General features: G+C 43.1%; 2 protein-coding genes and 1 non-coding gene across 6 annotated transcripts; all 3 read right to left on the reverse strand.

The window, feature by feature from the left end:
* Window positions 1-13,989: 13,989 nt before the first annotated feature.
* COPRS (coordinator of PRMT5 and differentiation stimulator) lies at window positions 13,990-23,687 on the reverse strand. 3 transcript variants are annotated; one of them, XM_089900782.1, is made up of 5 exons: window positions 23,520-23,685; window positions 21,322-21,388; window positions 20,704-20,925; window positions 19,939-20,126; window positions 13,990-16,140 (listed from the first exon to the last, which is right to left on the reverse strand). In XM_089900782.1, the coding sequence occupies exons 1-4, from the start codon at window positions 23,616-23,618 to the stop codon at window positions 19,957-19,959; spliced, it is 558 nt and encodes a 185-aa protein (XP_089756908.1). In that variant the 5' UTR covers window positions 23,619-23,685; the 3' UTR covers window positions 13,990-16,140; window positions 19,939-19,956. The 3 variants fall into 3 exon arrangements, with proteins under 3 accessions (XP_089756908.1, XP_089756909.1, XP_022451600.1); XM_089900783.1 differs by lacking the exon at window positions 13,990-16,140 and having other exon boundaries at window positions 19,698-20,126; window positions 20,704-20,921; window positions 21,318-21,388; window positions 23,520-23,687; XM_022595892.3 differs by lacking the exon at window positions 13,990-16,140 and having other exon boundaries at window positions 19,698-20,126; window positions 23,520-23,683.
* A 2,196-nt stretch (window positions 23,688-25,883) lies between these two features.
* Window positions 25,884-52,435, reverse strand: UTP6 (UTP6 small subunit processome component). Of its 2 annotated transcripts, none has more exons than XM_022595737.2 (19): window positions 52,230-52,435; window positions 50,570-50,654; window positions 46,218-46,259; window positions 45,888-45,980; window positions 45,145-45,192; window positions 44,642-44,705; window positions 42,835-42,953; window positions 39,991-40,068; window positions 38,999-39,080; window positions 38,478-38,559; window positions 37,059-37,243; window positions 36,433-36,512; window positions 35,986-36,063; window positions 33,797-33,976; window positions 32,894-32,974; window positions 32,578-32,687; window positions 31,733-31,799; window positions 29,058-29,130; window positions 25,884-27,988 (listed from the first exon to the last, which is right to left on the reverse strand). In XM_022595737.2, the coding sequence occupies exons 1-19, from the start codon at window positions 52,319-52,321 to the stop codon at window positions 27,831-27,833; spliced, it is 1,797 nt and encodes a 598-aa protein (XP_022451445.1). In that variant the 5' UTR covers window positions 52,322-52,435; the 3' UTR covers window positions 25,884-27,830. The 2 variants fall into 2 exon arrangements, with proteins under 2 accessions (XP_022451445.1, XP_022451446.1); XM_022595738.2 differs by lacking the exon at window positions 52,230-52,435 and adding an exon at window positions 47,863-47,965.
* Window positions 39,790-39,912, reverse strand: LOC115803624 (small nucleolar RNA SNORA54). Its single transcript, XR_004024380.1, has one exon. It is a non-coding gene; the product is annotated as a small nucleolar RNA SNORA54 (small nucleolar RNA).
* Window positions 52,436-60,948: the final 8,513 nt, after the last annotated feature.

Below are 60,948 nucleotides of genomic sequence, written 5' to 3' on the forward strand. Positions count from 1 at the left end.
ATTTCAGACAAGCACTCAAATAGCCGGCATGAAGACAGTCTCTTTCCACGTTTCCTGCCTCATCTCTGTGGGTCTTTCCTTAGCTCCACATTCCCAGACTTCTATTGCAGACGGAATTTTCCACATGGAGGGGAAGAGGACCACCACAGCCTTAAGCCTAAATCATCCCAGCTTACCAAACAAACTTCGTTCTCCCAGCACCCATAGGTCAAATTCCAGGAAGGACTGTGACTGGTCTTTCTTGGGTCAAGTGTTTGCCCATGAGTCGGTCACTCTGGCCAAGAGGAAAGGAGATTCCACTAGGCCAGGGCTAGGTCATGATACAGCAGTTTGCAATAGCAAGAGAAGCCCCTATTATCAGAAGAGGAAAGAGGTACTGAGCAGATAAAAACAAATGTCTACTCTTCCAGGTAACACCTGTGCTGATGGAAGCCAGCACACAGGGCACCTTCCCCAGTGTCACATTCACTGACTTTGCCACATCCCAGCAGGAATGAATCGGATGGCACCGCCCCCCAAGAAAGAGCCCGTCATCCTGTACTGCCCCACATCTCCGGGGCCATAGGTAACCTATTCTGATTGGTAATCCAGGAGAGGAGCATTTGAGCTCTTCTTGGAACAATGGGAATGTTTTTCTACTACAGTGATCTGTACAAACTTGGCAGTGGGGTTTTACAGAGAGAGGAAAATAAGACACTGACATCTCTGATGCGAAACTGTGAGTCCTCCCAGAACAAAGCTGAGCTTCAGTTGGACAGGAAGTACTGGGGTTTGTGATGCAAAGAAGGAAAGTCTGCTGGCTTTAAAGGTTAGGCTAACACTGGTTTAGAGTACAAAGTAAGTCTGCAGAAGCTGCGTCCTGGGGGATCTTTAAATACGACAAGCCAATGCTGGCAATGGAAAAGTGAATTGGGCACACGTGTACATTGTTGGTGGGACTGTAAACTAGTATAAGCCTTTCCAAGAGCAATTTGGCAATCCTGTCTCTAAAATGCCAATACTCTTTGACCCACAAATTTCATTTTCAAGAATCCACTCCAAGTAAACAATACAAAGTGCTAAAGACGCTTTATACAAAAAAGATGTTCACTATGCTTATTATTTATAACAGTTAAAGTTTAGAAACAATATAAAGGAACAGTTAGATACATTATGGTAAATCCTCCCCATGGGATATTTCTCAGTCATTAAAAACGAAGTCTAGTCAGTTCACAGAAAACAAAATATAAGTGGCTTTGAAAGATTATTCAGGGCTTCCCTGGTGGCACAGTGGTTAAGAATCCACCTGCCAATGCAGGGGACACGGGTTCAATCCCTAGTCCGGGAGGATCGCGCATGCCATGGAGCAACTGAGCCCGTGCGCCACAACTACTGAGCCTGCATTCTAGAGCCCGCGAGCCACAACTACTGAGCCCACACGCCACAACTACTGAAGCCCACGAGCCTAGAGCCCGTGCTCCGTAACAAGAGAAGCCACGGCAATGAGAAGCCCACGCACCGCAACAAAGAGTAGCCCCCGCTGGCCGCAACTAGAGAAAGCCCGCGCGCAGCAACAAAGACCCAACGCAGCCAAAAATAAAAATAAATAAAATAAATAAATTTATATAGAAAGATTATTCAGCCTTTCTCATGAAAAAAAATTATGTTAAAAGTGTAATTTTTACCTTTCAGTTTGTCAACACTCTGTGCTGGTGATGGTATGGAGAAACAGGAACTTTTTTTTTTTTAACTTATTTATTTAATTTATTTTTTTGGCTGCGTTGGGTCTTTGTTGCTGTGCATACAGGCTTTCTCTAGTTGTGGCGAGTGGGGGCTACTCTTCGTTGCGGTGCGAGGGCTTCTCATCGCGGTGGCCTCTCTTGTTGTGGAGCACAGGCTCTGGTGCACGGGCTTCAGTAGTTGTGGCACACGGGCTTAGTTGCTCCGTGGCATGTGGGATCTTCCCAGACCAGGGCTCGAACCTGTGTTCCCTGCATTGACAGGCAGATTCTTAACCACTGCGCCACCAGGGAAGCCCTTTTTTTTTTTTTTAATTTTTATTTTTGCTGCATTGGGTGTTCATTGTTGCGCACAGGCTTTCTCTAGTTGCGGCCAGCGAGGGCTACTCTTCATTGTGGTGGGTGGGCTTCTCATTACTGTGGCTTCTCTTGTTGCGGAGCATGGGCTCTAGGCACACGGGCTTTAGTAGTTATGGCACATGGGCTCAGTAGTTGTGGCTCACGGGCTCTAGAGCACAGGCTCAGTAGTTGCGGCGCACGGGCTTAGTTGCTCTGCAGCATGTGGGATCTTCCCGGGCAAGGGCTCAAACCCATGTCCCCTGCATTGGCAGGCGGATTCTTAATCACTGCGCCACCAGGGAAGCCCGGAAACAGGAACTTTTTTTTTTTTTTAATTTATTTTTGGCTGTGTTGGGTCTTCCTTGCTGCGTGCAGGCTTTCTCTAGTTGTGGAGAGTGGGGGCTACTCCTAGTTGCGGTGCGCGGGCCTCTCATTGCGGTGGCTTCTCTTGTTGCGGAGCACAGGCTCTAGGCATGCACACTTCACTAGTTGTGGCACGAAGGCTCAGTAGTTGTGGCTCACAGACTCTAGAGCGCAGGCTCAGTAGTTGTGCTGCACGAGCTTAGCTGCTTCGCGGCATGTGGGATCTTCCCAGACCAGGGCTCAAACCCGTGTCCCCTGCATTGTTGAATCTTTTTTTTTTTTTTTTTAAACATCTTTATTGGGGTATAATTGCTTTACAATGGTGTGTTAGTTTCTGCTTTATAACAAAGTGAATCAGTTATACATATACATATGTTCCCATATGTCTTCCCTCTTGCGTCTCCCTCCCTCCCACTCTCCCTATAGCAGGAGGATTCTTAATCACTGCGCCACCAGGGAAGCCCCGAAACGGGAACTTTTATATGTTATTGGGTAGAGTTTAATTGGGTACAAGTCCTATAGAAGGCAATCTGATGGTGTCTATCAAAATTTAACGGGTGTACATTTTAAAATGCATCAGCTGCCCTAGCAAAATTTCACTGCTACAAATTTATCCTACAGATGTTACTGACACGTGCATGAAGGGCAGCACTGTTGCCTGAAACATCGTCTATAGGAACTAAAGAAAGGAATAGGCTTCAGTAGGAGACTGGATAATATATTATGGTACTTCCATGAAATATATTTTATCAGCCATTAAAAAGATCATGTCAAGATCATATGTGCTTTTGTGGGATGACTCCCAAGATACATTAAGTGAAACAGAAAGGAAGCAAGGTGCAAACTAGTACGTCTGACACTCTATTATTTGTGTAGAAAGCCCATTTATGTTTGAATATGCATAGAATTTCTCTGGATACACAAGAAAATTATGACAGTGGTCCCTCTGGAGAGGATGACTGAGGTCAAGGGTGGGAAAGAGACTTTTTATTGTACACACTGCCCTATTCGAATTTTTTAAAATCATGAGTATGTATTTCCTTTTAAAAAAAAAAAAGACAATAAAAATAATACAATACATAGGCTAAAAAAGGATGTCTATATATGTTTACAGTTATATAAATAAATATCTATATTATAACAAGCAAAAAAGAAATTAAAACTATTCATAGAGTATATTCAGTTATGTGAAAAGAGAAAAATGTTTAGAAGAAAATAAGGAAATGTACTGAAATGTTACCCTTGAAACTAAGAGTGATTTATCTTTCAACTTTTTCTGTCGTGTCCAAAATGTGTTTAATAATCACCTTTTACTCTTATAACAGAAAATAAACTTTAAAAAATTGTGTTAAATTAAAATATAGTATCCATCCATCTTTATAGTCTAAATGCAGAAGTAAAATCAGGTGAGACAAGAGGTATTAACTTTTCAACTCCATGATTCTGCATTAATGAAGTTTGCTGTGGTTTATTAACTCCTTTTCACTTTTTTGGGCTTGGGAACTGCTGCCGATAAAGACAAGACCTAGTTCATAAATCAGTCTCAAGAAAACTGTATTTATAATACCCAGTACCAATGGATATGCAGTTGGATGAGCTTTTTCAGACATTACTGCATTCAAATTGATACCACCTTTTTGGAAAGCAACTTGGCTACATGAATCTGAAGCTATACAGAGTGTTTATGCCCCGTGACCCAGTAATTTGACTTCCGGAATCTTAAGGAAAAAACCTGAAATACCGGAGAAGTTTACACATAAAGGTCTTAATTAAGAATGGTATGCAATCATAAAAAATTACAATTACGAATAACATGTAGCAACATGGGGAAATGTTTATGATACAGCGTTAAGTGAAGGAAAAAGAATACAGAAAAGTGTATATCCTACTATTACAACTGCTTCATAAAATACGTGTGAAAAAAATCCCAGAAGAGTTTTACACCAACATGGTCATGGTGCTTATGTTCAGGTGGTGGGACCTTGGGGGAATTCTTGATATTTTTCTCCTTTTCTCTTTTCCAAAATGTTTATAATGTATTTTCAAATATGTAAAAGTTTGAAGTCTGGGCTGTTCCACAGGAAATAATGTCTCTCTATGTTATCGTGTCTCTAATTCCCTTAACTGAAAATAAAACTCCTTCCTCTCATGTAATAATAACGGTCACTGATATTTATTAAGCAACTACTTTCTGCCAAGCTCTTTACACATTTTAGTTCAATGACTTCAGTGAAGTAGAAATTTTTATTATATACCATTTTGCAGATGGGGAAAACTGAGGCTCAGACCGGCTAAATGACACAAGCAAGAGGTGACAGCATCAGGATTCAAACCCACGTCCTTCTAGCTTTAAACTCAGTTCTTTCCACCATTATACTGTCACAATAACTACCCAAAACAGTTCTCAGGGTCCAGGGTGTGCCAGGGAGAGTACTAATGCTTTACACACATTCTCTCATTTAATAACACTATAGATGTAGTTGGTGTCCTCATTTGTGGCTGAAGAAGGTTAAGTCACCAGTACAGCTGGTAAGAGGTAGAATCATTTTTTTTTAAATATATTTTTTGGCAGCGCTGCAGGGTATATGGGATCTTAGTACCCCAACCAAGGATCGAACCCACGCCCCCTGCAGTGGAAGCACAAAGTCTTAACCACTGGACCGCCAGGGAGGTCCCAGAACCGGGATTCTAACCCAAGTTGGCCTGTGTTGGGAACCATGACACTGTCATGCCTTCCCACAACAAGGAAAAACCCAAACCCTCCGAGCCCAGGATGCAGGGCACCATCCCTGGTGCAGCCACTGTCAAAAAGGAAGCACCTGGCAGGAAGGTGAATGCAACAGGAGGAGGTAGGCTCCCGGGGCTCCCCCGCTGGGCAGGGCCGCCTCTGACACACACTGCACACCTGAGGACCCCGGCTGCATGAGCTGGTGCTGTGCACAGACATCCGTGTGGCCTGGCCTGCGGCCAGCACACATGTCACGTCCTCCTGCCAGCGCTGACAAGGCTGGTGCTAATCTGCCCAAAGGCCTCAAGAAAAGCCCTTGAAGCTGTCTTTAAGGTTTCCTGGTTCTGGGAGGTGTGGGGAGACAACACCGCCTCCTCCATGGTAGAAAATTCCAGGGCCACCTGGCTTGGCAAGAGAAAGTGATGTCTAGCCTCCTTGACCCCCAGGAGCCAGAGGGCCCTATGCCTGGACCCAGAGGCTGAGCCAACAATATGAGCCAGGGCTCCAACTCTCTGGGAAACAGGAAGTTCAGGTCAGCCTGGGGGTGGGGGGAGGGGGGACCAAACCAGAGGGACTCAGGCCAGAGGCCAAGTGAGACCAAGGGGCCTCTGAGATGTGGACACAGCTGAGTGGACAGACCAGCACTGAGGAGAGCTCTGAGGATACGGAGCGTTAGGAACACTGCTGGGAGGAGTAGTGGACCCAAGTATTTGGAAGCTAGGTTGGCATTACCCAGTACACACACACTCTACGACCAGGTAGTTCTACTTGTCATAATGCACCTGGAGAATCTCTTCCACCACATGGGCCCCCAGGATGTTCATAGCAGCACTGCTCGTAAGAAACAAAAGCTGCAAACAGCCCAGACACCCGTGGACATGAGAATGGGTTAATATACATACATTCTCTATTCAAGAACAGACTTGTGGTTGCCAAGGGGGAGGTGGGTGGGGGAGGGATGAACTGGGAGTTTGCGGTTAGTAGATGCAAACTATTACATATAAGATGGATACACAACAAGGTCCTACTGTATAGCACAGGGAACTATATTCAATATCCTGGGATAAACCATAACGGAAAAGAACATAAAAAAGAATGTATATATGTGCATAACTGAGTCACTTTGCTGTACAGCAGAAAGTAACACTTTGTAAATCAACTATACTTTAATTAAAAAATAAAAATAGGGCTTCCCTGGTGGCGCGGTGGTTGAGAGTCCGCCTGCCGATGCAGGGGACGCGGGTTCGTGCCCCGGTCCGGGAAGATCCCACATGCCGCGGAGAGGCTGGGCCCGTGAGCCGTGGCCGCTGAGCCTGCGCGTCCGGAGCCTGTGCTCCGCAACGGGAGAGGCCACAACAGTGAGAAGCCCGCGTACCGCAAAAATAAATAAATAAACAAAATAAAAATTAAAAAATATATATTCTCTATTCATACAAGGGAATACTACATGGCCATAAAAATAAATATGCTATAACTTCATGAGTGAATCCCATAAACACAATGTTAAACAAATAAGGGAAATCACAATATAATATATACGGTGTGGTTTCATTTAATAGAAGTCCAAAAAACTCTCCAGACTAAACAATGTATTGATTGGGAAGGAGGAAAGGGGAAGGGGGGGTGTTTGCCAAGCCCTAAGCCTCTGTCTTCAGGACCTTCTTTTGGGGACCCAAGTTACCAGCACAAGGGCAGATCCTCACCCACAGACTCACCATGCCCATACTCTTGTCTCCACTACCCACCCAGCATCCGTGGCCCTTTTCCCGTGTGCGATGTCAGTCTCTTCCCTCCTCCATGCCCCTCCCCCAGTCTCTGGGGAATTGATAAATTGCCCTTCATTTCATATTTCTTACCACTGGCATTCCACATTTGTCATCTCCTCTCCCAAACCAGACCCAGGGCCTGGCAGATCATCGAGAGCACACAGAAAGGCCACCTGAACTGGGAGCTTTCTCCCCTCTCAGTCATGAGCTCCATCAAAACAGAGATGGTCTGTCAGTTAACGTGGAATCACAGAATCTTTGAGGCCACCCGCCCCTAAGCCCTTATTTTATCAGGTGAGAAGCTGAGGCCCGGGGGTCCGTGTGATGTGACTGGTCTAAAATCACAGCTAGTTTGAAGGCAGGGCTAGGACTGGGACCAAGGATTCCTGAACCCCAGTCTTTTCTCCTACAAGGTGCTGTCTCCCTAAAGCTGTTGTTGAACGGACTTCTGATTCTGGCCACAGAGCCGACTAGACACCCCAGACTACTTCCTGCTAAAACAGTCAAAAGGCTGGACAAGACATTTTCAGTCCTTTAAAGGCACCAACTGATCTGGCATAAAGGGTTAAGAACAGTCAGAGGCCAAAGAGGAAGGGAAAGCAGGAAACCGGAGAGAATGTAGAAGCTGGCTTTCTCCCTGAGGACCTGTGTCAAACCCACGTGATCTTGAGCACTGGTTTTCAAGGCCTCATAGAGTGTGTGGAACAAGGAGACAAACCCCGGCCCGGTCAAGGTGAAGAATTAAATGGAGAGCTTCCCATAAGGCTGGGCCCCATCTTCAGTACAAGAGTGGGCAAGAAATAAACTCCTTTTCCCCCCAGAGGAGCAAGGAAAATTGCCCATGTTAAACATTGGAAGCAGGTGGGAAGGAAAACAAACAAACAAAAAACCTTTACCGTGAGAATTCTTTAACCACAAGCCAGCTCTTATATATATATATATATATATATATATATATATATATATATATTTTTTTTTTTTTTAAATAACTTCTTTTTTTTTTTTTGGCTGCACCGCACAGCACGCGGGATCTTAGTTCCCCGACCAGGGATTGAACCCGTGCCCCCTGCACTGGAAGCGCAGAGTCTTAACCGCTGGACCGCCAGGGAAGTCCCAGCTCTTATATGTAAATTCAGAGATAGTGGGCAAAAATCCTCAAGCTGATTGAGCAAGATCCTGGGGGGTGGCAGGGGTGGGGCGGTGAGGGAGGCAAGAGAGTTAGCCATAGACTCTCTGGGACAGAGCATTCCGGGCAGGCAGAGGTGATCGCCAACTCAAAGGCCCTAAGGCAGAGTCATGCCAGGCTTGTTCCAGGAACATGAGAAGGCCCAAGGGGCTGGGGTAGAGAGAGCCAAGGAGAAGTAGAAGGAGATGAAATCACAGGAATAACAGGAGACCAGGTTGGCCAAGGCCTGGCTGGCATGCTGTTGTAAGACCTTGGACTCTTCCTCCAGAGTATGGGTCCATTGAAGGAGTTTCATCAGAGGATTAAAATGGGCTGCCTTATGCACTACAGGGATCACCCCGTGGCGATGGTAGCACAACAACGTGAACGTACTGAACGCCACCGAACCATACACGTTAAAATGGTAAATTTTATGGTATGTATATTTTACCACAATTTTTTTTAAAAAGATCACCCTGGCAGCTGCTGTGCTCATACGTGGAATGGAAGCTGGAACACCACATAGGAAGACATTCCAGGAATCTAGGTGAGAAACGATGGCTCCAGCAAGGATGGCAGCAGGATAAAGGATGAGGTCATATTTTGGATGTGCTGGATGTAAGGTATCAAAAAAGGGAAGACCGTGGTGACTCCAAGGTTTCTGGCCTGAGCAACTGGAAGGACAAAGTTGCCATCGACTAAAGAGGAAACATGTTTATAGGAGAACGTAAGAGTTAAGTTTGGGACTTACTGGGTTTGAGATATCTATTAAACATTCGGGTGGAAATGTCATGTGTTAGTGAAGCTGTGGAGCAAGTAAAACTTTCACACACTTGTGGGGGAGTGAAAATTGCAACAACCTTGGAAAACCCTTTGGCAGCATCTATGACCCAGTGATTCCATTCCTAGGTATATGTCTGATAGCAAATCTCTACATGTGTTCACCACAAGACATGAACGAGAACGTTCATAACAGCATTCTTTGCAACAACCCAGAACTGGACATGACCCATCAACAATAGATTAGATAAAAGTGATATATTCACATAATGACATTTTATCGAGCAATGCGAATGAGCAAGCTACTGCTATGCAGTAATTGAAGCCGGAAGTAAAGAACAGAAGGGAAGGGAAAGCAGGAAACCAGAGAGAATGTGGATGAATCTCTCATTAGAGAATATAATCTCCACAAAGTACAAAGTCAGACAGAAAAAGAAGATGAATCTGACCCAGCAAACCCACTCCTGGGCATATATCTGGAAAAAACGAAAACTCTAATTTGAAAAGATACATGCGTCCCCATATTCATAGCAGCACTATTTACAATAGCCAAGACGTGGAAGCAACCTAAATGCCCATCGACAGATGAATGGATAAAGAAAATGTGGTACACATGTACAACGGAATACTACTCAGCCATAAAAAGAGAATGAAATAATGCCATTTGCAGCTAAGTGAAGTAAGCCACATAGAGAAAGACAAATGTCATATGATATCACTTATATGTGGAATCTAAAAAAAATGATACAAATGAACTTATTTATAAAACAGAAATAGATTCACAGGCATAGAAAACAAACAAATGGTTACCAAAGAGGAAAAGTGGGGGAAGGGACAAAGTAAGAGTTTGGGATTAACAGATACACACTACAATATAAAATAGATGAACAACAAGGACCTACTGTATAGCACAGGGAACTATATTCAGTATCCTGTAATAACCTGTAATGGAAAAGAATCTGAAAAAGAATACATCCGTATAACTGGGTCACTTTGCTATACACCTGAAACATTGTAAGTCAACTATACTTCAATTTAAAATAATTAATTCATTAATTAAAAAAAAAGAATATGAATCATGTGGCCAATTTTAAAGTTTGAAAACAGAAAATTGGTGTTCAAACAAAAATCTGTACACGAATGTTCATAGCAGCACTATTCACGACCGCCAAAAGGTGGAAACAACCCAAATGTCCATCAACTGATGAATGGATACAGAAATGTGGTGTAGAAATACAATGGAATGTTATTCAGTAAAGAAGGAAGGAAGTACTGACACATGCTACAACATGGATGAACCTTGAAAACATTTTGCTAAGTGAGAGACACCAGACACAAAAGGCCATATATCGTGTGATTCCATTTATATGAAATGTCCAGAATTGGCAGGTCCATAGAGACATAAAGCAGATTCGTGGTTGCCAGGGGCTGAGGAGAAGGGGGGATGGGGAGTGACTGCTAATAGGTGTGGGGTTTCCTTTTGAAGTGATGAAAATGTTCTCAAACTAGGTCATGGTGATGGTTGCACAACACTGTGTGTGTACTAAATGCCACTGAATTGTATGCTTTGAAATGTTTAAGATGATAAATTTAAGTATTTTACTGCAATAAGATAAAAAAAGATAAAACTCGGGATTCCCTGGTGGCGCAGTGGTTGAGAGTCCGCCTGCCGATGTGAGGGACGCGGGTTCGTGCCCCGGTCCGGGAGGATCCCACATGCCGCGGAGCGGCTGGGCCCGTGAGCCATGGCCGCTGAGCCTGCGCGTCCGGAGCCTGTGCTCCGCAACGAGAGAGGCCGCAACAGTGAGAGGCCCGCGTACCGCAAAAAAAAAAGATAAAACTCATCTCTGGTGTTATAAGTCGGGATAGCTGTTATTCTGGGGTGCAGAGAGGAGTAAGTGATGGGGAGGAGGACAGGGCTTCTGAGGTACTGACAATATTCCTTTTTTTTTGAAAACCTAGATGGTAGTTACATGAGTGTGTTCATTTTGTAAAGATTCATTGAGCAAAAGAGACAAGTACAGACAACTCTTGCAAGGTGTTTTGCTGCAGAGTAGGGCTGAGAAAGTGGGCAGGAGCTAGAGAGAGAAGTGGGATTACGGGAGGGTTGTTTTCAGATGGGAGAAATGAGAGTGGTAAGGAGGGCGAAATAGATGATGTAGGAAAGTAGGAGAGAATTGCTTACGTGGTTCGGAGTAAGGGAGAGGAGAGAAGATCTCATGCATGCACAGGGGTTCTGCAGTGAGCCCATGATAGAAACTGGTAACAAGCAGGAAGCTGATCTCAGGGGTGTCAATCAACGCTGGGGGTTGGGGAGAGCAGTGGTGAGTCTGTAGAAGTTCACTCCTGGCTTATTGCCAGGTTTATTGCCCCTCAATTTACCAGCGAGCACTCTGAGACTCAGGGAGAAAGGAGGATTGCTCACCATCACACCACTGGGGCCAGGAGTGGAACCCAGGTCTCCCCGATGCCGCGCACAGGACACCGCGCCGCCCACATGCCTCCAGTCCACCTTCCCACCGTTGAAAAGAGCGCTTCCTATCATTTGCCCTGAAACAACTCCTCAGAGTTTCAGGAGTACCCCCCTAGACTTCTAAGGACTCTGGGATTTGAGGAACAAGTTTGTTCCGCCTTGTGGACATGCCTTATCATACAAAGGACTTTAGTTCTGTCCCCTCCTCAGCCTCCATCTTTCCCGGCTGGAGAATTCTCACTGTGGAGCTTGCCCTGATGGTAAAAAGCCCTTCATCACTCCATTGTTTGGCCCCTTTCCAGTTCTATTACGTCTTTCTTGGAATGCAGAGGCCATAACAACAGAAACCACAGTGGCTTCCATTTTGAAGAGCCTTTCGCAGGGACAAGGGCCCCATTTATGCATTCAAACCGATGGTCAGGGAGCCTGTGGTCTGCCCAAGGTCACACAGAGTGTCAACAATAGAGCCCAGCAGAGGAGAATTCCAATTGCTGTGATCCCTCCCCACACCCAACTGCCTGCATGCAGGACTCCAATGGGCACATATATCCGTCAGGAGGCATTCAGCAGCAGGAGACGGGGGAAAGTCACGTCAAAGCAATAAGGAGGATTTATTGAATTACATAACTGCAAGTCCTGGAGCAGGCAGGCTTCCGGGGTTGGTCCATAGGGGCTCAATGATGTCATCATGGTCCCAATTTCATTGTCTTGCCAACCACAGAGGCTGTAGTGGGTTGAATGGCAGCCCCCCAAAAGATATGTCTCCCTCCTGATCCCTGGACCTGTGAATGTGACCTTATTTGGAAAAATGGTGTTTGTAGATGCAATTAAGTTAAGGATCTTGTGATGAGATCATCCTGGATAACCCAGGTAGGCCCTAAATCCGATGACAAGTATCCTTACAAGAGACAGAAGAGAATAGGAGAGGCTTGTGAAGGCGAGGCAGTGCCTGGGCTGAGCAGCTACAAGCCAAGGATTCTGGCAGCCACCGGAAGCTGAAGGGGTAAAGGAACAGAATCTCCCCTAGAGCCTCTGGAGGGGGCACAGCCCTGCCGATAACTTGATTTTGAACTTCTGGACTGCAGAACTGCGAGAAGATAAGTTTCTGTTGTCTTAAGCCACCAAGTTGGTTATTTGTTAAGCAGGCCTAGGAGACTCATACAGAAGATGAGATATACAGGTCAACTTAGAGCTGACCCCCATGCCCCACCCCCACGTCCAGGGGTGGGGTTAGCTTTCCCCAAGGTCCATGAGAGACACGAGAAAGGGGTGATCATCAAGAGGAGGGCAACGGGTGTAAGGGAGGCAATCAGAGTGTCCACCCCACACACCATGTGCGAGAAGGTTCCATCCCCTGAGACTCTGCTCTCCGAGCATAGGAAAGACAGAGGGTGCCCTGGACGTGTGAGCTTCACAGGTGAAGTTCAAAGTGGAGGGCTACACAGCCCCGGGGAGTCCTCCAAACCCTGAGAGCAAAGCTGAACGTCTGGAACAGGGAGCACCTTCCTCTTAAAATACTGGCTGTGAAAGGTCTTATGAATCTAAAGATCATTCACTCGTAAGAGACTGTTTCATCCACCTGGTTGCCCAAGCCAGGACAGACCTCAAGCTCATCCCAGACTCTTTCCTGTCTCTTGTTCTACCCTTACAGCCAATCTGTCCCCACTTCTATAAATAGTCCCAATCTGTTCGTTCCCCTCCATCTCCGTAGCTGTCACTCTAGTTTAGGTCCCCATCCTCTCTTACTAGATTACAGCCCCCAGACTGACCTCCCTGGCTTGAGTCTCAGCCTCCTCCCACCAGTCTCCACCAGGAACTGGAAAGTTCTTCCAAAAGTGAAAATCTGCCCAGGACACGTTCCTGCTAAGAACCCTGAAAGCCCCTTGGCATAGCTTCCAAGGACTCTTGCTTACCTGACCATCCCTCACCATGTCCCCAAAAACACAAGACCTCTCACACCTGGGGGCCTTTGCACACACAGCTCCCTCTGCCTGGGCGATCCCCCATCCCACTGCCTGGCCAAGTCCTCCAGGACTCAGCTTCTAGGCTGTCTGCTTTGAGGGGTCCCTTCTTCTGGGTTCCCACCATACCCTGGGCTTTTGTAGTCTCCTTTGCTAACATAAGGGTCCATTTATGTGCCATCAACTTCCCCCTAGACTCTGAGCTCCCTGAAAGCAGGAACCAGGTCCATCCTGAGTACATAGTATATAGCAGGTGTTCAGAAATAAACTGATAACTAAAGATCAAATCTACACAGCAAGCATATATTAAGCACTTACTATATGCCAGACTCTGGGGTAGGTGCTGGGGGAGGGGAGAGGGGGATAATGATGACTCTTACCCTAAATTTCACGTAACTTTCTGAGAAAACCCATCTATAAAATCAGGAGTAAATCCTGCCATGAATTCACAGGTGAGTTTGCCAACCAGTAGGAAGCCCACTGACAGAAAGGTGGCCCTGAGCAAGCTCAGCATCTCCTCCAGGGCCCCTCACTCTTCCCTCCCCATGGGTCACGCTGGAGACAGAGCGGCGATGGGTCTTTACTGCCACCTGCTGGACGAATGGAATAACGCTACAGGCGGCAGCCAGGAGAAATTCAGGCGCCTGCCTTGAGTTGCCAAACACATGGCTCTGACTTATATCTGCCACATTTGTTCAACAGCTAATGAGAAGCTGTCAGAGGAAATGGCTTTTGAAATCAAAATCACCTCACCAGAAAACGGGGTGGGGGGGAAGAAAAAGGAAAAAAAGAAAGCCAAACTGTACCTTGCAATGGTCAGAAAGTGGGAGCGTGCCTCCTGGGGAAATTTCTCTCTCTGACTCAAAGGGGAGGACCAGAGAATCCTGTAAGATGGAGAGAAATATCTCCTTCTGAAACTGTGGCTGTTTGTTTTTGTTGTGTTTTGTTTTGTTTTTTTTGCGGTACGCGGGCCTCTCACTGCCGTGGCCTCTCCCGTTGCAGAGCACAGGCTCCGGACGCGCAGGCTCAGCGGCCATGGCTCAGGGGCCCAGCCGCTCCGCGGCATGTGGGATCTTCCCGGACCAGGGCACGAACCTGCGTCCCCTGCATCGGCAGGCGGACCCTCAACCACTGCGCCACCAGGGAAGCCCTGTGGCTGTGTTTTATTCCCCCAGGCCCGCAGCAAGCACAAATCCTGGTGGAACTCTCCAAACCTTGGTGCCCTGGAACCCAACTGAGCTCTCCTCCTGCCCATCAGCACCTGCAGGATCTAGCTCAGTCCTGGAACCAGCACAACAGAAACTGCCGGAAGCTGGGAGGCCGTTCTTTCCAAAGGCCTTGGCTTTGCAGCCAGACTCGCTAAGTCAACAAAGTGGGAGCCAGCCGTGCTGCTTGCCCTCCTGTTACACCCTCCAACTTCTCCTGGGCCTGCCACACTCACACACACGTGTGCACGCTCACACAGAATGCTCCAGATCCAGCGTTCTGCTATTTGGGCGGGGAATCTGCTCTGGGAGAACTGGGAGGCAGAATCCAGATGGGCTACAGCCAGAGTATTGAGTTGTTTTTTGTGTTTTTTCCTCTTTCTCCATATTCCAACCATCCTGTGAAAAGCTGGGCCCAAGAATGCAAACTCCGGAAAACCAAGGGCAGTGCAGCGCCAAGATATGTACTTAGCCAGTGAGTGTACTTCCGTCTCCCTGGAAGACAGTCTCAGATTTCCTCAGGGCACTGGAGCCTTGCAGAGTCCAGCCAGCTGCTTCTTTATATAAAGACAATGATCCCTGCAGCCTTCACAGTCAACCCACCCAGCCACCCAGGCATCTGAGAGAAAGCTAGGGGAAGCACCATCTACCATCCCCGCCCTGGGGTCTCAGGATGACCAAACTGTCCCCACTATAAACAGCACCAAACTAATGTAGGGGTGGGGTGAAAGGGTACATTCCCCCAGACCTTCCCAAAGGGAAGAAAGCTATAACAGACAGAAACACGCCAGAGCCATCAAAAATACACAAAACTGGGAATCCCTGGTGGCGCAGTTGTTAAGAATCTGCCTGCCAATGCTGGGGACACGGGTTCAAGCCCTGGTCCAGGAAGGTCCCCCATGCCGGGGAGCAAGTAAGCCCGTGCGCCACAGCTACTGAGCCCGCGTGCCACAACTACTGAAGTCTACGCACCTAGAGCCCGTGCTCCACAACAAGAGAAGCCACCGCAATGAGAAGCCTGCGCACCGCAACGAAGAGTAGCCCCCGCTCGCCGCAGCTAAAGCCCGTGCGCAGCAACAAAGACCCAACGCAGCCAAAAATAAAAATAAATAAAATTTTAAAAAAAGAGTACCCAGGAAACTTCCAATGCATTTGTAACTTAAAAAAATAATAATACACAAAACCACTTATACAAACTGTGAATGGCACAATTCTGTTTGTTCTGCCACAGCACAAAAATGGCAAGTTTTTCATCCAGATAGAAAATAAAAACGAAGAAAAAATTATCAGCACTCTGATATGAATCAACCCATGATGATACTTTCAATACGCCATTCTCTACCTACCTGAGGGCCTGGTCCCCTGCCCCCAGCAGTAAGTCGTTCTCATCTAGGCTTCTGTTAACTCTGCATCTCCTGCATCTTGGGGGTTCAAGAAGCAAAACTGTCGTCTCTCTGACCATCCCAATTTCCGACCCCGAGCTTCCATCTGGGCCTTCTGGGGTTCTCACTTCCTCAAGCAGTGCATGACGTCATCCAATATCCATCTTCACGGGTCCTCCTTGTCCCACGGCCCCTCTGGGTCCATCAGGTTCTCTGCATGATCAAGGCCTGGGCACCTTTTGCCAGATGGTCCTGAACGCCTAGAAGAACCAACATCTATCAGTCTCTGGGGACCTAACTCCCCAGTGACACACCAAGAAGCAGAGCTCATCATTCCATCTGCTCTTAGCGTCTCCAGATCTCTCTCTCTCTTCTCTCCATCTTCCTTCTCATAGCCCAGGGATTTTTTTTTTTTTTTTTGGCCTGGGGAAAATTCTTTCTTCCCAAATGTCTACAAGATTCATAGTCTGTTGGCCCCAAACTCCCTTGCCTCCTTACCAAAAAAAAAATTTTTTTTTAATTAAAAATCCCTTTTTGTAAAACCAAAACTAAAAAAATTTCTTGGCTGTTTTCGACTCTGTCACATGCCTCCACTAAGGCAATGAGCCTGCTTGCATGGAGAGAGGGCAGGAGAGAAATGAGGGTGTATCTGAAATGTCATCCAGCCACACGGTAAACACGCTTTTCCTCTCTTTTCCATCACCCAAGATTTTTAAAGTGGTCGGCTGTGGTTTCTTTCCTGGTAAATGATATTGTCTGAAAGAAACGCCAGAATAAGAGTTTCTCTTCTGCCCCTCCGAACAGTCCCTTTGTGCCTCTATTTCTCCAGCAGCCTCTGCCCACTTCTGTCCCTTTCCCTGGTCCCTCCTTTTCTGTCCCATGGCTGCCTCTTCCAGCCTGGCTTGTGCATTCTGAGAGAAGCTGGCCGGAAGTCACCATTGCCCCCCAGCCAAGAGAAACACTAGCACCAAAGGCTCAGGTGCATCCCCCAAAATGTGTTAGCCTGCAACGCCCTGTCCGCATCCCTGCACCTGCCCCAAGTCAATACATTCTCTGAGCACTTTCTGATTCCCACATCCCAAAATACCTTTTCAGCCTGCATCTTACTTTGCCTCTCTCTAGAAGAGATAGCCACTCCCTCTTCCTTAAAACTCTCTTCTCCTTAGATTTGGCTTGAGTGGTGCCTACACTTACCTGGTTTTCCTCCTTCTCTGCCACAGCCTGCCCTTGGGATCCGATTCTTCCGTTTACCCTGTAATCGCTAACTCTCCCCAGGGCGCTGTCCTTTGGCCCTCTTCTATTCCACAAGCCCTCGCTGAACAAGTTCAACCTCTCTCGACGCTGCGACGCCTGCCAAAACCTCAAAAATCCCCCAAACAGTCCCCTCTCCCTTCCCCTTCCCCCTCCTTCCCCCTCCCCCCGCCCCCTGATTCCAGACACATGTTTACAACGGCCTAGAAAAGGAAAAGCCAGAGAGAGGATAAGAGTGCTCATTTCCTACATTGGAAAGTGTCAGGACCACAGAGCAGACCACGACCACCAAATGGGTAGACCCCAACTCCATACAAGAGAGACTTTTCCAACAAGTAGCACTAGCCAGCAATGAACGGGCTCCTTCTGAGGTAATTCTTTTATTTTTTGGCCATGCCGTGCGGCACGCGGGATCTTAGTTCCCCAACCAGGGATCAAAACTGTGCCCCCTGCAATGGAAGCACGGAGTCATAACCACTGGACCTCCAGGGAAGTCCCTACCTTGTTCTTTCATCACCAGCTTGGGATGTTGTCAGTGAACCCTAAACACTGCACCATGGATGAAGAAGACTGAATGTTTTCAGTCCAGGGTCCAATGAAACCGGGGTGCTGAGGAGTAAGATGTGGTCCAGCCTTCAAGGAGCACTCACCCTGAGGAGGGAGGTGGACCCGTAAGCCGGTGATTGCAGCAGAGGGAGGCAGGTGTTGGGATATTTGTCAGAGAGAATGGGGAAGACTAGGCAGAGGAGGCAACTCTGTTTTAGGATAACAGCTTGTCTTTAAATACCTCATTGCAAAATCTATATTAAAATAACAAAAATATACAAGCAAACTGCCAACACCTCCACCATCTCATCAAATTCTTTCCATTTGTCCATATTAATCCTTATCACTTACATATGCCATTTTTTCATGTTTCCAATATTATCAGAGTGGTTTTATAGTCTATATTTTCACTTATTATATCATTAGTATTTTTCCACATCTCTACTTTCTTTTTCTTACTTGCACTTCACCGCCCCTTCACCCCACTTAACTCCCCAGGCTGTGAACCAGTGTTCACAGCCTGGGGAGTTACCCATCTCCATCCTCCTCTGTTTGATCCATCCTAGGAGGGGCACCAGAAAGATACCTAAATCAGAACAATTGACTAGCCCCTCCCCACTTCTCTTGTTCTCCTGACACACACAACTTTTGGCTGTGAAAGCCATTCTGATGTCTTTAACTCTAAGAGAATACCGCTGGAAAGAACCGGGAGGAACTGCAAAGAGTAACTTTTGAAAAGCAGGAGAGTCTAAATTCACAACCATTCCATGGATCCCAGCAGCGGCAGCTTGTAAATTTTCCTTGCTCAGATACTCGTGCACGTGTACTTTCCTTACTCTTTCTTCCGTCCCTCCCTCTGACATAGGTGTAATCTCCCCACCTCGTGACTTCTTTTACTCGGTTTCAGCTGCCTCATAATTGCACGTGGGCCCACGTAGCCTGTCCATAACACCACCTTTCTATTTGGCAGCCCTGCCACGCTCCTCAAGCCCTCAGTGTTTCTTAGCTCAGTTTCTCAAGTTCCCCTTTTCGCGTCCGACACACTCGCGGTCTAATAAGCCATGGCACCGGGAGGAGTAAAGCAAGAGTGGTGTGGGGATGTGGTCTACGACCGTCGCTCCAGGAAGGACAGCGGAAGGGACCATTTTTTCTCCCTAGGACAACCTTGGCCATGAGGGTTCCTCACAGCCAAAGCTACTGCCCTCCCTCATAAGGTGCTGCCTTATTCACACATTTTATGGGGTCTCTGAAAAATAGCTTAAATGGTTAGTTGTTCATCCAACTGCCGTGGATTTCAGGTCTGAAACTTTTTCTTGATTCAGCTTCAATACGGAGGCAGGGAGGTAAGAAGCAATCCCCAACCTGCCCAAGAGGCAACGGTGACATGGTCTGGTGTGTCACAGACCTGCCGAGGTGTGGCCCCCAGGTCCCACATCCAGGCTCACACACACACACACACACACACACACACACACACACACGGGCAACCATGGGAACAGACTTCAGAGTCATGTGAGGGTTCAGGTCACATTTCTGCTGTTTCCTGGCTGTGTGATCTGGGTGAGGTCAAAACATTTTTCAGCCTTATTTTCCTCATCTCCCAAATGAGGTTAAAAAAAAAATTTAAGTGACATGTAAGTAATTGTAAGGATTAAAAGGAAAGTAGAGTGTAAAATCCTTTCATGCCAATTGAGGGCTGTACAACTGCTGGTTTAATTAATTTGCCATTTCATTTTCCAGCCTACAGAAAGTCCTTGTTAACTAAGTAAATGGTCAATTTTCCATCACCAGGAATAGCAGTCAGCCGCAAAGTCACAGTGTCTCTTGGGTTCCAATCTCCGGTCAACAGGGCCAGATCTACAGAGGCAAAAACTGAAGTATTGCTTTCTCTCACAGAGTAGTTTCATCTCAGACAACATCAGTCCTGAAAATGTAAGTGAGGGGCTTTAAATGAAGGAGTGAGGCTTTGCTCAGAAGTCTCTAAAGAAAAAGGGGGGGGAAAAAGTAGGCAAAAGCAGGCTGGGTTTTTTTTCTACTTTTATTTATAAAGAACACCATTCCTTCCCGACACAGACATAAACACTCACACATTCCAAGGAGGAGCTCATTAAAAACAACAACAACAACAGAACTGGGGGACAGAGGACCTTATTTAACACCAGTCTGTGTGCCCGACTCGGGATTCACTGGGAATGTTTCCTCAGATACGACATCTCACCTCAAAGAAAGGAGACGTTGACCTGGAGGGCCCACCCACTCACCAGGCAAAAGCTATGCCCTCAGTCTTCGGCATCATCAAACTGTCCCGTTTCAAAGACCATCTTGGAATAATGGGGTATCAGTGGAGGTGGATGGTGCCAACTGGGGTCATAGATCATGTCTCCTTGCGGGGCACAGCACACCCAGGGTCTGACCTCTTGAGAAAGGCAGCCCTGGATGTCGTCGGCATCTGCAGGCAGTTTTAAAAGACAGATTAAAGGAAGGAGGGAGAGTGAAAAGAGAGCCAAAAATGTCTACGGGACAGACACTTGCACTGCCTTCGCTTAAACACATGCACGCATGCGCACACACAGACACACACAGACACACACAGACACACACACAGACACACACAGACACACACACACACACACACACACACACACTCCTCCTTTGGTGGAGAATCCCAAGCACCTTCATTCTGACGCCACCCACAGTCCTGCTTCTCAGACACCGGTTCCTAGCAGCGCAGAGGAAGCAACTGGTGAACAGAGCACTTCTGTCTACAGCCGCTCGATTCACACAAAGATATTTGGAGATGGTAACACTGTTTCAATGTTACAACTGACCAATACATTATATAATAAAATGCAAAACTGGCACTTCCCCCCCCCCATATGAAAGAGGAGCTGTCACAGAAACTTCAGACCTATGAGAGCTATCAGGCTAAGCTCATGGATGCGGGTCCCTCTTCCAAACCGTTCTGGGGTTCATGTGTAGGAGGGTCTCAGAAGCCTGGCCTAGGACCGCAAAAACCCCACACCTACCATATGGATTCCCTTGATCTTCTTTCAACTCCAAGTCCCAGTCCTCGTTAAAAAGATCAGCAGCCTGTTCCCTGGGTGGACAGCCGGACACCCCTTCTGACAGCTCCCAGGGGTTCGGTTCCCCATCGGAATCCCCGTCATCCACAGCAAAGCCTTCCTCTTCACAATGGGTGCCCTCACCGTGGGCAGGACTATCATGAGGGATGCTCTGTGCTCCACTGGCTAAGAAATTGACAAAAGGAAGGAGGTCTTAAAATAACTGGCAGACCAGAGAGGGCCTAGTCGTGCACCCGGGAGATTTTTGGCAGACTTACTAAGAGGGCAGCAGAAACAAGTGTGTAGAGTTCCTCAGCCACCGGAGTGCTTATTTAAAAACTGTTGTTCTGTTTCCAGTTTTAGAAGTAGGGTTGATCATTTACTTTCAATAAGATGTTTTGCCTTAAATAAGGCCGTTAATTACCAGCTCTTTTCATTCACATGAGAAGGCAGGCACAGTTTATGTTTTCAGGTAGTTTAAATGCCACTGAGGCAAAGGGCCTCTGGCAGATGACAAGCTTTCACAATACAGACCTCCTTGGTCTCTCCCAACACCCACCCCAGGCTCTGCTGCCTACTTGCCTAGTCGATCCGCGGCCTTCTCAGTCTCTCTCTCCTGACCGGAGTGGCCAGCTGGGGCAAAGGCAGCCTGTGGGAAGAAGAAACAATTACCCAGGACTTGGATATCTCGGGTACGGCCAGTATTTCAGCCCCACACCCACCCTTCCATACCCTCCTTTGTGAGGCTGGAGCAGGGACTCTGCCACCCACATTTCTGCTGTGCCCTGTTCGACTGGGCCTTGCTGCTTCCTCTTCCCGTCAGCATCACCCCTGCCAGCAGGATCGCCTGTCTTCCTTGAGTGACCACTGAATCCAGTGCACAGTTTGCCAGCACGTGCAGAGCCAGCCTCCTCTCGAGCCCTGTCTTGAGCGGTCTCAGTCTCGGGCCTCAGGACCCCTCCTCCAAGCTCGGAGACTCTAGCACTAGCCGGGACAGTGCCCCCTCCTCAGAGGCTGGAATTTCAGCTCCCTGCAAAGCCTCTCCTCTGAGCTTGTACATTTCAGTCATTCCAAACTCACCCCTTTGTTCCGCTGTTTCCCTGCAGTGGCTACCTCCCTGTTTTTAGCTTTTCAGTTACTTAACTTTCTGTCGAGTTAACAGCTCCTTTATCAAATTCTCTGTCTCCTGACTGACACATGGGGACAACAGAGCTTTAGTTGTTGAAGGGAAGTCGTCTTCTCCCATAGCCACCCATGTGCTTCTCTGCTCCCATCACCCAAAAGTTCCTGAAATCCGATCACCCGTTAAGACCTCTTTCTAAGTGGGATGAGAAATGTTCACAGCCTGCATGAGAAGACCTGATTTCAATCCCATTCATTCAGTGTGTGCCCTGGACACATCACTTCAGCCACCACACCTGGGTTTCCTTCTCTGGAGATTGGGGATGACTGTTCTGACCTTGCAGGAGGTTTATAATGAGATAATATTTATGAAAATACAGCAGGAGTATAACATCTGTTGAATTGAAATCCACCTTCTTTGCCCCTACGTCTAAACTGCGTTTGGCACCTGCCCCAATTAGTTCATGATCTAGTCCTACCTGGATTTAATGAGTCAATTCCATCTCCTGTAGTCAGCGACAACTCCTGGTCACTCCTGCTGACCAGTAGTGGGACCTCTCATCTCTTCCACCGCAAGAGCTCCCTAACTGACTTCCCACTCACCCATCTTGCGCAGCCTTACACGCTTAATGACTCCTCTGATGAAAAACTCAACAGGCCTCCACTGCTGGAGCGCAAAATTCGCCGTGGCATCTCCACACCTCCCCCTCACGCTCCATCAACCTGTGCAGCATAGTTCTCTCTCCCAGCTCCGGGACCCAAGCTCCCAGCCATTTGCCCCGCATTTCCTCATCTCCACACCTTTGCCAGGACCACCATTGTCTCATCTTGGAGAGAAAGTACACAAACCTTCCTGCTCTGCTCTGACAAAATTAGTTTTATCCTACCCGCACCCCAAAGTAATTTTCCTTATAAGCTTATCACTACATTTTTCATATTATGGTTAAGATATGATATCTTTGATGCTTAGACAAGCATTCCATTCCTCCATCCAATTAATATGTGCGTCTACGGTGCCAGGCACTATGCTAGGCGCCGGGTTTACAGCAGTAAACGGAGGGTTCCTATCCTCAAGGAGCTCACCCTCTAACACGGATTGCGGACTGTAAACAAGGGCAGATGACTGTAATAACGGTCTCTGAAAAGCCAGGAGCTGTCTGGCGCGCAAATGAAAACAAGTTTCTGGAAACCCTGCGTCAAACGCGGCCTTTTGGTTTCAGCGAAGAGAAAAGGCGAGAGCGCATGAGACATCATCTGGTGCGCAGGCTTGGCTGAGCATCCCCACCAAGGGACACGCACCCTTCAGGGAAAGTCGCTCTCCTCGCTGCCCTCACCTGGCCCCAGCCCAGGCCCCCCACTAGCGGCTCCAGCTCTGGGTCAGCAGCATCACCTCCCATTTAGCAAGGACGCACAGGCGCCCTGCGGCCGACAGCCAGCCCTCCCGGCCCGGCGCACCCACCCACGTCCTCGGGGTGCCGCGCCCCACAGCCCGACCGTTTCCAGCTCGGGCGCGCGCCCAAACGTCGGGGCTGCAGAAGGCGGGTCCGAGGCGCTTCCCCGGCTCCCCGCGGCCCCCGCCCAGCCCGCCCCGCGAACCCCGCAACTTCCCGCCCCGGGCCGCAGGTGGTAGCCGCGCCCAGGCCCCGCGCCGCGCTCACCCCCAGGCGGGGGGGCGCCTCCCGCGTGCTCAGCACCGGCAGACCCGGCGGCGGCTCCGCCGCCCCCAGCGCCGGGGCCCCGGCGATCTGAGAGTCCATGCCCAACGGCCCGCAGCTCGGCGCCCCGGACGCCGCTCGGCCACGTGACACGCCGGCCTGGCTGCCAGCCGGAGGATACGCCGCGGAGGGCCAATCAGCCGGGGGTGCTCCCGGCCGGGGGGCGGGGCGCGGGGGTCACGAGGAAGCCGGGGCCGGGGCAAGGGGCGGGACGGAGCACGGGGCGGAGCGCGCCCGACTGCGAAAGTCCCCCTCCCTACCTACCGGTCCCGGAATCTGATTTTTGTAGCTCCTGACGATGCAGATCCTAGGGCTAGACGACTAGCTGGGTCTGGAATGCCAAGTGTTATCCCTACGCCACCACACTGCGCATGCTTCCGCTTCATAAACTGTTAGAATAGTTGATTACCCGCGTCTACCTGATAGTGTATAAAACTCAGCTCTCAAAACTTTTCATGCAACTGTAGCTCTAACCCCATTTCACTCTTTAAACAGGTTTCTCTAGAACTCGGTCTGGAATTAAGACTATAACTCACCCGCAAATGGATGAGACAACTCAGGAGCCCAGGATTCCCCACCTTGAGTTAATGTCAGTTCTTAAAGTTAACCCATTAGTAACCAGGTTGGATGATCAAAACAAACTCTTCCAACGTTCCAGACACCCTATGGGCTATGACAATTGGTCATAGTAACCCTAAACATTCTGTGCTGGGCCGGTACAGTCTCACCTGGGCGCCGATACCAGCAGAGGTTAGGCAGTGCCTGGGCTGGGGATAAACCAAACTCTAAAGACAGCTTTCCCTGCCCTTCCCGGCACTGTCTGAACCCCAATAACAAATCTGCTCAAGGTGTGATAATGTTAACCTTTAAATAGCAGAAAAGCAGGAAGCTGGGAGTCCTTGCTCACCAGGCCACCTTATGACAATCTGAGACATTAGCCTATCCGTTCATCTCCCTCAAAGAGTGTGTTTATACATACACATTTGAAAAAATTTAGCCTAACAGTTCATACATTTTTTTCTCTATGTAGACTTCCCTACAAGGAAGAGAATGTGACCAATCAATGTATGTTCTGTTCTGACCCATGAGTTATAGTTTCCCCAAATCTAACTGGACCTAGGTCAAGTGTCCAATAGAAACTTATTTGTTGTGGAAATAAAAATTCTGTTATCTGTGATGTTCAGTATGGTAACCATGCAGCTGGTTGTAAACAAGAAACTGAATTATCTAATTTCAATACATTTAAGTTCCCACACGTGGCTGGAAGCCACTAACAGGGCAGCTCTGGGTCAACTGGCTACATGCATTTTCATTACCTGCAGTGGTTAGAACCGGGTACAGGGTGTGATGACCCAAGGGTGACCCACCTTCATAGCCTTGCTTTAAGGCAGAGGTCCCCAACCCCCGGGCCACAGACCAGTTATCAGTCCGTGGCCTGTTAGGAACCGGGCCACATAGCAGGAGGTGAGCAGCGGGCCAGTGAGCGAAGCTTCACCTGTGTTTACAGCCGCTCCCCATCGCTCGCATTACCACCTAAGCTCCACCTCCTGTCAGAGCAGCAGTGGCATTAGATCCTCATAGGAACCTACTGTGAACTGCGCATGCGAGGGATCTAGGTTGTGCGCTCCTTAGGAGAATCCAATGCCTGATGATCTGAGGTGGAGCGGAGGTGGTGATGCTAGCGCTGGGCAGCGGCTGCAAATACGATTATCATTAGCAGAGAGGTTTGACTGCACAGAGACCGTAATAAATCAGTTGCTTGCAGGCTCATATCAAAACCCCATCAGTGAGTGGCAAATGACAAGCTGCATCTTACGGAGTAGACTGCACATAAGCCACACACTTCGCGTGTCACTGTCTCCCATCACCCCCTGATGGGACCATCTAGTTGTAGGAAAACAAGCTCAGGGATCCCACTGATTCGGCATTATGGTGAGTTGCGTAATTATTTCATTATATATTACAATGTAATAATAATAAAGTGCACAATAAATGTAATGCACTTGAATCATCCCCAAACCACCCTCCCGCCCCCGTCCATGGAAGAACTGTCTTCCACAAAACCAGTCCCTGGTGCCAAAGAGGCTGGGGACTGCTGCTTTAAGGAATCACCCACCACCCTCTTTACTCTCATCTCTTATGTGCAACGTGTATCTCTTTCCTAAAATAAAAAAGCCCTTTAAGGATTTAAATGTTGAACTTCCTGGGACTTAACGGAGAGGAGAAAGGAGATTTTTCTTATTTTAAAACAAATGACACACACACACCATTTTGGGTACAAAAGCTCATAATAAAGATGCCCTAAAATAGACTCTAATATTCATAGGAATTTAATATATAATAAAGGTAGTATTACAAATCAGCAGAGACAAAAATGGCTACAAACAGTGTTGTGGAAAATTTAGTTAACTGCATGGGGGAAAAAATACTGAGTTGTCCTCAGCAAGAGGCAGGGTTTTCAACAATAGAAATCATACATACAAAACCTCTGGACCTCAAAAAACACCACAAAAAAAAAAAGCTGGGGGCAAATTATTTGCAAAAAAGAAGAGACGAACTAAAGATTACTATTCTTAGTACATAAAAAACTCTTATAAATTAGTAAAAAAAAAAAAAAAAGGTCAAAAAATAGTCAAACATGAAAAGACATGAGCCAGGAAAAATGCATTAACTGCACTGATATCAAAGAAATGCACATTAAAACAAGGATATATCACTTTTCACCTATTAAAATGGTAAAAAATAAGAAATATAATACCCACAGTGCTTGAAAGTATTTTCATACATTGCAAATTGGCAACACTTATCAATATTCTTTAAAACAGTTATATCCCTTAATACAGCAATTCTACTGTCAGATGTCAGTCTCCTAAAGAAATAACCAGGGATGTTAACAAAGATTTACAAGAATCTTCACCAACAGTACTTACAAGAAAAAATTAGAAATGACAAGGTCCAACCATAGGGGATTAGTAAAATAAGTCATGCCTCATCTATACAATGGAATGTTCTCAATTCATTAAATCTTTTTAAGGCTATTTAATGACATGGGGAAAAAAACCATAATATTAAGTGAAACATAATAGTAAGTAAAGCTGAACTGAATGCTTCTCCCAGTGACAGCATCATAATGTGAAGTTACAGGATGTACAATTCAAACAACTGCCTCCCCTGCTCCCAGAACGCCCTTCTCTACTCCAAGCCATCCTCCATCCTCGCCTCTGAAGCCCTTCTCTTTCTATGTTACTCCCTACCCCTGCCCTTCTTTTGTTGCTGGGCCTCCCCAATGTAAACATTTCTCTGCAGATCGGTCCCAGAGATAGAACACACTTTTATAATCGCTTAAATCTTCTTAAAGGACAACTTTTCCCCCAATACCCAGCATCCTTCTCTGCTGCTTCAACCAACTCAGGACATCCAGCTCTGTTCCTCCAACCCTTACCTCCATCCCAAAAAGCTTCTCCTCTTTCCTGCCTATGACGGGCACTCAATGAATGAATGAATGAGTAAATGATCTAACAGTATAAATTCAATTCTAATAAAGGAAATCAAATTAGTGATTTTAGTCCAGATGATAAAATTACAGAACGCTTTTATTTTCTTTTCCACATTATTCTATTCCGCCCATATTTTCGACAACAAATGCATACCACATATACTTTTTTTTTTTTTTTTTTTTGCGGTACGCGGGCCTCCCACTGTCGTGGCCTCTCCCGTTGCTGAGCACAGGCTCCGGACGCGCAGGCTCAGCGGCCATGGGTCACGGGCCCAGCCGCTCCGCGGCATGTGGGCTCTTCCCGGACCGGGGCACGAACCCGTGTCCCCTGCATCGGCAGGCGGACTCTCAACCACTGCACCACCAGGGAAGCCCCCACATATACTTTTATAATAAAGAGAAAATAAACAAACAGAACTGTACTTTCCTCTCTATCTTAACTGACCCCTGGGTCTAGATTAGAGATACTCAAGTTCGACCGGTGGTAATAAAAGAAGATCAGTGATACGATTTCCATGTATTTTGGAAAACATTTAGGACCTATGGTAGGTCTGGCCTCAACAATTGGCCTCTGGCCACTAAACAGCAGTTCTCTTTTCTGGAATTAAAGATTAGCGCATTAACAAAATTAAAGCATGTCTCAAAATCAGACACCATCTCGTCTGCCATCTCAGCAAACTGCAGGTGAATGCATAATACAAAACCACGCAGAGGGCTTACAACACTATTTCACAAAGTTGGCTGCGTTCTTCCTCTTTTCACAGCTGGCCGGCCTGGTGCACAGCATGTTTAGCTACAAACAGCTCTGCTGACTCTCCCTGCAACATTTTCATGGCTCGCCAGTAGATCTGTCCGCAGTGCTCAGGTCTACCAAGGGGGTGGTTCAATTCTTCTTTGATGTAATCCATCCAAAGATCTTTAAAGGGAACCCCAAAAATTACTGTAAACATACAATTAGGTAACTGACAAGGCTTTATTACATAAACTTAATTATTTAATATCAATTCAATGCAAGATTTCTAAGAAACTTAATAACTTCTTGCTGTTATTTTCCTAGAACCCTATGGAAAACCTATGGAATACCTCTCTCAGCTTCTTTACACTACGGTATTTCAAAGCCTTGTTTTTTTTTTTTTTTTTTAAAGTAGAAATCTTCACTTGGATCGTGACAGTCTAGTGCCCTCACCTTCTGACACAGCCCACATTCTACTACAGAATGTGTATCTCTCAAGAAAACTGCTTTCACTTTAAAAAGAAAGAATCATGACAGTCTATATATTTCATAAACTCAAAAATACTAAATATTGTAGAGGGAGGATTTTGCTGAGTCTCTTTCAAGGTGAAACAGACCTCAATGAGTTCATTAGGACCTTGTCAGTCTGCTTAATAAAACTTGCTTGGGTTAGTAAAAATGCCATATTCATTCATTTCACCGGAAGGTCTGCTGAAACCTTGAAAAAGCTAATGTATTGTTTTAAATCTGAGTTTAACAACTCTACATGTCAGTTTTTGAGTTCACAAGTTAACAGACTTTACATGACTTAACCTATACCAAGAAGTATGTTTTACAAGTCCTATAAATTAGATACAATGTGGCAACAGCCCATGACAATCTTTGTCAATTAGTATCCCACTACCCTTCTGCTGTAATTCCCACCCCATTTTGTTCTGACCTACATTATTAACCTTTTCCTTACAAATATCACATTTTTCAAGGAAACCAAACCAAACGAATCTCCTTCTAGTCCAGAGTTCTTAACAGAAGACCCATGGATAGCTGGGCTTGTGAACTTGAAATTATAAGCAAAATTATGTCTGCCAGCATTTATGCACTGAGTGAGGGAGGAGGCAGGGGAAGGATGCCAAGTTTTATCCTCAAAGAGGCCCATGACCCCAAAGCAGTTAAGAACCACTATTCTAACCATCATAGGTTACAGACCACACATGCAAACAGACCCACGTGTCTATAACTGAAGTTTACTTACCAGAATCTACAGACCCAAATTCTCTCAAAGCTCTCTCATAATATTCTCTTAAGTTCGCCATCTTGCAGGATTCCTAACAAAAATAATCAGACAATCTTGCCTCAAAAGCCTAATTTATAACGTCACAAATTCATTTCACACGTATTGTTACGCAGCTATCAACTATTAGGCATTTGAAGGGGAGGAGAGACAGGTTTAAATGAACACAGCCTGACTCTGAACCTATCCAGAGAAAAGTCAAAGACACTACATGGCAGAGTGAAGTAAACGCCAAACCGTGATAAAAGCACTTTGTTTTGGTGGCAAGGAAAAAGCCTAATTAATTCTCACCTGGGGGAACATGGGCACCTCCACGGGAAAATATATGTGAAAGCCCTGAGGGAGGAGCAGGATTTAAATAAATAAATGGGGAAGGTTCTACTCCCTATGGTAAGGGATTTCTTCCTTTGAATATCTGGGCTGTAGCACATGTTAGCCATACCCACCTTAAAACTTTTTATATCAAGGCAAAATATATATAAATACTACTTATATGAACTTCAGGAAGTTTTCTGAACCCATCAGACAGAACTTAAAGTTTCCTCACCCATAAAATGAGGACAATAATATCTCTTAGGACAACTACAAGGATTCAATTAAAATGCTGATGAATTATGCACCAAGCGGAGTAGACAGTGCTAACTTTACAATCAATACATGTTAATTCTTCACCTCTACTTCCATTTAAACTATTCTCTTTGTTTCATTTTCAAAGCAGATTAATTAACATCTTCAGTTTAAAAATCTTTCTGTGTAGTCAAGTAACTATTTCCTCATTCCAATTTCTCTTCGCTGAGACTGTACTACTTTATAAAACGCCAGTTTAACCTCACATCTTACACATGCATGAAAAACAGAACCACACTTTGTGAAGGGCTCATAGTGTGCATGGAACTGTGCAAAGTCCTTTCCATCCAGTCTCCCATTTGGCCTTGTAACCCTCACACCCCTGGAACAGGTATTCCGACCTCCTTTACAGATAAGGATGTCGAAGCTTAGAATTAAGTGACCTGCCCAAGGCACATAACCATTGTGTTATTAATCCAAAGCCTGGCTATGAATTATTACGCTAGACTAAGTCCTATACTGTAAGACAAGAACAGATCACTGACCCACACAATGGTCAAATCTATGAAAATAAGAGTTCAACCTCATTGTTACTTTTTCAAAATTCAAATAAAAATAATAAACACCAATCCCTGGACTTCCCTGGTGGTCCAGTGGTTAAAACTCCATGCTCCCACTGCAGGGGGCATGGGTTCAATCCCTGGTCGAGGAAGTTCTGCATGCCGTGCAGTGTGGCAAATAAAAAAAGTAAACAAATAAACACCAATCAAAATACCAAAATAAAAGAGAGAAGGCGAAACTGAACACTTGGAGAAGGTATGGAGGAAACAGGTATACTGATATATATACATGGTGATTATCACTATAAATAAGTATAACTTTTATAGAACTATCTGGCAATATGTAAAGAACCATTTAAAAAGCCAGTATAGGGACTTCCCTGGTGGTCTAGTGTTTAAGAATCTGCCTGCCAGTGCAGGGGACACAGGTTGGAGCCCTGGTCCCAGAAGATCGCACATGCCGCGGAGCAACTAAGCCCGTGTGCCACAACTACTGAGCCTGCGCTCTAGAGCCCATGAGCCACAACTACTGAGCTCGCGTGCCACAATTACGGAAGCCCATGCGCCTAGAGACCGTGCTCCGCAACGAGAGAAGCCACCGCGATGAAAAGCCCGTGCACCGCAACGAAGAGTAGCCCCCGCTCGCTGCAACTAGAGAAAGCCCACGCACAGCAATGGAGACCCAACGAAGCCAAAATAAATAATAAATAAATAAATAAACTTATTTAAAAAAAAACAAAAAAGCCAGTATCTCCAGTCCTCAAAAGAGAAGGAAAAAAAAAAACTATATAAGCAAAATGCTTGCAGCGCTGTTTTCAATATCAAAAATCTAGAAACAAACCTAAACGTAATGGAATGGTTAAGAAAACTACAGGTTTAAGAATAATACAACAACCATTAAAAATGATGCCAGGTAAAAACACAAGAATGTGTTTACAAAATGATGTTAAGGAAAAAACAGTGAGAACCTCCACATGTCACGTAAGTCAGAAATAAAACATCATAAAACTGTGCATATGTATGTAAATAAGGATTAAAGAAAACAACAAAAATAAAAATAAATATGATCGGTTGTGTTATTGCGAGGGGATTACAGATATATTTGGACTTTCATGTATAATTTTTTTTAACTGACACTTTCCTGTATTTTTTCTCACTCACAAGTTCAGTTAAAGAACACCAGAAACAGTTACGAGTGCCTACTCTCTACCTCACAACCCAAAACAAGAGACAGACGGGGCACTGGAGGCAGAAAAGCAGCACCTCACACAGCCTGGCAGGGAGGACTTCCTGTAAGAGGTGACATCTGAGTTGTCTAGTTTCCAGACATGTACCTTTTCTTCTTTGCTTACCATTCCTAAAGCCACATCTATGAAAAAGGGGTTGGAGGAAGGGACCAGAAATTATACTGTATTATAAGGACAGCTTTTTAAATAACAAAGTGCTACCATAGATTAGTTAGCACTAATCCACATTCCCAGACAAAAAATGCATAGACAGGACACTTACTTGCTCCTTTTCAAACTGGATCATCTTCCTGAAAAAATCAACTGAAAATGGACGGCTTTCCTGTAAACTAAAAAGGAACAGGGGGAACCGTTATCTTCCACGGTGAAGAAAGCCTCTTACATCGCATGAATATAAACACCTGCGCCAGTGCCTCCGCCACACGTAGCTGGATAAAGTCCTGGCTGCAGTTCAGCATGGCGACTGGACCTGGCTACCAGTCACTCACCATTTTCAATCTCCAGTGCCTTTACTCTTCACCACCACCAAACACCTACCCAGTTCTCTTCCTGTTCCCTTCTTTCTCACTCTCAGGGTTTTAAGTTCCCTCTCCTTCATCTCAAGGTCTTTTTGAAGGAGACCAAGAACTCCATTTCTAAGAATATATTCTAAGAAAATAATTTCCAATACGGACAAATAATATTTGTGCACAAAGGTTCATCAAAGCAGTTACTGTGGCCAAATAAATCATGGCACGTCCACAGGGTGGTATATCATATAGTTGTTTTTAATAAATGTTATTTATGAAGAATTGTAACTGGTAGGAAAAAGTCCAGTCTAATGTTCATCAATAAAAGTGGTACACCACGTGCGATTATAGCATAATCTCAGACATGTGAAAAACAAATTTTAAAATGATACATTAGGATGGTTTTTCTCTTGATGATAGGATTACAATGAATTATTAGTTACCTCTCTCTCTCTTTTTTTTAAATTTTCCACAATGGGTATGAACTTAACAGTCCTTGGATTTATTCCTCCATCTATTTGTGATTCATATAATCTGGGTACGAGGGGCTGAGAAGGGAGTTGAGAGACTCATAATAGCTATGTGTGTCTGTGAGTACCTTTTAAACACAGCTCTGGCCTTTTTGTAGCCACCACTTCGATAAGCCCAATCCAGGTACTTATCCTTCAGAGTGACTGAGTCGCCACCCGTGACAGCTAAGACAGCTTTCTAAAATTTAAAAGAAAAGAGAAACAAGCTACATGAGGAAATGTCTACATATCAAAACAAATTTTTCCAAAACCATCCCCGGCCATGCAATGAATAGCTGCTTTAAAACGAGCACCTGCTTTACAAATAACCCTTTGAAAGCTAGCCAACTAGCAGGGCTATCTGCTCATTCCCCACACACAAGACTTACAACAGGGGGCCTGTACCTTAAAGATTGCTTCAGTGTCTTCTTGGCTTTTGGCACCTTCACTCCACTCTGCCCAAGAAATCCACAATGGCAGACAAATCTGCTCACAATTTAAAAAAAAAAAAAAAAAAAAGGTTAGAAAATGACATCTTAGCACTATGCTCTGAAAACTCGTCACTATAAAGACAGGTTCCTCCTGAGATAATCAATATGTGCAATACAGAGTCATTCCCAGTCTGCCCCACTGTACAGAACTCTCAGTACCACTCTCAGGAATGGTACACCGGAACACAGACAGCCTTCAGACCCAGTCGCCCAAAGCAATACTCTCCTGTTAATTCTACTTCCCCCTGTTGGGGAATACTGCCTAAAGTTATTATCATCAATTACCAGTAAGTTAAGCACTTAACAACCCCAAACTAGTCAGACCCAAGCTACCCAGGTCACGTCTCTGCTGTGTAGGACCACAACACAAGTGCTAACTAATCTAGGCTGAACTATCTAGCCTTTGTTCATGTCCCAGCAGCACATACAAATGAGCGGTAAAATAATTATGATTTTTTCCCCCTATTTTAACTCCTGGAATATCTTTTTCCTACTAGTATAAAAGATTCACTGCAAAGCTTTAAGGTTTAGTCTTTTAAACTTTAAAGTTTAGAAATAATATTCTATTAGTATTTCTCACTTATAAGATATATAAACAGGAATAGAAAAGTTTACATAATTTAGTCGACTTTCAAATAATGAATTAGAAATAGGCTGGTAAATGGAAGTAATTCTTCCACCCATGATCCCTGAACCATCATCACATATGCCCTCTGGGGCCAGCTTTCCTTAGACAAGTCTACTCCAAATGAGCTTTGGCTGCAGTCTTAAAAGGTTTCCCAAACAGAATGAAATACAAAAGACACAACTCACAGACCTGGGGTTTCAGGTGCACAAAGGCTTCTTCAAAAAGCATGGCTACGTCAGGGCTCTTTGAGGCAATCAGGACCTGCAGCTTCACCTGCCACATCATCACGGAGCCTCTGAACAATTCCATCCCGGCTCCTGCCACCTCCAGAGCTTCTGTAAGGAAGTCATGTTGCAGCAACAACTCGCTCTGGATAAGACAAAGGGTCATTGGAAAAGTATCTACTGAGAGCTACATTATCTATGGAAATGGGGACAAATAAAGACCTCATGCGAGGCAATAGATTCAACAGCCTTTCTTCTAAACCTTTCACCATGGTGCCCAAACAGGCACAAAGTAAAAAATCTGGAATTTCTCCTCCATTCCCTGCTCCTATCCCCAAGGGCTATCAAAAAAACATAAGTGAAAAATAAAAAAAAAACATAAGTGAAAAGCAGATGGCCTAAATAATTTAGGTTGAAAGTTATATTTTTAATAAAATAGTTCACTATAATAAAACCCACATCCACCACCAGTATTTGTGGGATGGTAAAGAAACAAGTTTATTCATTCAAAAAGAGTTGGGCACACTATAAACTGGTACCCATTTTTCTGAAAAGAGTCATGAGACTGTTCATGCCACAAACTTGGGAATTTTACTTTAACAAATATGACCCAACAAATAAATGAACAGGAGGAAATATCTGTTTAAAAATGCTTCTGTCCACACTACTGTAACAGGGAAAGAAAAACCTAAAACCAATCCAATTCTACAAAGTTGTGAAAAAGCAAGTAAATGGCAGTATATAATGCATTCATTCAGCAAGCATGTTAATTGCATGCTATACAGTCTAGACTCAATAATGAGGAGGTCAGGTGCATTCCCTACTGCCCACAGCACCTCCAATTTAGCAGAGAGGCTGATACGTACCATCACAGAAAAAGAATCATATGCTACAGGAGTACAAAGCAGAAGCAGCCAACAGAATCTTTGGCAGTGATGAGAAAGGACTCCCAGAAAGGAAGCCCCATCTATGCTGAGACTTAAGGAAGAACAGGCATTAGGTGAAAGCAGAGATCCCCAGGAAAAAGAGAAGACTCTCCCACCAGCATGTGCAAGAAGCTGAAGATGACAGAAAGCTTGGATCCGAAAGGAAATCCAAGTTCAGAATGCCAAAAGAAACTAATAATGGAAAGAGAGCAGGACTGCCAAGGCACTCTAAGCCACGCCCAGCTGAATTTACAGGGTGGGACGGACTGTCCTGCCAGCAGCATTCAGTAGCTCCAACAGAGCAGCTGAACTCATCAGGCCTGGGATTTTTCACAGATAGGTTCCATAATGGAAGAAGGGTACCCAGTCGTGGTACAATACAATACGCTACTAATATATATCAATAGTTTATGTCGATCTACGTATAAAGTATAGAAAAAATGTAAATGTAAAAACAGTACAACACAGTACAAAACAGCAAGACATTAACTGCAATTACATAAAAATTGTGTAAATTATATAAATCAAAAGAGGTTAAGAGTTATACAAATAAAAGGCATTCAATAAGTATAAAGATTTTTGTCCTTTTTTTTCCACTAAGAAAGTATTTAAATACATTAACACATTCACCATCTCATGGAATGCTATCAACAACTTTGTGAGGTGGCAAAAACAAGGATCACTATCATTATTCTAAAATCAAGTAAACCAACTCAGAAGGGTTAAGTGGTTTGCCCATTACCTACCTATTAAGTCACAAAACCCAGTCTAGACCTGTGTATTCCCACACTACATTATTCTGGTCTCTATATAATAATCCTTACCCACTTCAGAGTATAAGGATGGGTTAATATGCCTCTTACTAGAATGTCAGCTTCTAAAACACTGAACACATCTAATTTGTCTTTATTGTACCAGCGGTTAATCTAAGCCAAGCGTAGGTTCAGGAAAACATGAATGGATGGACAAACAAAATACACCCAGTTGTGACTCTGTTCTGCGTGTTTTCCACTATATATTACAATATTCCTCCCTCTACTGGTACAGATTTCATTTCTGGCACACACTAAATACTGACAGCCAAATAATAAACACTCTCTACCTCTACCATGCCAATCTTCCAAATGTGCTTAGTCATAAAACTATATATATTAAAACACATGACACCAGCCTGAACCAACCAGAATTAAGTACATGTAATTGACACTGAATGTGTCCAGGTCCTTACCCACTGCTTGTACTGGAATTCTGATAGAAGTTTGAGATCATGTGCCTTCCTGAATGCAACCATGGTTCTTTCCAGCCTCTGAAATCAGAAAAACATCTCTCAGTTCATCACAAAGCTCCCAGCAGGGGTCTTTGGCCTCTGACAGGAACGAAAGCAGTTTTACACCTTTCTGAGAATTGAAAGAAGGGACAGAGGTGGTTTCACTTATGATTAAATGATCTGGGCAGTGGCACCAAGCACAGTCCAGGAAGAGAGGACCTCCTTACCTGGTGGCCAGAACTAGGGCAAAGCAGACTCAGACCTTCAGAATGACAGGTCATTCACAGGACAAAGAGTGGTTATGCACCAAGTTCTTGGAAGCTGTCTCAGACCCCAAAAACCTGTGCCTATGTCCTTTCAGAAGACACTTTCTAGTCAGCCACTGTAACCACATGACAAAGTCAATACCTTCTCTCTGAGGTGCCGACTGCTTGTCTTCTTAGCAAACCTTTCCATGCAAAAGTTGATGTAACACTTGCACATGGCCTCTGGAAAAATCAGAGGGATTATGTTGATCAGACCAGCAATCCTTTTAGTTTAACAGTCATCGTACATCTTTTCTTTGAAGGGAAAACTCCTCTGAGGAAGAGTTTAAACTGGTTTAGTCTGGTGAAAAATATAAGTTATTCTGATTACAGCCTATCAAACATCTCAAATACTGAGGGCAAACAACTGAGTAGTCACATAAATACAAAAATTAAAAGTCTTATCCATGTCATGCACCCTTTACCTTTATTTTCCAATATTACAGAATTATCAAGTAAATCTATAATAGAAGATAATTAAGTAATGATAATGAAACAACCTTCTGAATGATCACATCCTAAGTATCATTTATTTCCCCAAATAAATGAACAAATGCCACAGCTATCGAGGAAGGTCATAAAAGAGAAAGAACAAGTTGGAAAAGCCAGGCACACTGTAAACTACCACAGAGAGGTTCCAGAAATGGATTCTGGTCATGGGAATGGAGCTTCAGGTTCATATTCAGGAACACCGTTACTCCTCAGCACACAGGGCCTGGTGAAGCTCACCTGTACGCAGAGTCTTCACCGCCTCTTCATACACAGCACAGCACCTCTCCTCCCGGCGGCCCACCTCTGCCACTTTGGTTTGTTTCGTTGTGGGCGGCTCTTCTCCTGGCTGTGACTCGATCTCTAATTCTCGGCGGGCCACATAATCCCAAGTGAGGGGGTCGTCTGTATGCAGAGCCTGAAGGCTGAAAAATACTGCCATCAACCTAGGACATAAGATTAACTCAGAACGTCAAACAGAGAGACAGTCCCAATGCTCTGAAAATGTACCCAGGACACCCCTTTAACAATTCCAGCACCAAAAGGGTCATTTCCCAACAGGCTCCCCAGATGTCTTCACCCTCACTATGTAAATGTTGTCAATGGATCAGAGCTGTCACACACTTGTTAGTTTCAGATTGTTTCAGACATCATTCACAAATGTTAACTTGTAGGTTAGCTCTCAAAGTCAAACCAGCAGGTATGTGTGACAAGATACCTGGTTCTCGAGCCCAAGAAAACCTTATCATATCTAGACTCTTGATTTTCTCTAATAGAAGGAGCCTAATCATATACCGAAACCCTAAAGGTATCCACAGAGCAAACTGATCCAAGTTCTCTCTTATCTCCTACGAAAGTAAGAGTCCTATTAAGGGTGAAGTACCCACAAGGTAGGCTGCAAATAATTCTTCAACCATATAACCAGACATTAAAAGAATAATGTCTGGGGCTTCCCTGGTGGCGCAGTGGTTAAGAATCCGCCTGCCAATGTAGGGGACACGTGTTCAAGCCCTGGTCCGGGAAGATCCCACATGCTGCGGAGCAACTAAGCCCACGCACCACAACTACTGAGCCTGTGCTCTAGAGCCCACAAGCCACAACTACTGAGGCCACGTGCCACAATTACTGAAGCCCGCACGCCTAGAGCCCGTGCTCTGCAACAAGAGAAGCCACTGCAATGAGAAGCCCGTGCACCGCAACGAAGAGTAGCCCCTGCTCGCCACAACTAGAGAAAGCCCGCACGCAGCAACGAAGACTCAATGCAGTCAAAAATAAATAAATTAAAGAAATAAATTTAAAAAAAGAATAATGTCTGATTACCTGCAGCACTCAACTATAAACATTCCTGAGTACAACTCTCATCTTAAGGACAAAAGACATGCCAGGAAAGCAGGAATATAGATTTTTATATAAGCTATGGGACATATTTCTTATTGAACAAAGGCAAACTATTTCCCAAGGGAAGCCAGTAAGTGAGTCAAACAACTTCTCCAAAAATACACTTTTTATGTATACATAAAATACTATACAATAGTCCTAAAACAGCTTTCTTCCAAGGATTTTGTATGGTATCTTCTTTCCCCCTTTCTAAATACCCAACTTCAAACCCTTACCACAAGATCAAAACAGACATATTCACTTTTCCACTATTTTACTTACTCATCATAAATTTCTCTTTGCAGATCTTTGGCAAAGTCGAATAGCTGTGCAATTGAAAGCAGTGACACATGAAATTCTGCACCTAAAATTTAAAAAGCGGGGGAGGGGAGTAAGACTCTAAAGGAGCACTTTCTTAAAGTACTGGAGTTAGTTTTGGTTTTTTTATAAAATGGGGAGTAAGATAAAACAAAAAAATCACCCACTATACAAGCAAAGTCATTATTAACATTTGAGTATTCATTAAGGACTTTATTCTAAGCATCTTTAGGACACAAAAGAATGTACTAAATCATTTACTCTTTTCAACTCCCCACATGATTTAAGTACTCAAAAACTTATTGAAATGTTCAGTTATAATCTAAGGGGAAATAAGCCTTTTCTGAAAGAATCCGGGCACTATTCCCTATAATCAGAGTTTTATACACATTCTAACAGAAATTTTCAAAATAGGCTAAAGGTTCCTCATTATAAATTGAATGTTTCACTTTCCCACCATAAATAAATTTTCAAAGGATACCTACTTTTAATTATGTTTACAGAATTTTTGTAGATGATCCTTGCCAACTCGCCCATAAGGATTTCTTCAGCATACTCGAGATTCCCCTAAAGAGTATGATATTAAACAACTGAACGGGTAATGCCAGTAAGTAGAAATAGCGCTAGAATGAAAATTAACAATCCTAGACTACCTGTGCCACATGACCTCTGGCAAATCACGTCTCTCTCTGGGCCAGTTCCCTCACTTGTAAAATGTACAGCTTGAATAAGATCACTGATCTTCCACTGTATTCTCAGGCTCCCAGAGTTGTAGCAAGATTACACGGCTTAAGGCCTCACTCTCTACCTAGACCAGAATAGGTCAAGTTTTACATGCCACGTTCACCCTTCTGTGTAAGATTTTATTTGGATAAAAAAGTTCAAAGCTGGTAACCACAATAACAGGTGATAGTGAAGTTCTTTTTTCAGCTCTAATATTCTCAAACTTGTTTCTTTAAACTTACGCTGTCACGTAAAAAATTACATAAAAAGAAAAAGAAAGAAGGCTAGGAATCACACGTTTCACAACCTTTCTTGAGCTCCTTCGACCCATTAACATATCATTTAATGAGATCATAAAGAACAGTATGTAGCCATTCCATCAGTAATAATTTCAAGGACCACTCCAATTAGTCCAAATATCTATTTTTAAAGCACAAAATTCCATTTTTATTACTAAGCCCATTTTAATTAAATCAATGCAAGACATTTAAAAGTTTCAAAATATTAAGTTGGAAAGAAAAGTACATTCTAAAGATTTTCTTTTTTATTCCCACTTTGTCTCCAAGACCTGAAACCAAGAGCCACCAGGCAGTCAGTCGCGTGGTGCTGGAACTGCTGTGGCACTGGAATGGAACCCGCCAGCCACGGGCAGACTGGCAAGTCACGAACAGTGCTCCTAAAGATCTTCTGTTACTCCTACGCAGGTTCAAAACACTATATCTTGTTAACAAGTGACAATACATTAGGATCTTACCACATCCATCTTGGCTTTTTCAAACTCTTGCTTTTCCTTCCTCAGTTTCTCAGCATGCATCAGCTCCATCCTAAAATACTAACACAGAAGGGAAATAATGAACTGAAAACCTTTGGAGATAATTTTTTAATTAGAAATGTATAACATGCTTCTTTTTACTCGTAAATATCAGATCTGGGGAAGTGTGGAGGGAGTGTTATAATCTATCTTGTTATGAAACTAGCTGACGTTGATGAGGCTTTGTTTTTTTTTTTTTTTGGTCGTGCCACGTGTCTTGCAGGATCTTAGTTCCCCAACCAGGGATCGAACCCGGGTCCCCGCTGTGACCACCAGGGAATTCCCTCTCCTGAATGTTTCTATACAAACATACGGTTAACACATAATACAAAGTTGGATTTGTCCAGAATTTTTAATACTTTGAATTCTGTGTTACAAGACATATTAAAATGACAAGTTTAAAAACGATGTTTGGGCTTCCCTGGTGGCGCAGTGGTTGGGAGTCTGCCTGCCGATGCAGGGGACACGGGTTCGTGCCCCGGTCCAGGAAGATCCCACATGCCGCAGCGAGCCATGGCCGCTGAGCCTGTGCGTCCGGAGCCTGTGCTCCGCAACGGGAGAGGCCACAGCAGTGTGAGGCCCGCGTAGCACACACAAAAAAAAAACAATGTTTATATTCATTAACCCAAAAATTCTGCTTCCAGAAATCGATCATAAGGAAATAATCCTAAATACCTAGAAGTTTCATACACAAGGGTATAAGAGCAAATAACGCAGACAATCTAGGTGTCTAAAAGTAGGGAAAGTAAAATATATTATAAAAGAAGCAGGCTGGTGATGCGGCCATAAAACAGTTACAATAATTTAGTAATGGTGCATCACATTTCTAGTGATATTCTACTTTGTTTTTAAAGCTGGCTATAAAATTTTGCATGTAACACAATTACATTATGTAAAAAATGTGCACAGGAAAAAAGCCTATGAAGAAATGTTAATAGTATTTGTCCTCAATCAGTCACACTGTTTCCTTTTCTGTGCTTTTCTGGCTTTTTTCCCCAAGATTTTCTACAAAGTACATATTACTTTTAGAGTGTAAAATAAAAAAAAATATTTTTTTTTTAACAAATGCAACTATCAGGACAGATAATGTATATCTCAAAATGTGACTTGGAGATACCTGGAGGTTCTCAAAACCCTTTCAGAGGGTCTACAAGGTTAAAACTATTTTCATAATAGTATAACATGTTATTTGCCTTTTTCACTCTTATTCTGTCAAGAGTTTAAGGTTTTTCAGAGGCTATATGATGGGTGCTATCGCCCACAATGAATGCAAAAGCAGAGATGAGAATATAGCTTGTCTTCTATTCAGTCAGATATTCAGGAGATTAGCAAATATGTAAAATAAGGCCATTCTTCTCTTTAAACTTTGTTGCAGAAGAGTTTTTTTCATTTAAAAATAAGTAACCTATATTGACATGTAATGGGTTTATTATTTTTAAGTGAGTATTTTTGACTTCTTGGTTTTAATCTTCAATTAAATATTTAATTTTCAAATAAAAATTAACAGATAACCCACATAACGAAAGATCCTTGGGGATTTTGGTAATTTAAGATTGTAAGGGGGTCCTAAGACCAAAACGTTTGAATACCACTAATATAAATTAATATATACTAACATGGGACTATATTCGTGATGTATTTAGGTAAAAATATAGAACACAAAAATGTGTAGTAGAATCCCACTTTTCAGAACAAAGCCTGTTTTAACTATCTGTAATATGCATAAAAGTATGGGAGGTAAAATTATGAATACTTTTTCTGTTGCTTTTTTCAAAAAACTGCTGTCTCTGAACCATTTATAATAAATAAATTCTATTTACTTTTGATAAGAATAAGCAAAAAATCTATTTCAATTTTAGAAAATACAAGTCTAGGCAATTGTGAAAGCCTCCAAAAAACATAAACAATAACACCATACAATAGCACTCTAATAGCAGGGATGACTGATTCTTATAATAGTTTCTCAATAAAAATAATAAAGGCCACAAAGAACTGTCTAACAGAATATGAAGAGAAAGGACGCAAGACTATAAAATAAAACATTAAATTACTACAAAACCAAAATACAGTTGAGACAGCTACAAAACCTATTAGCTTTAAGACCCATCACACATAGGGGTCTTAATGAGGGTCTCCCTCATCACATAGGGCTTAATTTTCCTTTGACAGTTCAACAGTAGTTTCTCCCTTATTCTGACAAACACCTCAGAAAAGGGTGCAGTTTCAATAATAGGTCATTTCTAGCATTTGTCGGGGTTTTTTAAAATTAAGTCTGGCTATCATTCATTGTTCTAGTGCACCCCTCTAAGAGGGAATAAGTCCACCAGGAGGGGAAGGAAATATCTATCTCAAGAAAACTAGATGAAGAGAATAAAAACAAAGTGGGAAAAACAGCAACGGAAGCCAAAAGAAGCAGGAAGGAGATGGGAGGGGAGAGCAGGAGAAGGGGAGGGGAATAAATGAATGAATGAATGAATACATACATACAAAGATATAAAGATGGCTGAACCCTGACCCTCAAGTAAAGAAAGGTAGGGTCCAGTTCCCTATCCCTCCCCACAGTAATGGACAGGTAGGAGTTCCAATCTCTCACTGAAAACCTGGAAGATGAGCAAAGTCAACACCTACTATTGGCCAAGAAATACCCTTCTGACCCCCTTTCCCCAGCAGCTCCCCTACTTATTCCTAGTCTCCATAAATCGAAGCCTTTTTAACTTAATAAAGTATATACATCTCCAGAGGACCAAACTAAGACATGACGCTCACCTTATGTTCACACACACTCACCTCTTGATAAAGTTTCGGGCACTCTGGATGAAAGCGCAGAGCCCGAAGAAATAGTTGTCTTGCACTTTCTGAAGACAAGCGATCTTCCATTTCCCATTTGGCCGCCATAATCCACAAGGCTGTAAGTGAAAAACATCAGACTTCATTTCAATAAAGTAATCAAGTCAGGTATGAAAAGACCAATGCTCCAATTTTGATACCCAAAGATCTTTTCTTTAAAATCTTATCAAAAGAGGAAGAGGATGGAGATAGGGAATTTCTAATGGTTATCTGTAAAGTATTGTTGCTTTATCTAAAATTTAGAGTGTTCTAAACCAAATCTGTAAATGTTAATATCTGTGGGTACTTATGTGCCCGTTACTCTATTCCATCAGATCTAAGGTCAACATCATCATTAACTCACATACAAATTTTTAATGTCTCAAAATGCTGGAAAAAATTGTGCATCTTAGAGTCAGTGAAATAAATTATTTTGCTCTTTTCTCTGTATTTAAAGTAGTTGATAGTTTTTCTCAAATGACTCAATTTTTAAAGTAAATTTTTTATTGTACCTACTGGGAATAAAGTCTTCAAACAAACAAACAAAAAACCTTTGTCCTTCTACATAAGAAATTAACCTTGAGGTAACATTCTAGCTATCTCCCTAGAAACTTCATAAAGATCAGCAATTACCAGACACAGAGAATGGATCTGAGGACACAGGGAGGGAGAAGGGTAAGCTGGGACGAAGTGAGAGAGTGGCATGGACACATATACACTACTAAATGTAAAATAAATAGCTAGTGGGAAGCAGCCGCATAGCACAGGGAGATCAGCTCGGTGCTTTGTGTCCACCTAGAGGGGTGGGATAGGGAGGGCGGGAGGGAGACGCAAGAGGGAGGGGATATGGGGATGTAGGTATATGCATAGCTGATTCACTTTGTTATACAGCAGAAACTAACACACCATTATAAAGCAATTATACTCCAATAAAGATGTTAAAAAAAAAAAAAAAAAGATCAGCTATTACCAGGCAAGATTGCTTTTGGTAAAAATGACCCACGGTTTGTAACTGTGTCTGGACGAGGAGGGCTATGAATGGTAGACAGCCACTGCTCTGGGCTTTCTTGAGCATGTGACTCCTGAAACTGAGCACAGTTCACAGATATAATACCTGGAAGTTGCACCTATCCAGGGGTCCTCTACGCCAGTGTGGCTCCTCTGCCCACTCCCATGCTCTCATGCCCTCCCACCAAAGACAAGCCTCTGAACGGCTGACAGTACTAACGCTGTCTTGTTGTATCCTTCGGAATCAACCGGTGCCAAATGTAGCCGATTTTGAGTCTCGTGCGCTGTAAACCTAATACTCCAGAGCAGACACTGAAGCACCTTCACTATAAAATATAGTACTGTTTACACAGTGTTCACAAGAGAAGTCCTTCTCTTAACAAAACTTGAGTACCTACTCTGTGCTAATCGCTCTTGTAAAATCTATATTAATATTTTCCCCTTTATGTTTCTGAAATCCTCAGACTTGACTGCCTCCAAACAGAATTCCCCTCAAAGGACTGAAGAGTTTCTTTCACCATCAGCTAAAAAGAAACTCAGTCCTTCTTGCTCACAGATACAATACCTGGCACAGTAACTAGTTCACAGTAGCAGGGATGAACTAAGAGGCAGCTATTCAGGAATAAAAACTGCTGAGGCCAAGTTCATATGCTCAAGTTCTCAAAATAATTCTCTTAGGTTTAATCAAGCAAAATAAATTCCAAAATGGCTTGAGTCTACAAATAAGGTAGGAAAAGAACTGACAAGGATTTCACCATACCTGGCTTGTTCGAATGAATGGCCAACATGGCAGAGAATACCTTGCTAAGTTGAACTTTGGTAGCCTGTAAAAGAAGAAAAATTCTACTTCCTGCACAGCAAAGTCATTGCTATTAAACTCTAAGTGATCTGCACTGTATCCTCACCAACTATGAACTCCAATGAGGTGACATCTGCTATTGCTAAGGACATATAAACAAATACAGATTCACTCAGGGTTCTCTTCTACCTAAACCACTTAACATAAACATTTTAAATATCTAAAAAATGTTTTCAACTTTACTGAACATATATGCATAAAGACCCTTTTCTTTTCAGCTGATATGGAAGCCATTTATATAGTCATTCAAATATGCAACAGCCTTCTTGGGTTCTTTTCCCATTTGTTAACCTTACACACCTTTGGAGAAAACATGGAGTTCAGTAGAGTCAAGGATGAGGTTTAAAATGCAGACTAACCAAAAGCAGGAAAGAGGGACCAAGACAGAGCTGCCCAATACTCACCCACTTCTTACAAAAGACTACATAAGACAGCCAAAGTTGAACATCATCCTGCAAGAAAAGCAATGGAGTAAGTTGCCTGAGTTTGAATTTTATATACAATACAACTTTGCATTAATTTTGTTTGCAACAGAGGCAGATTTCAGAAAATCCAATGTGCCACATCCCTCAGCCTATTAGGCTGTTCCTTACCCGCCTTAGATCTCTTAACAACTTGTTCTGTCCCCCCACTCCCACCTACTATGATCTAAGACAAAATTTATCATCTATCCAATTTGTTCAATGCACTTCTGAAATGGTCTCAATCAGAGGCAGCAAACTAAAATTTGTCATTCCCAAGAATCCAAAGTACTTCCCATATAATATATCTCGGTCCCAGAACCAAACTTGAAGAAGACCAAGTTCTGAGGTGCTGCACCTACTCTAACCTTATCTTCCACCTCCAAGTACCCCAGCTCGGGGTACTTTATTTAGAGACATATCCAAATCCTAGACAATTTTCTGATCCTTAAATATGAATCAAATCCACTCTTTTCAGCATCATTCTCACAGGCTAACTCTAAGGTAATGCGATCAATTTTCTTAATGGTTTCGTAAGTGGTTTCAAGACATGATATTATCATTAGAATAAGTATTGAGATACCCAAGATAAGAATCCACAACCATACATTTGAATATCCATATTCATAATACGTATAATACACATCTTCACATCCCTTACAGCTACGGGCACTCTGAACACATACTTTCCACTTGGCTGACGCACGTCGGAAGACACCTTGTACCCGGTGTACGATAGAATTTTCAATCTCATCCTTCTTAAATGAATACCCAATACGCTAAAAAGGGACATTAAAAAAAAAAAAGCCTCAGTTTAATCCCATTTATCCAAAGCAGCATTCCCAGTTGATCTTTAAACAGTACTGGTAGAGAAAGCAAATAATTACAAGTATCATTATGAGCGCACCGCCACACAATTATCAATGCCAACTACTTCCCAAACCCAAGTTCTAGCTTTGCAGTCACACTATTTAATTCTATATATTTTTCCAACTTCCAGAAAATCATCTACTTACAACTCGTCTTCGCTGGATCAGTTCCAAAAGATTGATTTCATACTATGAAAGAAAAACATACAAAAAAAGAGAAAACAAGAAAAAGTATAACTTTTTATATAGAGGAGGTGCATTTAGTCAAAATCATAAAGTAAATAAAGATCAAGAACACAAAACAGAAAATAATTTGCTATCAAGAAGCCTAATTTACAGTAAATGTCTAGCATTCACTAAAAATTCACCTTACATCTGCAAAACTCAAAAATACATACATTAGCATGCATCTAAACATCTTAGATACAAAGAAAGCACGTTACTAAAACTCTAAGACTTCTAAGATTTACAATATCAATCTAACTTCCTCGTCTACAACGGTGTGTTCAGACTTTTAGGAAACTAACCATTCAAAAATTTTAGCTGACGCACAAGCAAATAAAGCAGATAAACAGGGTTGTACTAGCTGAAACAGGGCACCTAACTGGCTCTCCCTACCCTTGCCTCCAAAGGACCACTGAGAACTTCTAAGACTCTCCAAAAACCACTACTATATAATTCCTCTCTAAGCTTGAAGACTACTAGAGACAGAAGGCACAGAACCTTACAAGATCGCCTGCTTCATTTTAAAACTGTCTTATGAAATATTTGAAGCATACAGAACACCCATGCAGCTACCACACAGCTATGTCAAAGCCTACATTTTACTATATTTGATTCAAAACGTTTTTAGAAATAAAACATTTCAAATAAAGGCAAAGCGCCCCATGTCTGATTCCACCCTTCTCCCTCTCCAGAGGAAATGATGATCTTGACTCAGGTGTTTATCGTTCACAAGCATGACTTCAAACTTCATTATAATGTTGTCTTGAATGCTTTTAAACTTTATACAACTGGTATCATACTGAATGAACCCATCACTCCATATTTTTACTGAACATTTTGACTTTAGATATATCCCTGCTGTCATGTAGAATTCAAGTCCATTCATTTTAACTGCTGTATAGCATTTCATTATATGAACGTGCAATTTACCTATCCTTCCTCCTGTGATGCGTATTTGTTTCCAATTTTTCTATTACAAAAAGCTGCAATTAATATTCTTGTACACATCTTCTTGTGGATATATCCAGGAACTTTACCACTAACATGTAAGCTCGTCAAGAACATGATTTCTGTCTGCTTAATTTATTGTTCTACCCCATCAGTGTCATGTACATAACAGGTACTCAATATACACTGTATGACTGAATGAATGGAATTGCTGGGTCACACAGTACATGCATCTTCAACTTCATGGGATATTGCCAAATTGCTCTTGAAAGTGGTGGGACAAATTATATGCTGATACTGTCAGTCTTTAAAACGTTTATTAATATGATGGGTATAAAGTAGTACTGCACCCTGGTTTTAATCAATACTTACCTGATTACTAATGAGGCTAACATCTTTTCAAAAGTTTACCAATGACTGATGTTTCCCCTTTGTGAACTGCATGTACCTATTTCTCCAGTTGTTTTCATTTTCTTTCCACTTGTTTGTCATTTCTTCTTGATTTGTAGTTTTTTACATATTCTAGATTCTGACTATATATGTTGCAAATATTTTCTCTCATTCTGTGGCTTATCTTTTTACATTATTTACGATGTCTATTTTGCACAGAAATTTTTACCTTTAACATAGTCAAATCAATCTTCTCTTTCATGGTTTGTGCTTTCACAGTCTTCTTCATTTTAAGAAACTTTTCCCTACCAGAATGTAAACTGGTACAGCCACTATGGAAAACAGTATAGAGTTTCCTTAAAAAACTAAAAACATAGAGTTGCCATATGATCCAGCAATCCCACTCCTGGGCATACATCCAGAAAACTATAATTCGAAAAGATACATGCACCCCAGTGTTCCTAGCAGCACTATTTACTATTTACCAAGACATGGAAGCAACCTAAATGTCCATCAACAGATGAATGGATAAAGAAGATATGCTATATATATGTAATGGAATACTACTCAGCCATAAAAAAGAATAAAATAATGCCATTTGCAGCAACATGGATGGACCCAGAGATTATCACAGTAAGGGAAGTAAGTCAGAAAGAGAAAGACAAATACCATATGATATCACTTATATGCGGAATCTAAAATATGACACAAATGAACTTACTAACGGATCAGAAACAGACCCAAAGACATAGAAAACAAACTCAGGTTACCAAAAGGGAAACAGGATGGAGGAGGGATAAGTTAGGAGTTTGGGATTAGCAGATACAAACTACTATATATAAAATAGATAAACAACAAGATCCTACTGTATAGCACAGGGAACTACATTCAGTATCCTGAAATAACCCATAATAGAAAAGAATATGAAAAATATGTATACATATGGATAGCTGAATCACTTTGCTGTCCACCAGAAACTAACACAACATTGTAATTCAACTATACTTCAATTTAGAAAAAAAAAAAACCTTTCCCTACCTGAAGTCATTCATATTTTTTTGTAGAAGATTTAGTTTTCCCACATTTATCTATTCAATTCCATAGGAATTTATTTTTGCATGAGGAAGGGATCTAATTTTATGTTTTCAATGTGGATAATCAGAATCTCAATATAAAATGCCACTTATGTCTCATAGCAAGTATATATGGTTGTGTGCAGGCAGAGGGGGTATACATGTAAGAGAGGTGTGTATGTGAGTTTTTATATCAACTTATTTCAATTTGTGCTCTAAAACTAAACAAATCAACCTATTCCACACATAGCTCTTCAAATATATGAAGAGTGAAATTATTTGCCACTTCTTAAGTCTCCCTAAGGTTATACATCTCCATTTCCTTCAATGATTCCTCCCAGAACAAGGTTTACGTCCTGGCTGCCTTCTAACTAAAGTCTTCTTAAAATGTCAAAGTCCTTCTTAAAATGTCATCCTGAGCTGACAATGCTCCAGACATAGTCTGACAAATGCAAAATATTTTTTCAAACCAACGTCTTCTGAGTGCCTACTGTTTGCAACCTCCTCTGCTCAGCTAACTTACCCAACACTCTACTTCTGTTCATGTAATCACTTAGATTATATGTTTTGACATGACATACTTCTTGATCTATTTTGATATAGCAATCTACTGAGCTTTAGGACCTCCTTCAAATACAAGATTCTTAGCCAGGTCTCATACATTGTTCATTCAGTAGGTTTTTTTAAAAGCTAAACTTAGAACCTTTTATAATGTTTATATTAGTGTTAAAGTATAAGATTTATTTGTTTTGGTTTTTAATTTTATTTATTTATTGGCTGCGTTGGGTCTTCGTTGCTGCACGCGGGCTTTCTCTAGTTGTGGAGAGCAGGGGCTACTCTACATTGCGGTGTGTGGGCTTCTAATTGCAGTGGCTTCTCTTGTTGTGGAGCACGGGCTCTAGGCGCGCGGGCTGCGGTAGTTGTGGCACACAGGCTCTAGAGAGCAGGCTCAGTAGTTGTGGAGCACGGGCTTAGTTGCTCCGCGGCATGTGGGAACTTCCCGGAGCAGGGCTCGAACCCGTGTCCCCTGCATTGGCAGGCAGACTCTTAACCACTGCGCCACCAGGGAAGTCCCAAAGTAGAGGATTTATAACATCTTATTATTGGATTCTTTCTGAATCCTGATTTTATCATCCAACACATTATTCTCTCCCACTGAAAACTGATCTAGCATGTGTGTGTGTGTGTGTATATATATATATATTTTTTTTTTGGGGGGGGTGCTGCGTTGGGTCTTCGTTGCTTGTGCATGGGCATTCTCTAGTTGTGGCATGCAAGCTCTAGAGTGCAGGCTCAGTAGTTGTGGCGCACGGGCTTAGCTGCCCCATGGCACGTGGGATCTTCCCAGACCAGGGATCGAACCTGTGTCCCCTGCATTGGTAGGCGGATTCTTAACCACTGGACCACCAGGGAAGTCCCAAGCATGTATATTTTATCTTCAATCAAATCTTCCATTCATTTACAGGACTGAAGAATCTTGCAGCGTACCTCACCTCTCTCTAAATCGACAGACCTCAGGCACATAAGCATTAACTTCCTAACCATGTGCTATCATCAAACTCACTTTCCTTTATTTTTCCCCACAAGACATAATTGATCAAACCTCTTGCTGAAATCCTGATACACTGGGTCTTTGGCAGACTCTGATCTACTAACCCGATAGAAGAAAAAAATGTTCAGTTTGCCAAGGACCAAAGCCTTAGTGGAGAAACACTATTACCAAATTACCTCTATTCCTGTTCAAAAATTACCTGTCTAATCATCAGTTCCAGAATTTTGTAGGAAACTGACATCAAGCTCACTATTCCATAACTGATTTTACATTTGTGAGGGGATTAAAAAGTAATAAAATTATTCACTTACTTGAACATAATTGATAAAGTCTTCCTTAAAAAGAGTTCTTCGCTGTATTCTGTATTCTAGATCTGAAGCCTTTTTAATGATAGCCCTAAGGAGAAAGCCATTTAAAATGTAACACTTGAAACAAGAAGTTAAATAAATAACTTTGGAATTTTTAAAGTTTATTTTTAATATATTTGAAACATCTATTTGCCAAAATATATAATTCCCAAATAATTATCCTTCATAAGCAAGTACGTATTTTCTTTTTATAAATTTATTTATTTTTATTTTTGGCTGCATTGGGTCTTCGTTGCTGCCTGTGAGCTTTCTCTAGTTGTGGTGAGTGGGGTCTACTCTTCCCTGCTGTGCAGGGGCTTCTCATTGCGGTGGCTTCTCTTGTTGTGGAGCATGGGCTCTAGGCACGCAGGCTTCAGTAGTTGTGGCTCACAGACTCTAGAGCGCAGGCTCAGTAGTTGTGGAGCACGGGCTTAGCTGCTCCACGGCATGTGGGAACTTCCTGGACCAGGGCTCGAACCCGTATCCCCTGCATTGGCAGGCAGATTCTTAACCACTGCACCACCAGGGAAGTCCCCGTATTCTCTTACATAATTACCTCTGTGTTCTTTTTTATTATTATTATAAAGTATAGTTGATTTACAATATACTAGTTTCAGGACTTCTGTGGTCTTAAGGGCATGAAGATGTACCTTAAAACTTTCATGAAAATCACGTCAATCGATTGCCAGGACCACTGACATTCCCACCAGCAAAGTAAATAATGTTAAGTAGTACTTTACATTATTTATATGTGGTATTAGTAGAGATTTCTTTTCCTCCAAATTCAAGTCAATTGGGTTTTAATAATAATCAAATTTCTTTCCTAAATTCCTCTTATTTCTGAATTTTCAACAGGTAGATTTAAAAAAAAAAAAACCTAGATTGTCTCTACCTATATCACTACTGCAAAGGGCTTATGGGAGAAGACTCACTGTATTTAGGTAAGGGATGAACTAAATACAGAGTCCACTCTTATTAAAGAGTCCACAGTATGTTGCGTTTCATAAACAAATGTTTACTTTAAGGTTCCCATAGCCACAGTACTACATTCGCAGTCATTGTAAAATGAAGAAATAGTCACAGTAAACTATTAAAAACTATTATACAAATTAATGAGTAACAACTATATACTAGTTGTTGGCGAAGCCCTGGGGTAAAATATAAAATCGAATTAAATGATCCCCATCTTCAAGTCTTGTTAGAATTATCTACTCCTCCTGGGCTCCCACGGCTCTCTGTTCACATCTCTAGGGCAGTACTCTACTACAATCAACTTACAGTACGCTGCACTGTGATCAAAATGTTTCAGTTGTCTGTCTCCCCCACCATACTGTGTCAGGGCACCTAGCTCTTGACGGGCGGGTATCCTGGTTTTATCCCCTTTATAGCCTCAAAACCTCCTCCATGAAGAGCTGTCTGTATGTTTGAGGGGTAAATGGACGGATCACCTTGCAATGAATGAGAAATTAATTCTGGGCATCATCAGAATCTGGAAATGGGCTTCTACCACATTAGAAAATATAAACACAACCCAAGTGCCCCCTATCCCTGCCCCCCGCCACACACACGCCCCAGCCTCCCCTCTCTACCCGCCCCAGCCCTTCCTCTTCCTCCGCTCTCTCACTTAATCTCCGCACGACTGAACAGTCCAATGCGCTCCAGCTGTTGCAATTCGGGGAGTCGATCCTCTATGCGTTCCTGAATTATCTCCGCCATGAGGTCGAACTCTACAACCCGGCAGAGACCTTCTCACAGCCAACACGCGCAGGAAGCGCCCCCTCTCTATCCCGGGGACCCGGCCTTGACGCTCGCACGTGCTGACGTAACGTGCGCCCCAGGTCCCGCCTTTTCCGCTTCCGCCGCCTGGCCCTTGGACAGGGAGCCCTGGCTCTTGCAGCCGCTGTCTCCCCCTGGCGACTGACTGTGGGTTTGCAGCGAGCACCGCCCCCCTTCTCTGGAGGACTCAAGAGGACGGGAGTCGAGGGGTGGGGCCAGGATGGGGGCGGGGCTCAGTGCGCGGGATCTGGGATCGCGAAAATCACCTCGGGTCTAGAGGGGTTACCTGAAAGGGGCGTGAAATGCATTTTCTGCAAGATATTATCTCCTTTTATTCTGATTTCCAACACCAAGAACCAAAATACAACCAAACCGGGACTTCCCTGGTGGCACAGTGGTTAAGAAGCTGCGCTCCCAATGCAGGGGACCTAGGTTCCATCTCTGGTCAGGGAACTAGATCCCACGTGCGTGCCGCAACTAAGAGTTTGCATGTCACAACTAAGGAGCCCGCAAGCCACAACAAAGACCCAGCGCAAATAAATAAATAAATAAATACTTTTTAAAAAATACAAACAAACCGAGGGGAAAGGATAGAGGATATCGTAAAATTATAGTAAACATTTCAATGAGGCGTAATGAAAATTGTAGGGGGTGCTAAAATGGATCAGGCTGTCCCAAACACTATGTCTTTGCTTTCAACTAGATTTAGTAAACCAGTGTGATACTGGTTTTCCATGTGCCAATTAGACGGCTGGTTAATTTTTAAATGGGGAGACATTTTTATTACTTAAAACACTATACTGGCTTTGTAGATGCAGTCTTTCAAAATACGGCCCTGGGTGGGTATCAGAAACTGTATTTTTTTTAGAAGAGGGAATCTTGGTATTGAAAAGTTTGGGAGTTACCCAAAGAAGAATCAATAAGATATAGACCCTCCTTAAACCTTTGCCCAAGCAACTTAGCATTTCTAAGAGAACCGTCAGACAACCGAGCTTGAAAGCGACATTGCTGGTGTAATTACTAAACCTAAAATATTAACTACATGGTTCAGTTTTTTTTAAGTCCTGGAAGATGATTTAAAAAACCAAAGCTGGAGTTCTTGCTAGACCTGTTTACTTCAACATTGGCATTAGCACCTTGATCCTCCGTGTGATTTATTAAAGAAGAATATATGCTTAGCAAGAGTTCCACCCTTGACCCTTGTGCCTTTCCTTTCCACTGGTCTCAGAATTTAGGCTAAGGTTGGCTTGATTCTTGATCCCCTCAGCTCTAAGACATGAGGGAAGTGGCTGTAAAACAAAGATGGAATTTCTTTGTAATAGGAAAGTCTTTAGGGGCCTGTGTTAACAGTAAGAGCAGGAATGCCACTAGAAAGTAAGGTCCATATGGGCAGGTGATTTTTGTTTGTTTTGTCTACTTCGATACCTGGGCACTTAGAACAACACCTAAAATATAATAAGCACTCAATTAGTAAATTCATGACAGAATAAGAAAATGTACTAAATATTCTTTAGGTCCAAAGGAGTCAGCAAGCTCTGAGAGATTGTAATCTTTCCTTTCAAGGCAAATTTGATGGATAACTACATCAAATCAACCCAACTATAAACACTTTCCTCCCTTATTTTCAAATTTAGCTTCTATGCTTATCTTGCTCTAGGAATTATCATAACGGTAATGGCAAAGCCTTCTTGTGTCTCTTCTGTATCTCATAATAATAGCTATCACTTATTTTGGACTTACTATGTGCCCAGCTCCTATGTGCACTGTTCTAAGTTTCTCATATATTAACTCTTCTATTCCTATCACAAACGTTTTAAAATATCAACACAAGAAGGAGCTCTTGAAGAGGTAAAAAGCACCTAATAGAGAAAGACCAATACAGCAGAAGAAACTGTGTTTGCATAATGGCCACTGGGTCTCAGAATCCTTAGCTGAGCACACCTTCTAAGTAAGGAACCCAAGGGCCTGAGAAAAAGTGCTCTTGAGTCTGGAGTTCTAAGGTGTACCTCAGAAAGCTTGACATATCTTTAGTCTTTTATTTGACCTTTAAAATTCACCATAGATGTCAGATTAGTAAGCAGGTACAGACTGGTAGGGGGCACAAGGGAGCCTTCTGGGTGCTGGAAATTTCTATATCTGATCTAGGTGGCCATTATATGAATGTATACGTATATAAAAATCCATCCATTGAGGTATACACTTAAGATTCATGCACTTGGGGCTTCCCTGGTTGCTCAGTGGTTAAGAATCCGCCTGTCAATGCAGGGGATACGTGTTTGAGCCCTGGTCCGGGAAGATCCCACATGCTGCAGAGCAACTAAGCCTGTGCGTCACAACTACTGAGCCTGCGCTCTAGAGCCTGCGAGCCACAACTACTGAAGCCCACGTGCCACAGCTACTGAAGCCCACGCACCTAGAGCCCATGCTCCACATCAAGAGAAGCCACCGCAATGAGAAGCCCGCGCACCGCAACGAAGAGGAGCCCCCGCTTGCCGCAACTAAAAGAAAGCCCGTGCGCAGCAACAAGGACCCAACGCAGCCAAAACTAAAATTAATTAACTAATTTTTTTTAAGTTATAAAAATTATTTTTAAAAGATTCGTGCATTTTATGAAAATTATACTTTAAAAGAAAAAATTAATGACCAGCTCTCTCTTTGAGGATATTGTTCTCTTCAAGAGCTTCAACTATTATTTTTAGGAGTGTGGCAGGGTCAAAATACTGAAACATGAAAGACCAAAGCCTTCTCCCTCTCTGAAAGAGTTCATCTGAACTTTGCATTCTAGCCCACAATAGATTAGTATTTGTTCGAATACAAATTATTGTGGGTTTTTCCCCAGCTTGTCAAGTAAGATTAATCCCAGAAAGATGTACCCTGCTCACCCCACGTTAGAGAAACACTTGGCCCCATTGCAATGCTCGCAAGACAGTTTGGAAAATAGTTAAGAGGGGTCTCAGTTAGGGTCCCAAGACAATCTTTTAAGGAGTCTGGCAGATGAACAGTAACCAGATGTTTGCAAATCAAGTTAAAATTTCTATTATGGCCCTCAAATTATTTAAATGTTAATTTCAAAGTAAACTTGAACTCTTCCCTAGAGTATTCATTGTCACGTCTGAAGATTAAGTTCACCAACAGCTCAGTGGTTAAAAACAGCAGAAAAGGGAATTCCTTGGCAGTCCAGTGGTTAGGACTCGGCACTTTCACTGCTGGGGCCTGGGTTCAACCCCTGGTTGGGAAACTAAGATCCTAGAAGCCGCATGATGCAGCCAAAAAAAACAACAACAACAGCAGAAAAAGAAACATTCCTCTCTTTTTTTCATTATTATTATTGTTATTATTATTAGGTAAAGAGAAGTACCTAATTTCAGTGATAATGAGAGGAGAGACACCTGGAATCCCATCCGCCTACCTTGTTCAAAGTCCCCTGTCTGCTTCTCCCACACAGAGAACCCTGGTAGACTTCAAAGTCAGAGCAGAAGTGATAGACAAGAGTCTGGTCTTTGATGCCTAAGAACATCGTATCCCTCAGTTTGATGTGAATGCAAAGTATCTGTACCTTTCAAACCTTTCATGTTACCTCACGTTGCTAACAACAAAGCTGAAAAGTTTGAGGTGACACACATTAAAATATTTGCAACCAGGAACTTTTCATTTCTTTTTCTATCATATATAGCTTCTTTTACTTTGTGAACCACACTGGATAGTAAATTACTTCTGGCACGCAGCCTTGTCAGCTTGCCAAATTTCAACCGGAGCAAGTTTTTACAGCCGGGCTAATAAGCCCTGAAAATTAGGAGGTAAGTATAATGGAAATAATGACATGGTCTTTAACTGCAGGAGCCTAGAATGACAACGTGAGAGTCTAATAGATTCTACTTTTCAAAGTTTTTTTTTTTATTCTAGTGAAGTCCTTTTTAAAAATTTTAGGTTCTTCAAGTTCAAAACACATGTAAATGGAGTTTCTTTTAATTGGTGAAAAGCATTTTTGTGGGTTTTTTCCCCTGTGGCTTAAGTTATTGCTTTTTGCAAACTCGAAAAAAACAAAAACAAAAAGAAAACCAAGAGTATGGTAGTTTGAGGATAACAACCTACTATTAAAACGAACTAACATCTTGAAAAAACATGTTCGGAAATCATTGGCTTCCAGGATGGGGCCTGGCGATTGTTTGTATATGAAAACATTTCATCAAAACCATAGCTGATTAGTTAACATCAACTTTTTTTCAGTTTGCCCCCAATCCAGATAGAAACCCCAGTCCCTGCTAAGTAACTTTCAGGTCTTTACGGAACAAATCTTCAAAAGATAGAAAATTAATATCACATTTAATTTTTATCGCTGAAAGAAACAGGTAGTATCTATTGCAAGGTAGTATCCATTTCTCTCAATTTAATTCTTACATCCGTTCCCCTTTACAGTTTACAAATGACAAGGAAAATTCTTTTTCCCCTTCTCGTTCTGCCCTCCAGTTAGACCTGGACTGATTAGCTTCAGCATCCCATGCTCAGTCCCAAACTGTTTAAGCAAAGAAGAGGTCTGGAGTTGTGCGTGTTTTTTTTTAACTATACTAAAATAATATGGCCTTGCTCCAAAACTGCAGCTCTCTTATAGTTCCGCAACTATACTGGGCTGTTTTATACTTCTACTAACACCCACTATTCCCTGTGCCTGGGATGTCTTTGTCCCCTTATCCACTTGGCAAATTTAGTTCATGAAAAAAAAAAAAGGAAGCCTGCCCTTAATGCCCCGCCATCCCATCATCACCACCGATTTGTGTACTTATGTATATACATTTATATAAAGGGCTCAGTCTTCCTGTTTCGTTTTATTTTGTTTTGTTTTGGGCTACACCGTGAGGTTGGGGGATCTTAGCTCCTTGACCAGGGATTGAACCCAGGCTCCAGCAGTGAAAGTGCCAAGTCCTAACCACTGGACCGCAGGGAATTCTACTAAAGAGTTCAGTCTTTGAATCTCTTTTTCTCCATTCTCACTAATTATCTAGGTCCATAAAACAAGAAATTTATCCAGGTCCGTAACATCAGATGTCATCTTTCAGTGCTGTCCAATAGAACCCCAGGGATGATGGGAATGTTCCACACCTGCAGTGTCCAATACAAGAGCCTCAAGCCTCACGTGGCTGTTGAGTACGTGAAATGTGGCTAGAGCAACTGAGAAACTGAATTTTTAATGTCATTTAATTTAAATTTAAATTAATTTAAATTTAAATTGCCACATGTAGCTAGTGGCTGTCACAATGGACAGCATAGATCTATGTGACTTCCATATTTCTAACACCAGTTCATAACTGTCCCCTGAACTCCAGACTCATGCCAATATACCCAACTGCCTACTCAGTATCTCCACTTGCGGATCTTACAGGCATTTCAAAATCAGTACATTCAAAGCCAAGCTACTGATGTTCTCCCGCAGTATCTGCTCTTGCTGTAATCTTCTCCATCTTAGTTAATGGCAATTCCATTCTTCTAGTTTCTCACAACACAAACCTTGGAGTTGTCCCTGACTCCACATCTAATTCGTCAGCAATCCTCTCTGTTCTACAAAATATAGCCAGAATATGACCTCTCCCCAGCATTACTACTGCAATCATCCTAGCGTACACAGCCATTATCCCTCACCTGGATTATTGCTAAAGCCTCCGACTCTTGTCTCCCTGCTTTCTTCCTGGCCCTCTTGAGTCTGTTCTTAACAGGAGCCTATTCTTAAGAACAGCCAATGTTATTTTGTTAGAATATAAGTCGGACCACATCACTCCTCTGCTCAAAGCTCTGCAGTGGCTCTTGACTCAGAGTAAAAACTAAAACTCTTTCACAAGCCTAGAAACTTCCTACGATCTGGTGCCCTGCCCCTCCCTTTCCTTTCTGACCTTATTTCTCACCCGCTCTAGTTTCCTCCACTGCAGATACATTAGCTTCCTTGGTATCCCTCCACAGGGCAATGCAGGGCCTTTGCACTGGCTATTCTCACTGCCTGGAATTCTCTTATGCAGACAAATTCTTGGCTCATTCTTTCACCTCCTTCAGATCTTTCTCAAATATTACTCTCTTGGGGAAACTTTTCGTATTTAAAATTGCAGCTCCTATCCTCAACAATCCTTAATTCTACCTTCTTGCTTTTTTTTCCTCCATATCACTGATCACCATCCAACATATTACAGCAGTGTTTATTATTTGTGTCTCCTCAAGCTTACACTGAAACAGAAGATCCATGGAGCTGACATTTTTTGCTGTTCAATCTCCAGGGTTAGGCGCATAGTAAATGCTCATTACCTATTTGTTGAATAAATGAATGAATATTTGTGTAGTTTACTACTTAGTTTGTGCTGTAACTTTTTTCTTTAATCTACGTCTACCTTTTATAATACTGTGACTTCCATGACAAAGAGAAAAAATATTTTATTTATCTTCGAAGTCCCTAAAACCTAGCATTGGAAAACATTAGGTACTCAATAAACATTCACTGAAAAGAAACAACTCTACTAACACATACTATCTAAGAGTCACTCGCAGAGTTTAATATGCCCAAAACCCTTCCTGCAGGAAACTGATCTACCCACAGCTACTTTTTTTCTTACCACCTGACCCTGGGCAATTTGCCACTACTGCTCAGACCACAAGTAAGCTCCTGACTCAAGAACAACCCATCCATTGGCTGGCCAAAAACCTATAATGTACCCTGGCATGAAAAGATGAACTGAACTAACTTAACTCTCCCTCTTTGGATTCTGAATTAAGAAGTAAAAAGAGAATTACATGGGGCTTCCCTGGTGGCGCAGTGGTTGAGAGTCTGCCTGCCAATGCAGGGGAAACGGGTTCGAGCCCTGGTCTGGGAGGATCCCACATGCCGCGGAGCAACTGGGCCCGTGAGCCACAACTACTGAGCCTGCGCGTCTGGAGCCTGTGCTCCGCGACAAGAGAGGCCGCGACAATGAGAGGCCCGCGCACCGCGATGAAGAGTGGCTCCGCTCGCTACAGCTAGAGAAAGCTCGCGCACAGAAACGAAGACCCAACACAGCCATAAATAGATAAATAAATAAATAAATTTTAAAAAAATAAAAAAGAATTACGTGATGGGAACATGTGAGTTAAAACAAAAGAGAATCCAAGAATTAAAGTTGGAGCTTGAGGAGCCTGGCAAGGCAAAGTTGTAAGGAAGCAGAAACTGCATTAAGTAGAAACTATGAAATATAGAAAAGGCGGGGGCTTCCCTGGTGGCGCAGTGGTTGAGAGTCCGCCTGCCGATGCAGGAGACACGGGTTCGTGCCCCGGTCCGGGAAGATCCCACATGCTGCGGAGCGGCCGGGCCCATGAGTCATGGCCGCTGAGCCTGCGCGTCTGGAGCCTGTGCTCCGCGACGGGAGAGGCCACAACAGTGAGAGGCCCGCGTACCGCAAAAAGAAAAGAAAAGAAAAGAATAAGGCATACAGAGTAAAAGGGGATGGGGGAAGGAACACAGTACCTAAGAGAGAGTCACTGAATCCCATTAATAAAAGCACCCTGGAATGAGGATCCACAGACTCCGGCAGCTGAAGTCCCATTTGAACTGTTTTGAATCCAGTACTCTTGAAATTCTGGGCCCCTTCTTGCTCTCTGTGTCACTGACGATAATGCCCAATTGCTTGAGGTGCCTTAAAGAGATTGTCTCTGTAATTTACAACCCTCAACCTAACTAAAATACCATTCTTGGTTCATACAGTTGCTGTCACCTGTCAAAGAGTGAGAGTATTGCGTTTTCGTATTTTCTACTAAATGATACACTTGAGATGTTCTTCAGAGCCTTTGGCCATTGACCCTGTGAGCTTTGAACCTTTATTAGGAGGCACAGGGACGAATGTTCTCCTCAGAGCTGTTTGGCTTCCCTTAAAGTCACCCTCCTGTGGCAAGCCAGGAGCCACTTACACTGTGAATGTATCTTGCTTTAAACAGATTTGAAACTCTGGATTTACAGCAATAGATTATTATGGGGTCACTTTTAACAATCTTTTATTTATTTATTTTATCAGAAAAATCACATACTGTTAGAAATTCAAAGGCCATATTCTTTTCAATAGTGAGGATTTATGAACCACAAGAGAGCCACAAACCTCAAGTTCCCCTTGCTAACGTTTCAGGGACTACCATTGGCTTGGGTACACACAAAGCACCCAAGCAAAGGTGCTTTCTGCTTCCAAGACTTGGTCACAATCTTTCCCTTTTTCCTTCTCCATGAGTAGCCCTCCCCCATGGGTCCACACAGCTGCCACTACCCAAGGAAGCCACCTATTTCAAAATGCATTCACTACTTTGCTCAAGGGGCAGTGGGGCATCACTGTTAAGACAACCAGCTCTATTCTGAGTACATTTTGGCAGTATCTACCAACATTTTAAACATGTATGCTTAAGGCCCAGCCATTGATGCCACTCTGACAACTACAAATCTATCCTACAGAAACACTAACGAAAACGCACGAACTGAAGCAATGTTTGTAATAGAAAAACATTGGAAAGATCCTACATTGTCTATCAGGCAAGTGGTTAAATGAATTAGAATACGTCCATACAATGGTATACTA

This window comes from Delphinapterus leucas, chromosome 19, assembly GCF_059928025.1.
Source record: "Delphinapterus leucas isolate spDelLeu-1000000601 "Yukka" chromosome 19, BTC_Dleu_Yukka2, whole genome shotgun sequence".
Taxonomy (NCBI): Eukaryota; Metazoa; Chordata; class Mammalia; order Artiodactyla; family Monodontidae; genus Delphinapterus; species Delphinapterus leucas.

What these genes read in the sequence shown, in the direction of transcription:
- COPRS (XM_089900782.1), bottom strand. Translation starts at nt 23,618, where the DNA reads ATGGACTCTCAGATCGCCGGGGCCCCGGCGCTGGGGGCGGCGGAGCCG. An exon ending in AGGCGCCCCCCCGCCTGGGG is followed by an intron (nt 21,389 to 23,519) that starts GTGAGCGCGGCG and finishes TTCTTCCCACAG; the next exon opens with GCTGCCTTTGCCCCAGCTGG. An exon ending in GAAGGCCGCGGATCGACTAG is followed by an intron (nt 20,926 to 21,321) that starts GCAAGTAGGCAG and finishes TCAATTTCTTAG; the next exon opens with CCAGTGGAGCACAGAGCATC.
- UTP6 (XM_022595737.2), bottom strand. Translation starts at nt 52,321, where the DNA reads ATGGCGGAGATAATTCAGGAACGCATAGAGGATCGACTCCCCGAATTG. An exon ending in TTCAGTCGTGCGGAGATTAA is followed by an intron (nt 50,655 to 52,229) that starts GTGAGAGAGCGG and finishes CTTTCTCCTTAG; the next exon opens with GGCTATCATTAAAAAGGCTT. An exon ending in GGTGAAGACTCTGCGTACAG is followed by an intron (nt 36,513 to 37,058) that starts GTGAGCTTCACC and finishes TGATTTTTCCAG; the next exon opens with AGGCCATGTGCAAGTGTTAC.